This window comes from Atractosteus spatula, chromosome 6 (assembly GCF_055471065.1).
Source record: "Atractosteus spatula isolate fAtrSpa1 chromosome 6, fAtrSpa1.hap1, whole genome shotgun sequence".
NCBI classification, from domain to species: Eukaryota; Metazoa; Chordata; class Actinopteri; order Semionotiformes; family Lepisosteidae; genus Atractosteus; species Atractosteus spatula.
Genome location: NC_142711.1, coordinates 14,991,577 through 15,063,665, shown reverse-complemented (window position 1 = coordinate 15,063,665; position 72,089 = coordinate 14,991,577). Strand labels below are relative to the sequence as shown.

The 72,089-nt window shown below is 44.0% G+C and overlaps 2 protein-coding genes and 1 non-coding gene across 3 annotated transcripts; all 3 read left to right on the top strand.

Annotated features, from left to right (window-relative positions):
• The first annotated feature begins 30,115 nt into the window (after window positions 1–30,115).
• Window positions 30,116–35,034, top strand: LOC148832032 (macrophage-expressed gene 1 protein-like). Its single transcript, XM_088919112.1, has 2 exons — window positions 30,116–30,544; window positions 33,499–35,034. Exons 1-2 carry the CDS (start codon window positions 30,116–30,118, stop codon window positions 35,032–35,034), a joined length of 1,965 nt encoding a protein of 654 aa, XP_088775238.1.
• Window positions 35,035–45,532: 10,498 nt separating this feature from the next.
• On the top strand, window positions 45,533–45,604 carry trnaa-cgc (transfer RNA alanine (anticodon CGC)). The gene has a single exon. It is a non-coding gene; the product is annotated as a tRNA-Ala (tRNA).
• A 1,319-nt stretch (window positions 45,605–46,923) lies between these two features.
• Window positions 46,924–71,625, top strand: dtx4a (deltex 4, E3 ubiquitin ligase a). Its single transcript, XM_088919526.1, has 10 exons — window positions 46,924–46,974; window positions 47,368–47,871; window positions 53,596–54,553; window positions 62,917–62,978; window positions 63,391–63,552; window positions 65,376–65,437; window positions 65,838–65,993; window positions 66,285–66,446; window positions 67,206–67,295; window positions 68,243–71,625. Exons 2-10 carry the CDS (start codon window positions 47,664–47,666, stop codon window positions 68,468–68,470), a joined length of 2,088 nt encoding a protein of 695 aa, XP_088775652.1. The 5' UTR covers window positions 46,924–46,974; window positions 47,368–47,663; the 3' UTR covers window positions 68,471–71,625.
• Window positions 71,626–72,089: the final 464 nt, after the last annotated feature.

Sequence of the window (72,089 nt, the reverse complement as noted above, 5' to 3'; positions counted from 1 at the left end):
TTTTTTTCAGAAGGTTGATAATTAATTCCTGTATTTTTGTATAATTTACAGAAAAAGAAAATCGGGAAATGAAGATGCAGACATCAGGGAATTATCATAACAAAGTGCCTTGACCCAGAGACCCAAAATCTGGTTCGCTTCCTTGTTATTCCAAAGGACACCAAGGGCAACACTGGAAACTACGAGAACGTGGGTTTTCAGCACATCCTAATACTCTCTACAAGCGCATTTTCAAACTCTCGAAGTCTATTTATTTCCTCTGCTCTAAAATCCAGTACAAGGTCTTACATATTATTATACCATTAATAAAACAGTAAATATTTTATTGATTAACCTACAGCCTCCTGCAACGGTATAGACGCACTTCAACTACAAAAAAAAACAATATCTCGGGATTAATTGAAAAGTGAGGAACATCTCAAAAAGCTTTCAGAATGCAGTTTCTAATAATTTGTAAATAATCCAACTTTACCACACACATATATATAGTATATAGATATACCCTGTTAATCTAGGTATAGATTATGCATTTATTATATATCGTTCGAGGAAATGAATCGCGGAGATAATTAATAAACGTGTACAAACCCTTCTACTCCTTCGCTTTGAAAACTGAATTTTGTCGGCTCTCCTCTTCCGAAAGTCAGGTTGAAAACCGAGGCGGCGCGCACGCAGGTACAGTATATCCCGGTGGATAAAGTGAAGGCTCTCCCGTGAGGCGACAGGGAATAACGGACTGGGCAGTCCCGCACCCGCGCAGGAGGAACTTCGGCTCTGAGGGTGGAGCGGCTGTAGCGCTATAACAGCGTGTCAAGGCCACGAAGTTTGGCAGACCCGTGTCTGTGTGATCTCTATGATCGGCTAGCTTGCATGCGTTTTAATCCTAACCAGTCAATTTTTATTCTTTGTGAATTCCGCCTTTCTGCACAGTATTAGCAGTAATTACTCGAGTCCTTACATCAATATAGTCGTTAACATTAGTAACAGTAGTTGTTTTTGCAGTTCTTGTATTTGGAATGCAATTTCAAAGTTATGTACAAGAATGTGCTTAATTACAAATAATGCACATTCCTGTGCTAAATTCGTCGCACAATCGCATTGTTCGGTGTGTAATTTGAATAGCTGCAGAAATGAAAATACTTGTTCTAAAGAACATAGCTGTGACTTTTTGTATTATCCCCCCTACTATTGTTAATGGTGTCATATTTAGGTAGAACACCCTGTTTTTTTCTAATGCGCACAAGGTGATTATTCTTCACCTCGCCCAAACGTGCTTTCTTTACAGAGGTGCTGGGGCCAGAGGTTTTGTCAAACCAAGGAGTCGGTTTTCTGACTGATTTAAAGGGAAAATAACTGGGTAATCCGATTAAAAAAACATAGCTGAATACTAGCGAAGGACATTTCTCACATCAGAATGACAATACAGTGATTTATACAGGGTATTGAATTTGCCAGTTCGAGAACAGAGCCGGTGCTGTGATCGCTTCGATGTCTCCTCGGACCTTGGTGCCTCAGAGCAATTAGATAGATACTTTATTGATCCTGTGAGGGAAATTGCAGTGCAACAGCAGCTTAACACAGACAACCCAGCCACAGTGTAACGAATGATACAATAATAATAATACAATACATGCAATACAATCAATACAGTGAGGGTGGCACTATAAGCCTGTCGTAAAGGGGATGGGAGATGTTGTCCATGATGGCCTCTAGTTTGGACACCATTCTCCTCTCAGCCACTACCTCCAAGGGGTCCAGGTCAGACCCAATGACAGAGCTTGCTCTCCTGATGAGCTTGTTCAGCATGCAAAAGAAATCCATCCGGGTTCTGCAATTCTTCTGCCATTCAGTTTATTTACCAGTGAACGGTGTATTTTATTTTATGCTCATGACATGGAATGTTTCAAATCTCGGAATGTGACTGTGTTAAGTAATATACAGTAAGTAAACGACTTGCTCACTGCAAGGGCAGCGATTCTGACCCTTTTCCACGCAAGACTACACCGTGCGGCCAGTCTGTCCGTCGCAGGGCGACCCCAATTGACTGAACCAGGAGTATGAGAGGCGTCAGAACGAAACCCACTTGGACACAAGTGAAAAAAGCATGCAAACTCCTGGCCCGACCTCTACCTCTAACCTCTACCGCCGTGCCGAAGCCATGAATGATAGTAAATTATTGGTAGACAGCAGCATTAATATTTAATACAGAGAAAATCCGTACTCAAGCGCTATGAAATCGCTCTTTATCTTTTATGTTTTGATTAGTATATGCGCACTATAATTGGAGCTGTCCCTCTCCCTGTGGCGATTAACGCTAACTCAAACAGAAAGCGAGAGGATTAAGGCCCAAAGAAACCGTCGCGGAGGTCTGTAACTGGCCCTTCAGTGCATTCAGAAACAAATGGTGCTAACTCCGCTTTCTCCCGTTTCCTCCTCTCTCCTGCACTGTGCGCTAAGTATCTGCTGTGTCTCCTTTTTTTTAACAAGATACGGAAAACGTCTATTGTAACAAAAAGGCCTTGAAAGTGTTTTTGTAACCATACCGTATGTTGTATTTTAATTAGCATTACATGGAATGTACTCGGCAATGTATAACATATACAGACATATGTTTGATGTGGCATGTAGTAACGTCTTGTGACTAATATATACAGTAGTACGCAGATATTGCATGACACCGTGGCCAATCCTTTAGATCATGTTTCCCTTTGTATATATACAGTATTTGACAGAACTTTCTCGGACACCACGGAGAACACAAAAAGGAGTTAACTTAAGCAGCACCCACGAGGAGTCTAATGTTACAGAAAGACAACAATTCATGACCGCATTATTTTAAAGGGCGAAAAAACAAGCCACAATTTGGCATTAGTGTGCATCTCCAACAAGATAGAAATGTTCTATTTATAAACAAAAGCAGAATAAAATTAAACCTGTCATTCTGTAGTGTGTAGTTTTTCCTCTATGTAAAGAATTCTGAAATCATAAACTGGGCATAAAGAGAAAATGGCAGTAAATTAACAATATATTTAAAAATGACCTTTTTTTATTTGAAACAATTGTATTGACATTTTATTGAACACAGGGAAATTCATTAATGGACTTTATAATAGAAATTCGGGAGAAAGTTAGATACACATACATCATACACATTTATGCTTGCTTATGTACTGAGGGCTTATGTACTGTGCCCTCCATAAGAATGGGAAAAGTCCAAATTGCTATTTTTGCTGTTTACTCAAGCTGACAAGTAGTGTTGAGAATACAACAATCCTGGAACCAATCAGAGATAACATGTGAAGTAATGGGAATTTGATTTCTATTTTATGAGTTTTCACCTTCCAAACATTTTTGAGGTACAAATGTAGCTGTATACTGAAAGTTTGCTGTAATTTTTTAATAGAGCCCAGAGTTTGAGGTTACATCGCTTGGCTGAGAATCCTGTACACTGTCTAAAGATGAGGGTCTCCAAGGAAGGTGAATAAAAACACTTTGACATTTACACTTTTTAAACAGCTTACAAATTAGTGGCGTTTTAGTCTTTTTAACTGGAAAAGACTAAGCTGGCAGTTTCAGCTTCAGAGTTGTGTACTGAATTGTAATTAATGACTGACAGTCTTACTCATTGTACTCATAGTGCCATAGCAATTTGCCCTTAGGCCATTATTACCATATCTAAACACAATCAATATCCATCAAGATTAAAGTCCCCTGCAAAGTGTAACTTATTCAAGAGAATTTGGGTTTATTGTAATGTAGCTTGTTTCTCTTTAAAGGTCTCTAACCGTTGGGTTATTGCTCACAAGGTTAAACAGCTATTGTAGCCTAAATCAGCAGCACTTAAATAACTTACTGGCAGAATTGTGTTACTATCAGTACCCCCTATGACAAAGTATTTCGTACAAACTTTGTAAGCTCTTGGTAATTAACAAATCCAAACACTTTCTCTCCTTCACTTGCACAATGACAGCTCCTGTGTCACTCCCCTTGATGATGCAAAACTTGTGATTATCCCATTCAATACTTCCACTAATTAGCCAATTATCATGAGATTTAAAAAATCAATCAAACGGGCGTCAGTGGCCAATAAGACAAATTATGATGTGCATAAACTGAAATAGTGTAAGCAAAAACAAACTTGTTACAGTTCTGCATACGATCTGTTTGAGGACATGGTGATACCAATGGCGTGTATTAAAATACTTCAGTGTTCAGACTATAGGATCAATTGGGAAAAATCAGCCCTCCTCCCTTTCAACATTAATGCTGCAGGCATTGCATACTGTCATTAACGACGTTTCAATAATCATTCATTTTAAATATCTGGGCATCCATACTTATCATTTCTTAAAACAAAATAGAGTTCATTTTCATTCATTTTCACAGTTTAATGATTCCTTTACTCCCTCTTAAAGGCTACTGGGAAAAAAGAATGCATTAATTTCTAAATGTATCTGGAAGAGTAGGAGGCCTGGTATAAAGCTTTCTACGTGATGAAACCGAATGTCGGTCTGCAATGCACAGATAGCCCTGAACAGGAGACCAGCTGGAAAAGAAAGACATAGTCGTCACCATTGGGAATTGAACTGTCCTTTTTGCAGCTTCTTTCCAGAATGGAACACAGCACCACAGACTGCCCCCATTCAAACACCATGACTTGGCTCCAAAATCTGGACATCAATATACAATGTGCCACCACACCAATAAGGATAAAAAAAAAATATTTTACATGGAGAAACAAAATAAGTAGGTAAAGTGGACATCTTTGGTCTATGCAATAACACCGCCCTCTAGAAACCATGTAAAAAGCCAGATGTATTGTTTTATGGTATGAATCAGTAATGATTATCATGGAAACTAGAAAATCTGGAGGACCCTGCGTCTGAAGGTTTTCTGGGTATTTTCAAAACAGCAACACCTGCGAATTTAGACAAAGTCGATAAAGGTTGACAGAGGTCACAAAGAATGAAGCTGGAAAGAAAACCTGGAGATGCTCCAAGACTTGGATTGGACACCACTGACCTAAATGATTTTTAAAGAAAAAGAAAGTTTGAATTTTTGGGAAGGAAATTTATCATCCTCAGTTGACAAATTAACACAATGTTTCAAAATTTGGATTGTACCGCCAGGGGGATGTCATCTGGTCCATTGGGAGCTGAAATTATAGATCACTTTTAACCAAAGCAGTTTAAAATCTGTTAGAAGGTTCACAAAAGTCGTCTAACAAAAGGTCTGGACGATGTGAAACTCTAACCTAGGCCTCATCTACTTACTTATTTATAAATACCACACTGCTTAGTTGTTGAACCCAATACGTTTTGGAGACAACTAAATGTCTGGGATACATTTCAAACAATTTAATGCCACTATTTTGAAATCATCATTTATCACAGCAGCCTATGGCTCTTTATGGACTCTACGGTGAAGACGAGATGTTCCTGATCTGTTTCACCCCAAGAATGACATTCATGGGAACACCCCATGATGCTGCTCAACAAGACTGGGGCATCTCCTTGTGGAAAGAGCAGAGAAAACAGGCTTCTCTCCTTGGGCAGTTAAGGAGAATAGAGAAGAGGCATAGATCTTTTATATCCTATTAACTTTCAAAAGCAACACCATTGCTGTCCTAGAACAGCCAGGGTTGACAGTTTGACTGCCAGCATGAGGTCTGGAGGGAAAGAATTGCACTTGGACTGTTTGGGGATCTATTATGAATGAGCCTGCTCTTTTATACTTTATACTCCTGAAAGTATTGTGATACGGAACAGTATTTTAGAGAAGTCTGTGTATTAAAATGACAGCTGGTAAATGAAGTCTGACAACTCTTTGTTTCTCAGAGGATACTCTTTACATGACATGCTGTACAGTGAGAGGGAAGTCTCCTTGGCGATCATCTCCACTCTCAACTCTGCTGTTTCTAGTGGCTCTGTGTGGCATGGTATAGTCTCCTATGCCTTTAACACTCTTATCCATAAACAAACTAGTGGTATGTATCGATAATACCAATTGTCAAAAAATGATACAATTCTAAAGATAGTCAAGCCACTTCTATATTCAGCTGAAACACTGTTTAGTAATTATCTGACTAACCAATACAGAAGAAATATTTAATGGGTATTGCACATAGTAAGATTGCATTGGGCTAAATTTTCTCCTGCACGCAGTACAGCAGCCAAAGAGAAGACACTGATATACAGAGACAAGCACTGATCACTGACACAGCACACACTGAAATACAGAGACAAGCACAGCTCACTGACACAGCACACACTGTAATACAGAGAAAATATTGCTCACTGACACAACACACACTGTAATACAGAGACAAGCTGTGGTCACTGACACAGCAGACTTAGTAATACACAGCACACAGACTCAGTAAATACACCTGGCACAGCAATACAGTTTATCACATCCATGTGCAATGAAAGGGTTAAAAACAGGTTCCATCAAGACACTCACACACAGAATCTGTGTCTGTGTCTGAGGGTCGTCTGTCACGGACGTCGGAAGGGACAAACCGTGGAGATGCAAGAGAGTGGAAAAAGACCCATATGCGTAGCGGCGGAACGGGGGGTTAACCCAGGCTCAGCATTTCGGGAGTCGTATAGTAACCAATGCCCTCTGGCAACGGACATGGGGCGACCTGGTGCTAGGCGGGCCTCAGGACATCCGAACGTCAATGCTGAGCAAAGGTGAATGAGAGACCCGGAAATATATAGCCCCAGGACAACAAAGCGTGACAGTACCCCCCCTTCATGGGCAGCTCCTGACACCCATACAAATAAGTGAGCTGCACAGCACTGGGGGGAGGAAAAACCTAATTTAACTGAAAGGAAACCTCCGGGAGTCCACGGCTGAGAGCTGCCCTCTCCTCCTGGGTATAAACCTTTATTGGGTAGAGGAAGGGGGAGTCAGGTAGAGCTCTGGAGACTTAAAACAAAAAAAAGACAAGTACACAAGCACAAACAATGACAGAAATAAACCCGGGAGACCAGGGTAACAAACCACAATAAACAGATAGGACTCAAGAGCTTCACAACACAGGGGTCAGGGGGACCAGAGAGAAGGGGAAACCAGGAAGAGAAAAAATAAAAACACCAAGCAAAAAACAAAAATAAAAACACAAAAACCCAGGAAAAATACCACAGACTGAGCATTAGGCACGTTCACATTCTATTACTGATATCAGAGTGGACAACCCGAGGAAAGCCAGGCCGCAGCCCGCTCACAGGCACGGATGTCAGGAATGTGATATCCAGCAATTAGAATGGGAGAGGAAAAAAGGCTCACCATCCTATCGCTGATATCGGAGTGGACAACCCGAGGAAAGCCAGGCACACGACCCACCCACAGGCATGGATGACCGGAGTGATTTCCAGCGATGAGGATAGGAGGGCCAGCTCAACATTCAATCACGGATGCCGGAATGACAATCTGAGGAAAGCCAGGCCGCAGCCCGCGCACTGAGAGAAAAAAACAGTCCAGAGAAAAAAAAACTGCGGAAAAAACAAAAAGCGCCGCTTGCGGGGTAAGTAGGAGGCTCGGCATTCTGCCACGGATGTCGGAAGGGACGAACTGTGGAGAGGCAGGAGAGTCGAAAAAGACCCTTTGCATAGCAGCAGAACGGGGGATTAGTCCGGGCTCAGCAGTTCGGGAGTCGTATACTAACCAAGGCCCTCTGACAGCGGACGTGGGGCGACCTGGTGCTAGGAGGGTCTCAGGACATCCGAACGTCAATGCTGAGCGAAGGTGAATGAGAGACCCGGAAATATATAGCCCCAGTGAGAGAGACACCGGAAGGACAGCAAAGCACAGGAAACTAGGGACAGGACAGAATAGGAGTGCCCTCTGGCTGCAGAGGGCAGACACTGTCAGGAGCAGGAAAAGTCCACTGGGGATAATGACAGCCAGCACCCAGGCAGAGAAAGGCCTGCAGTAAATCCAGCTGCAGGAGCACCTGGCAGGATCTTATGACTGGGAAGTGTGGTGTTGGCTGTAGAGATCTGGGATGGCAGGAATGGAGCCTCAGTTACCACCTCTTGGATACCTGCATGTATGAACAAGGAATAGTAATGTGGGAAACACTTTATAATACAGACCTTACACTGGATCAATAGTGCAATGTAAACTCAGATTAATTTCTATTAATGAAGATTTAATTACAATACAATCAATTAGTATTCTCCCCTAATCACTCTAAGGCATTGTCAGCAGGGTGATGTCTGATTTGAACACAAGCTGCACTGTGCTGATTTGAACAAAAGCAAATGTAGAACAGTGACTAGACACTCCCACTACAGAAACACTTCAAAATGCAGGGGATTTGCCTCTAATGTAAGTGCATTACATATAATATGATTCTTAAAGAGGAACTGCACTGCTATTGTCATATTTCAGGTTAGAAAGAATCAGCATTGATTAGTGCATTTCAAACCACGATAAAAGTCAAATGTGCACCATAGCTTGGGAAACCTCCAATTTACATCACAAAATAGATGAAATTTCCAGGTATGTACAGCGCCATATTCTGCGATTCAGAACAAGACAAAAAAACTTCCGGTGAGAGATGTGGGCTGTATGATGTTGTAAACCTCTCTTTTAATCCAATAGAAATATTACTCTCGACCTCGAGACGGTTATGTCGACAAATACATCTTAATTGGGATCTCTGCATGCAGATCACTCTGTAACACTTCTGCAGTGAAATGTTGCTGCATAACCAGTTTTTATTTGCTCATACTTCACATTACATTACTTCAGTCATTACAGTGACTAGTGAACAGGAAGAGCCGCTTCACGTCACAATTTGTGAGAACTCGCTCTCGCCAGTGCCAAGATCCAGCAGACTGAGACAAAATGGTGACTACCCAGTACTTCCACAAGGTTCACGAATTTGTGCTTAATTCGGAATTTGTTAAATTTTCTGATAATTGATTCTGTTACCAAGATTTAATTTAATAAACAGTCTGAGAAATTGGGACTGCAGTTCAATCACTTCAAAAACATGGAAATTTTGTCTTTCATTCTGCAATGAATTTGCAATTTCGTTTTGGCATTTGTGTTTCGGCACAGCGAAATTAAAATATCAAGGATCTATTATTTACGGTGTGTTATAAGACCCTGAAATTAGCGCTGTGGCTGAGGCATGGGTAGAGTCTTTGGAAAAATGTACCTGTTCAGAACGAAAATTGAACAGGATACCAAACCAAACAAACCCATGACAAACCCATGATAATAAACACACAGTCTCTTGTCTCAAAGGATCAACACTCTCTTAATCTCAATAATCATTTTGCATCTAAAACCTTTGAGGGAAAAGATTAAGGGGCAAATATATTTGAAAATTGCTCACAAAGGAGGACATGTTGGGGGAAATAAATGAAGGTATGGTAACCCTAATTAAAATAAATGCTTGATTTTGATGAAAATGGTAAGAAAGGCATTTCTATATCAAGGGATGGTTTTATACTGTATTTATTTGTCTGCCAGTGGCTATGTTGCATTACAAAACATTTTTTACATAAGGGGATTAAAGGGGAATGTACAGTAGCTTTGATTTGGCCTCATGCAGATCATACCTCCTTGTAAATAATTGCTTTCGGCGTCTTAATTCACTAGATCACTTTGTGCACTAAGAATCAATAATGTATAATATTAAGCAAAATAACACCAATTTATTCCCCTACGTTACCTTACTATAATAATACAAGATAAACATTGTCATGCTCACTTTCACACACTTGCAGGAACTACAGCTTCAAATATAAATGTATTGATAATCGTATGCAATCTCACTCTCTCTTCTCCACTTTAGTTTTCAAACAGCACACACAGAAACAGAGCGATAAGTGTATATAGTTATAATAGTATGTGTTCCAATACCTGAAGAAGGCCTCACAGCCGAAACGTTGTCTCTTTTCTTTTCCTTTTAGCATGGAATAAACCTTTCCCTGTTCCTCCGAAGCTTACACATGCTGACATAGCCTCCTACTTGAACTTTTGTGAAAACAACTTACCTAAAAGCACTGTAGGAAAGTTTGATAGAGTGGCACCAATTTCCTGGGAAGGGATTTCATTATTCTGGGAACAAAGTGAGAATTAGAAGTGAAATATTATTTATGATAATGAAATCTTCAGCATTAAAATCATATCCAGTCCACACTTTAATTTAAAGCTTCACAAAATAGGTTATTTTAATATAAGTAGTTAATTTTAATTTAATAATGTAAAGCAATAAGTATTTAAATGAATTCATTAGGTTCAAATCCTTTATTTAATCAGGTACCTCATTTCCAACAATGAGATGGAGACCCATTTATACAGCAGATAAATTTCAGTCCCAGGCTGAATCTGAGTTCACAACTCAAAAACGTGAGTCCAGAGACCTGACTTCTGCTCCACACTGTTGGTGTGCTTGAGGGATAACAATTTGTTTCATCAACCTGCAGTCATTGTTTGTCATTGTTTTTGGTTCCCAGCATAGCTAACAAGAGGAAGTCTTTTAGCTCATCTCTCCTGTTTGGTAGTTAGTAGACAGTCATTCTGAATCTCATCCAGCCAGGAAGGCAGGGCTTCAGCCCTGGACTGTGAAGAAACTGCTCATGATCCATCATAATTAATGCACCACAATCCCATTGGCTGGAGGGAGAAAACCCCCAGAGGTTTCTTTTCTCTCAGTAGGGAGTTTTTCTTTCCTTGTACCTACTGTATGGCCACATGCTCAGCTGTTATTATATTGGTTTATTATATTTTGTACAGCTACAGAATCTGTAGATCTGTCTAGGACATGATTGTTTGATTGATTGTGTAACAAGCAGAAAGCAATGCCAAGATGAGCTGATCCAGAAAGTAGTAAATATATAATATATAGTACATTAATTCAATTTTCTCCCCAAATCACTGTTTGTGTGTCCTGCTTTTTTATTACTTCAAAAGCAGACAAGCTGTACAATCTGTCTTTGTTAATTTCTTTCAACTACTGTGAAAAACAGTAAAACAAACACTGCTGTTGGTAGGAGTAGGCCTTTGATGTGTCTTTATTTTGGAGAAAGTTGTGGTTTTAAATGCCAGATCAGACCTTCATTACCTGATAATGATGGATAGAATTCGTGTTTCATTTTGAATAACTTGCCTCGAATATAGTATAATTCGAAATCCTGTCCAGGGTTTATGTGAACAATATGCTAACCCTTGAGCTAGTTATTTCAAAACACCAGTGAAAAGGAAGAAAAATCAAGAATATACTTTCTTGGTCGTTCCTCTCTACAGAAGGAGTCACTGGTTAATGATGGGCAGTACTATTAACTCCTGGTCCAGGAGCCCAGCAGTCTTTATACAAAACTAATAGTCCTCTGTGTGTAAAGACTTATTCATATTCAAGGTTATAGTGTTAGTGTTTCAGTTTGTTGTGGAATATACAGAATTATTATGTTAATTTAGGATTGCACAGCTTGCTTCAGCTACCAAAAGCTCTGACTTAGTCAAAACTGCAGTATATGGTTTGCTCCTAACAAGGTTGTTAAGAGAAAAAATGATCAGCTTCAGAGAACAGGAGGATAGTTACCTGAGCCTGAAACAGCTACATCCACTCACCTTTCGTGTGGCTGTGTGCTGTGTGCTGTGTGTGGTTTGGTTTTAGTCCCCCTTACAGTAACTAACTGCACCACTTCAATACAGCATTGTCTGATCACTTACCCCACTCTCCCTTTACTCCAGGTCGCTGGTGTTGCTTTTCTCCCGTCTGAAACGTTGCTTGAACTTACTCTGTGCACAGGAGTGCACCAGGGTTTCTGTTCCAGAGATGATATGTTTAACAGACTCTTCTAAAATAATCTAAAAGATAATCCAAGATAATCAGGAGTAAAGGACTGAAGTACTCTGAGGCATTGAGTGGCTGCTGGCTGCAATGTGGTGGTAAGAAGAGGCATGTAAATGTAAGCCTTAGACATCAGTTGTAGATGTACAAAAGGTTTTAGGGTTCTGTATTAATTCAGACATCTGTTCAAATTACAAAAAACATTGTCCAAAAAGCTCTCAGGGTTCTGTATGAATTTCCTTTGCACTCCCTGCCTTATTGAATATGTGTTTGGTATATGGCATGAATGGCCTAAGAAGAATGTAAATACTTACTTTGAAAGGACGGTGTCATAATCTTTTCTTATGATGTTTATTTTTATTTCATTCCAGGAAAACGCCCATATCTTTCTTTATTTTATCTACAATAAAATTATATTCTCTGCATCAAGCCTACTGTTTCTGCTACTCTTTTTCCCTCTCTCTCCTCCCTGTATCCTTCTCTTTTCCGAGTGATATTTTCAATTAAAAAATGAATGACGTATATGCAATTTTTTTTAAAGAGAAAACTCTTATGAGGTGCACAAAGTCAAATGTGAGCAAAAAACGTGCCAAGAAAATCGACAACTGGCTGTGACAAAGTGAAATTAGTGGAAGTACAGAAACTAGCATTGTAAGGAGCAACGACATCCCAGAATTAGAGATGTTTGAGGATGTTTAATGAGTAGCTATGGTGAGATTTGTTTTGACCTGCAGGGCTGTAGGATGTGGAGACTGGGACCCACCAGCAGAGAGAGGAGTGACCAGAGGGCACAGGTGGAGATGGGGAGGAGAAGGAGTGTGTGAGACAAGTGAGAAAAGAGGTTTACTTGTGGTATGTATAGTGTTTAGGAACTGACATCAGGAATGCTTAGGTTTTAAAACAGCTGGAGTGGTTGTCATCATCCCTCCTAAACTTTGATTAACTCCATTTATTTCAATCATTCACTCAGTTGAGTGGCCTCTGTCTGTGTGAAGTTGTAGCTGTTCTCATAATTTCAGAATACACATATTTTCTCTGTAGGTTTCCTCAGTCTGGTAGTGAATCTCAAGCAAAGATACAGCTATAAGAACCTAGACCTTTCAAAACAACTCAGGGATAAAGCTGGAAGAAGGTACAGATCAGATTAAGGTTATAAACAATCCAAAACACTAAATATACCTGTCAACATAGCGCAGACATCCATTAAGAAGTGGAAGAATTATTTTACAGAAAGGCCAACAGTGATTTTGAAAGTGCTCATTAAACAAAGCTGGTCTGTATGGGAAAGAGGAAAACTGACATCAAATTTCATATGGGGCTTGCAATAAAGTATTTAAGTGATACTTAAATACTTGTGGCAAAGGTTTTGTGATCAGACGAATCAATACTGCAACCTGTTTTGTCTAAATGCAAATCATAAAACCAAATACAAACCCAATACTGCATATCACTCAGTCAATATCTTCCCTTCTGTCAGGAATGGTGGTGCAGCCTGATGTTATAGTTCTATTTTTCATCATTAGAGACTAGAAAGCTTACCAAGGCTGCCTTAAGTTAACGTTGACATGATTTACTATATTTACTATATAGTTCCTTGCTCTCTCATAATTCAAAACCAAGTGACTGTAGTTTAAGAAACTACATTAAGGGTATTTCTTGGGATCCGACAACTGTGATTTCTTTAACACCTTTGTTATTTCAGGCACTTCCAGTCAAATGTTCTTATTAATAAGTTGGTGCTGATAAAGCATTTCCTATGACACTTCTGAGTAGATCACCTCTATTAAATTTAAATTGTTTGATGTATGTTAAGTCTTCTCCTATTCTTTAGAATGTTTGGAAAACAAAATTCATGTGTTGTTTGGTCATGTACCTCTCCACATAAGAGGCCCCTTTTAGGATCGTGTTTTATTTGAATATTGAAAGAATTTGGACCAAAGATACAACAGATGAAAAACAGCAAAGTTCTTTGAAGCTTAGCATTCAAAGAAAGAATGTTCATTTGTTCTGTTTGGAATGATCAGAGTTTCACTTTCATTTCCCAGTAGTCTTGTTGTGAAGGAGGTAGATGAGAGTTCATGGCCTTTCCGACTGGCTGTGTCTGAACAGTCTACAGTTGGAGGTGCAAACAAATGTGCTGTGGAGAGTGAGAGAAATTTTACAGGGTGGATTATTCCTGTGAGTGATCAAACAAAACTAAAAATTGATGAAGAAGCCAGCTTTGCCATCTGCCTGTTTTTGTCTTTCTCAAGCCAGGGAATTAGCTTCAACAACATGAGTAACTGAGTAACCTGCCCCATCCACTTACAACCCTTCATGAAAATCAGATAATCATGTTTAAATGTATTTACTAAATCAATGACTGGGGAGATTAAGACAAGAGAGGGAATGGTTCATCTGAAGTGTACATAACAATGAGCTGGCAAAGCTACAGGTGTATAGCAGAAACGATTGTAGTAATGATAAGAGTTCAAAGCCGCATTGTGCAGTATTATGCTGCAGTTTTCCTTGTAGTATCATTGCTGCACCAGTTAAAATAACAACCAATGTTTTCTTTTAACATATTTGTGTCCGGAGTGTGACCTGACCTGTGTCATGCTGGGTTTTGTTTTCTGACTGAATCAAATGGCTCAATTCTGATCACTGGGGAAAAGAGAAAGAAAGTGAAGTTAGAGTGGTACTCCATGCTCACTAACGAAAACAGGTCATTTTGCCATTAATGGGACGACTGCATCTAAACAATAGGAAATAAAACAATGAATATTCACGCTTTATTGCATCGATTCATTTCCTGAATATAATCCCACAAAGGCATGACATTTAAGCATTGAAAGCCAATGAGGCATTATAGTCTATGAAAGGTTTGCAAGTTGTTGGTCTACTGGTATGAGCACTTAAAAAGTCCCAATCAAGTACAGAATTTCAGGTCCTTGGAGATTTTCTCAGAATCAGCAGTTGTATCAGTCAGGGGACAAAAATAGGAATGAAAGAGAAGCGCATTTCAAACAATCGATATTCAAACCCTGTACATTTAAAAAGGAGCAGCTCTTTAAAAGATTAGGGGACAGAACTGTTCCCTAGAAGAAATCAAGAAACAATACTGACATTAATACTCTCTAAAGCTTTACTGCTGAAGAATAGTAAATGATCTCCAATTTCTAAAATTGTATGACAATTATTTACATATACTCCCCGACAATGATTTCTGAAACTTGCGTGATAGATTTCAAGAGAATTAGGTAGTTTAAGATGTATGGTGTAATAACCTGAAAGTCCACTGGAATTTTCCAGAAAGTGAGTGCAATCTTGGTTTTTGAAGTTTCATTCTAAGAGCATAATGTTTGGACAGCTTTCTTTTTTTCTAACATTGCTTCCCTCTGCTGTCTTGATTGCCATGAATTTGCGCAATGCATTCCCGTGAGTTCACTTTATAATAATAATAATTATAATTGCTTACACTTATATAGCACTTTTCTGGACACTCCACTCAAAGAGCTTTACAGGTAATGGGGATCCCCTCCACCACCACCAATGTGCAGCCCCACCTGGATGATGCGACGGCAGCCATAGTGCGCCAGAACGCTCACCACACATCGGCTATTAGTGGGGAGGAGAGCAGAGTAAATGAAGCCAATTTATAGATTTAAAGACACTTTTATACAAAGAGAACTGCACTTGCATTTGATCAAGATGCAAAGTAAACAACTAACAGTAGCATGAACCAAAAAGAAACCCACGGAAAACAGTCAGCTCAGTGTTCATTAAGTGCTGGGAGGTTGCACAGTGCTTAGGAGCTTCAATTCTCCTTGACAGACAGGAAGTAGTAACATAAGAGCATATTCAGTAAGTGAGGGTCAGTGACAGGGCTGTGAAGTCAAGTATATCCTGAGGAGATCAGTAAGTGAGGGTCAGTCACAGGGCTGTGAGGTCAGGTATATCCTGAGGAGATCAGTAAGTGAGGGTCAGTGACAGGGCTGTGAGGTCAGGTATATCCTGAGGAGATCAGTAAGTGAGGGTCAGTCACAGGGCTGTGAGGTCAGGTATATCCTGAGGAGATCAGTAAGTGAGGGTCAGTGACAGGGCTGTGAGGTCAGGTATATCCTGAGACGAACAGTAAGTGAGGGTCAGTCACAGCGCTGTGAGGTCAGGTACATCCTGAGGAGATCAGTAAGTGAGGGTCAGTGACAGGGCTGTGAAGTCAAGTATATCCTGAGGAGATCAGTAAGTGAGGGTCAGTCACAGGGCTGTGAGGTCAGGTATATCCTGAGGAGATCAGTAAGTGAGAGTCAGTCACAGGGCTGTGAGGTCAGGTATATCCTGAGGAGATCAGTAAGTGAGGGTCAGTCACAGGGCTGTGAGGTCAGGTATATCCTGAGGAGATCAGTAAGTGAGGGTCAGTCACAGGGCTGTGATGTCAGGTATATCCTGAGGAGATCAGTAAGTGAGGGTCAGTCACAGAGCTGTGGGGTCAGGTATATCCTGAGACGAACAGTAAGTGAGGGTCAGTCACAGGGCTGTGAGGTCAGGTATATCCTGAGGAGATCAGTAAGTGAGGGTCAGTCACAGGGCTGTGGGGTCAGGTATATCCTGAGACGAACAGTAAGTGAGGGTCAGTCACAGGGCTGTGAGGTCAGTTATATCCTGAGACGAACAGTAAGTGTGGGTCATTCACAGGGCTGTGGGGTCAGGTATATCCTGAGACGAACAGTAAGTGAGGGTAAGTCACAGGGCTGTGGGGTCAGGTATTGTTATGGGCGAGTTGTTATGAACCCTGTGCGGGTCTCTAAGAGAGTCTGATGGCTTACGAGTCCGAGAAGGGTGAGGCAGCAGAGTGGTTAGTAGCTCCAGACTAGATTGAATCCGGGTTGAGAGATCAGTGAGGCAAATAATTCCAAAAAGAGGCAAGATGAAAGGGTAGTCGAAAGGTCCAAAGCTAGATGGGTCTTCGTGTTGGTGGTCAAAGGTTTGAGGACGATGCAAGTTCAGGAGGCGGATAGATTCCTAATACAGAGTCAGGACTAGGAGTGAATGGAGGGTTTAAATAGTGAAGGAAGAGGAGATTGAATAATGAGGATTAACTGATGGCGGCTGTGCTCGTAACAGTTATATCCTGAGAAGTTGACTCTTCAGATGACAAACTATCACGGATGTCGGAAGGGACAAACCGTGGAGAGGCAGGAGAGCGAAAAAGACCCTAAAAAAAAGGCGGAATGGGGAGTTAGCCCGGGCTCAGCAGTGCAAAGAGTTCTGGAGTGCCGTAAAGAAACCTGTGCCCTCTGGCCACGGACGGAGTGGCGACCTGGTGCTAGGCAGGTCTCAGGACATCCGAACGTCAATGCTGAGCGAAGCAGAATAAGTGACCCGGAAATATATAGCCCCAGAGAGAGAGAGACACCGGAAGGACAGCAAAGCACAGGAAACTAGGGACAGGACAGAGTAGGAGCGCCCTCTGGCTACAGAGGGCATGACACAAACAAATCCACAGTTCTCACTGTGGCAGTCGACTCATTCCACCACTGGGGAACAGCACAGAGAACAGCCGGGACTGGGATCTACGGTCTCCCAGCTTTAGCACTGCTAATCGGCCTGAGGAAGCAGCTTTCAGTGTCCTAGAATGAACGCAGGGCCTGACAGTAGTCTGAGGTAGGCCACTGGATGCCCTGTAGGCCAGTACCAAGTTTTTTAATCTGATGTGGGCAGGGACTGGAAGCCAATGTAGAGAGGTGGGGAGGGAACACTATCCGAGTGTTTGTGGAGGTTGAAGATTAGGCAGGATGTATGAGACTGAGCAGGTTGTCATGTCAGAAAGGTCCATCCATGAGACGACAAAAGAGCATGGAGACTACACAGGGCAGTAATTACAGAATAGAAACTACAGTTCGTACTAAGTTGCATGAAGATTGAAAACACTTAGACTTCTGTGGATTTTTGTGTTGAAACAGATATTATGGAATAACACTTACTGGAGCACTAGACTTCATTATATGTTCACTTACCCTGGAAACACGTGAACTACTGTAGGCGACTCTGCAACACAAAATATTTTCAATCAGTACATTCAAATGTGAATGTTTTTTGTCGAACTTTCTCATCTTCCCAGCCTTGCCAATCTGTTATTTAGTGCACTTATTTTTTACTTAATTACATATTAATTTCTACAATTCCATTCTACTAAGGTTTCAATGTAGTAATCCTGAAGTTCTGGTTTGCCATAATTTTAAAGTACCTCAGATCCTGTTTATTATTATTTATTGTTATTAGTATTCCTGTTTATAACTTTCAATGTTAAAATGTATTATTATGTAATAATGTATTACATGTATTATGTAAAATATGTTTTTGTTTGTGACATGTATTATGTTTTCTTCAAAGTTTCTAGTTACAGTATATAACTCATTTAATTGTTCTTAATAGTAATATAAGGTTGTGTAGGGAGCTGATTGTAGTGTCTGCGCAAACTGTGATCTGGAGGGGCCCCTTTCCAAGATCTTGCCTAGGGTCCCCAAAAGACTAGGCCCAGCCCTTGCAGAAGGTTTAACCATTTCAAGTGCCCTGCAGTCTTTGGCCCTTCAAAGACACAACAGTACTCTCTACAGGAGAGTCTTGAACCCACAACCTGCCACTCATGAGCCCAACACCTCACCCACAATGCAGTGCTGCTCCAACTAGACCAATGGAGTCTACTAAACACTCAAAGAAATTACTTTCCCTCTTAACGGACACTATTTGCAGTGTGCTAGAAATTGAGCCTCTGGAGACCCAAGAGAGGAGCCACACCTCCTTCAGCAATACGGCGGCCGCAGAATTACAGGATTACATACTTACACCACTGGAACCTGATTTTCACGTTTCGATTCGAGGGCAGGGCATGACTAAAGCTTACCTAACCATTCAGCGGGCGAGCCCAAATGAGCCCTGAGTCATCCTTCACACAATCACCGCCTTCAAGCACAGAGCAGAAACAACAGGCCTGCATTCAGCAAAGATTCATACTTCACTTAAGACTCATTAGAAAAAGGCTCACACAGGTAGAAGAAAAACTGATGTAGAATCAATGCCAGATATTTAAGAGAGAAGTACATCACCAGTTTCTCATGCCCATTTGCTTTTAAATTGAGAGAAACATAGAATGATTATATTCACAGAACTCTCTATGAAAGACATTTAGACTATTTGCGGGTTTTGTGAACGGTTATGAATTGGGGTTCCCCTGAGGCAGGGTTCCCCAGTCTAGGTCTTGGGAACCCCCACACCTGTTGTCTTTCATTACAACTAAGCTCTTTGGCTGCATGAATCTTTAATTGAACCAGAAAGTTGTTTCATGAGAACATTTGAAAGTTTGTTTTTCTAATCAAAGGATAGAGATTTTAAGTTACTTAGAAAACGCAGTCATTAAAAAGAGACAACATATATGTTAAGGAACTATAAACAATCAAAAGAGCTCAAATTAAAACTATTAGCCTATTACCCTCTTAGGATCTGTTAAGAATTAAATTATTTAAGTAAAAAAAGGAGCAGGGACATGGCTTCCCACTGCCCTATAGCAATGATATTCCTTCCTGATCCTGGAGGGGGCACTTTTAATTGGTCTTTATTAATTAATAATTAATAATTAATAAGGTCTTCTATAAGAACACAAGAAAGATTATAAACAAAAAGAGGCCATTCAGCTCATCTAGTAGTTAGTAGCAAGCCATCTCAAGAAAGAGGCCAGGGTACAGGCTTCAACAACATGGCTGGGTAACTTCCACTCCCACAACCCTTTGTGTCAAGAAGAAGTGCCTTCATCTTGATTGGAGGATCTCATCCGGTTGTTTCTTGAAAGGAAACCAGGGTATCAGCTTCAACAACATGGCTGGGTAACTCATTAATTACTCCCAAAATAGATTAAACAAACTGCACCTCCTGTACCAAACAGGAGCTTGGACATTGGAACCTCAGATAAGTCTGATGCTTGATCGAGCTAATCTGTTGGAGGAGATACTGCAGAAATGGGACCTCTTATGTCTCAATTGATGATTAAAAGCTCCCTATAAAATCTGGTGGACTACCTACAGGGCCAGGAGAGATTATCACAGCCATACAGAGTCCTATAGACCCTGGTGTGCCTCTGTGCCCTATTTGCCTGTGTAATGCAACTATGATGTTGAGGGCACAGGGGCTGTGGGTGCCCTGCAGCAGGGTGGGTGTGCAAAAGTCACATGACTCCTACAAGGAGGAGAGCCAAAGTAAGGATTTTGCAGGACCAGGGTTAGAGAGTCCTGAACTAACTGCCACTGGGCTCTCCAGGACCATGGCCAGAGACCCCTATATTAAATGGATTGGGATTCTCCAAGATCAGAATTGGAGACCCCTGTTGTAATGGGATTGGGGCTGTCTAGGACCAGGGCCAGAGACCTCTGTACTACCTGGATTAGTATTCTCTTGGATGAAGGTTAGAAACCTCTGTACTAACTGGAATGGAGGGTTGGAGAGCACATTTGTATCATTTTTAAAATGCAACATTGGCAGAAACTTCTGTAACCTTTAGCATCCTTTCAAGCACAAGAAGTGCTCATTTGTAAAATGATCTCACAGGACTGTTTACATGGTGAAACTTGTTTATACTAAATTCTGACACTTACATGATGACAAAGTTAGTGTTTTTGTTATTTTCGAAACAACAATATTTTATTCCTGAAAAACCTAAATGACTGTATTAAGCTTTTTTCTTTGCTTTGTACCAATCCTGTCATCACTAAAATATTCCTTTACATTTGTCAGTGCCATTAAGAATTATAAGAGGCATCTCAGCATAAAACAAATAACACGCCTCTGAAAAATAACATTTCTGCTGCAATAGTCACCTTCTGCATGACTTCAGAATATCAAGGAATGATGGTCTAAATCACTCTCAATGAATAATAAAATATTCTTTGTGTTAAAATAGGGACTACCATAGAACAGTCCTGTTACAAAAACAATAAGGGCTACAATCACAGTACAGTGGAACATTGCTGTTAAAACAGGGGCTACAGTCTAGGTACAGTAGAACATTCCTATCATGACAGGGGCTATAGTCCCAGTACAGTAGAACAGACTTGTTACAATACGGGCTACAGCCTTAGTACAGTAGAACAATCCTGTTACAACAGGGCCAAAAGTCACAGTACAGAAGAACAGTCCTGTTCAAATAAGAGCTACTGTCCCAGTAGCCCCTCATAGCATTGTCATATTTGACTAGGAACTGGGGGTTCTAAAATAACGCACAGAGCATGTGAAGTCTAGGAGTGCATTTCTGACACAGCAGCCCTCTTCTCCAGGCTGACCTGTTAAGGCAGTGTCTAGGTGAGCACTCTTCTCTGAGCAAGGAATCCAATGCCATTGTCTTTGCATGAAACAGAGCCAAGGACAACCCCAGCTTCCATTGACAGTGTTGTCAATATCACATGGGAACGCAGGCAAAAATAACCATGTGTTTCAAAGAAAAAAATAGTTGCTTCATTCCATTGGGGCTGTTTCATTCATTTCTTTTAAAGACACAATTTGATATTTTTCCTCAACAAACAATTTGGGACAAGTATTTGCGATGAAAAGAGAAGAGGAGTCACTTTGCAGTCATTGCACAATGAAAAGGCAGATTTGTTTTGTGTGATGATAAAATACTTTTTCCCCCATCTTAAGCTGCAGAGAGAAACAGTAAAGAAAAACTCAAGGAACAGTAAACACAGAGCCTCACCTTTGCCTCATTTAATTGACTTTGTTTTCATTGTTTGCGTCCTTTGGCCTGTGTCACTTAGACATCTTGGCACAGATATGTTCCGCATAAAAGTTGTGTTATTCCAGGTGGAATTTGTCCGCTATTTGTTGAAAAAAACACTGAAGCATAAAACCCAAAATATCCACCTATTAGTTCTAAACTCTACATACTCTGTCAATGCTTGTCCTGTACTTCACAGGCCCTGTGGTTAAGATCCTTTAAAACAGCTACAGAAGAATATCTGAAAAATTATTGGAAACATTTTAACATGAGAATATAAGAAACGTTACAAACTAGAAGAGGCCATTAAGCCCATCTAGCCTGTATGATATTAGTTAATTGATGCAAAGATTTCATCCTGCTGTGTCTTGAAAGAAACCAGGGTATGGGCTTACACAACTAAATTGTTCCTTACTCCCACAACCCTTTGGATAAAGACCTCATTTTATATAAAAACATCTATTCCTGTGTGTATTTTTCAAACTGAAAAATGCAGGTCTTCTAGCATGAGTTAAAGCTCTCCGGTGACTCAAACTGCCAGAACAGACTGGGCATTGGACTAGGGAGAGAGCTGAACATACTCTTGGCATCTGATCTGGGTGCTGGCACACACGCTGGCACAGTGTGTAATAATACCTCTCTGTCCTGGGAACTTCACTTTAACATTCCCTTATTCTGCTTCCCGAAAGACAAAAAAAAGGACCTGCAAGAAATCTGAAAACAATATCCTGCAGGACCTTGGAACCACAATTCCTACAAATACTCACAAAGAAATTTCCAAAACAACAGCAAACAGTGAACCTGGAACAGAGAAAACCATTCTTTTCAGTACACATTTAAGAAGGAGGCTTGCGTACTTTTGTGAAAAATTGCATCACTTTCTATAACCAGCTTCTATTCTCTGTCATAACCATGGACAGGGTAGTACACAGTCCTCTGAAATTGTAATAACTTTTAAAAAAGGATGATGAATCTGACAAAATGAAAACAGGACAACCTTTCCTATCTTAAGACAATTTGTTGAGAAAATACTGATAAGGCATTACCCATTTCATTAAATGATATTTGACTGTATCAAACTGTATCAGAAACACATTGGTGTTGATCTTTTGATCCTATCCTAAGTCTGTCAGTTACAAGTCTTGTGTAAAGCTTATTCCATTCTAAATATCCTAAAGTACGAATCCTTATTCATACTTTGTTTAATGAATTCCAACTACTGCAGGTAGTACAGATACAGATTTTCCCATTTAAAAAGAGGTTCAACTTGTTTTCAATGTTTTCCTATAGCTAAAACCTCAGCTGTTGATTCTCTGTCTCATGTTTATGTGTATTTTTCTGTGTTTTTCTTCATATTGTCTGCTACTGTGAAACAAATTGCCCACCTGGGGTAATAAAGACCCTCTCCCTCTATTAGTAATCACTCTGAGCCCAGGTCGGACTCAGAGTGAGGATATAACAGAGAATCTCTCATTGAGAAACACAAGCAGGACTGGAAAAACACAGTAAGAGAGCAGGATCTTTTGGTAATAAACACACACAACAGGACACACAGTGAGACAGTTAGGAGATAAAAGAGAGCCCCTCAGTAATAAACACACACAATAGGTCAGTAGGCAGGGTTAGAAAGAGGCGAGATAACAAAATCTCTGAAGAATACACACAAAAAGGAAACGAAACACAGAGAGAGAGGGGAGGTAATCTCTGTAATAAACACAATAGAATAGAAATCACAGAAGAGATAAAAGTGGCGACAGAATAAGTACACTAAAGACAGCCTGTGCTGCTACTCATGTACGTGACTCGTTCTAAGACCTGATAATCTTTTGTGTATGAATGCCAGTAACACATTGTGTGACACCAAACACCGCTACTGGCACACCTAAGGAGGCCCGACCTGCCTGGCGAGGTGTAAATTGAAAAATAAACCTGTCTTTGGTATTGCATAACACATTAGTGATGTCAAGCAGCACTACAGCTCTATGCTGGAGGAATATGTATTTACAATATGTGACACATTGCCCCCTGGTGATGTCTTTTGGAACTGCACCTTTTGATTAGTTGCACTAGTGTTTGGTCTAGAGTACCTGCAGATAAGCTTAGAATTCTTTATTGCCGCTGTAGTTACAAAGCCTGTTATTTAGCTTAGAATTAAGTGTTGTTTTCTTATAATCTTTGTGTGCCTGGACCAAACAGACTGTTACCTGTCACTGCAATGTAGCAAAGAGACCCCTCTCTGTGAAATCAGCCATAAGTTGACCTGGCGGTCTGTGCCTGTGAGCAAGTGAGGAAGATGAGCTTGTCTTCTGGATATGCATCTTTCCAGTGTCAATACTCTTTTGGATGATGGATGTCCACTGGTGGAGCCTGGATGTCTAGCACGCTGGCCACAGACATCTGAGCATAATCTCAAAAGTCACAGGCCATGGTAAATTATCCAGTAAGATGACCACCTGGCAAACCTCTTGACCAATCACCAGCCCTATTTTCCCCAGTTAAAATGTCACCTCTCACTGTGCTCCTTCTCTCTGCTGAACAAACTTGGCTGACTGACAACAGAGCCACGTACCTGCCACACTTGCTGTCTAAACTCTGGGACATATTTTTCCCCAGAGTTAGGCATTGAGCCCATATGTAAAAACAGAATTCTGCCCAAGGTCTAGCCTAAAGCAGGACCTTGAGACCAGTTACTGTAGCTACCATCTTGCGTTCACTAGATCACCAGACCAATATGGTTGGACTTTTTGCCGTCACGCCTGAACAGAGCATTATTCAGCAGTAGCCTCTACGCAGGGAGCAAAGCGACTTTCTCTCTTTTTCTGTGACTTGCCTCGACTGAGCAGGCACCGCCCTGTGCACACACTTTGTCCCAACTTTGGCAAATTGGAAAGAGGGAGATGTGCATGATCTGATGAACACAGGCAAGCGTGATAGATAACAGAAAAATAATTTAATTACTTGGTAAAAATACACCAAGCATCTCTGTGTGCTTCTCTCCCAGGCACGTGAAATAAAGACGGACTGACTGTCTTTAAAGGGGAAGTGGGAAACATTTCTCCAACACAATTATATTTGCCATTGTATTTCCAGTTCCAACAGATACAAATCTTAACACAAATCCACAACTTTTTAAAATAGAAACTATTAACCCTACAGTACTTCACACCTGCATGTCAAGATCACGGTATGCCCAGCGGATGTTTTGTTTGGATTACACTATGAATGAGTCTCTGATGCCTCCCATCTAAGGTTTCGAAAATTTAAAAAAAATCAAACATTTGTTTGGGTGAGAGAAACGGATATCTTTTGAGAAGTCGTGTACTGATTGTAAAGAATCTGATTTTGACAAATCTTAAAGAGCTAATTTTCCTTAAAGAATTTAAAATCTATCTGCCTGACTATGTTAAAGTTTTTTTCATTGAACTGTTCAGACACCTACAGAGATGCCCGATCTAAATTTAAGGTCTGCTTTTTTTAGGGTTTTGTTATGCGAAATGTTTTTGCACTTGTTACACTCCGAGATCCTGACTGACTTGACTTTATATTTGCCCCATTCAGCTGAAACAGAAAAAGTCTATAGTTAATCTTTGTGGTATTCAGTTTATTATATTATTTGTTTATTATCATTGTTGATAATTTGATTGATTGATTAATTGATTGATATAAATAAATTTTATAATAAAACCACTAACATCAACACAGGTGCTGCTGCTGTTCACAGCCTCTCATTAATTTAAAATGTGCTGAACTTTGAATTTTTAACACCTTTTTCACCAGAACAATGGGGTCCCCTGTACCCCACTATGAGAACATGAATGTGAAATGAACATTTAAATACTGGAACAAGGTAATAGATGTTGTTTATGTAAAAGTTGTGAAAATTTTCACAAAATGCGATCTTTAACACTGTGGTTTGAAGGCTCTGTGTCATTTGTTGGAAAAGCTATTGACATCTGAAGCATCCTGTCTCAAAAATAGGCAATTTGATAAGAAAGCAAAGGTTGTGACAAAGGACCCTGAACAAAATGCAGCTTAAAATTATTATTATTAAAATAATTTAATATTATTAATAGTGATCATATACATTATTATAGTTCGGTTTCAGTGGTGTTTATAATATTGCTTTGTTATTCTCGATTATAATTGTCCCATTGGGATGCAGTATTTTGAATTTTATTGAATTAAACCAGTTGAACTGTTTTTTACTCCCACTGTTGACAGTATTCACATTTGCTCATTCATATTTTACATTTATTTATTGAACACGTTGTGATATATGAACATAAAATGTAATTATAATATAGATAATATTTACTACTTTATTTTTTTTAAATGAGTCTCTATTTATTTAAAAAAACATGTACATTGAGAGGGAATCAAACACTGACCTCCAGGTTAATAGGCAAACACCAACCGTAGATCCATCTTGAGACATGAGGAGGCTAAAATTCCCTGGAAAGGGGAGAACACAAACAGACCCCGGGCTCAGAACACGGGAGGTGTCAGGGATGAGGCCTATGCCCTCAGGAGACAGGTATAGGGTATCCTGCTGCTAGGCGGGCCTCATGACTTCTGTACCCTAATGTTGAGCCCTGAGCCCTGGAGGAGCTAAGAATAAATAGGGGGAGACACAACAAGGCACACCTGGAACACATACAAACGATCACAGGGAACTACTGACAGGAGTAAAATGGAGCGCCCTCTAGGGGAGGGATGTCGACTATAACAGAAACATTTGGACATGTTCCTCTCTACGACATTGCTGTAGATACTGTTATAATAGACAATGGGACACGGATTCTGTGGGGAAACGGATTCCGATCTGGAAATCGACGGTTTTGGAGAACCTTTGCATCGGGATGCCGAAGGCACAAGGCTGAGGTGTTTGTTTGTAAATCAGTAAGAGAATGTGTTTGTGAGCCTGACATCGAACTTTTCTCAGTTTCATTACGGCCATTTTACCTTGCTCGAGAGTCTCCTCAAATTGTTGTAACTGTAGTCTATATGCATCGGAAAGCCAACGCAATCAGGGCAGCAGAGCGAATTGCACAGACTGTTCAACACTTTCAAAACAACTTCTCTGATGCTCCTAATTTCATCATGGGAGCTTTCAACCACTGCTCCCTGAAGAAATCACTTACCAATTTCCATCAATATGTTTCCTGCCCTACAAGACGTAATAGGACATTGGACCTGTGTTATGTTATGGTATTTTAAGGTCGATGATTCATTGTTGATTTTGGTCTACCGGTCCTTCCTTGGATCTGGTCTAACTTTCACCCTGATCTGCTGGTTTGGCAACCTGATCCTGAGACGCAAGAATAAACTGGGCAGCCTTGTGTGAAATATGTCAGAAGGTCATTGGTGCTCTGTCACGATCGTAACCCCTCCTCTTAAGGGCGCTCCAGGCCTTCCTCGTTTGTATCATTCCTGCCACCTGTTCCTTGTTTCTCCCCTGTTCAGTTTGCCTTTATAAGCCAGGCGCTCACCTTACTCGTGGCTCTGCATCTGATCCCGGCATTGTGCGAGCCCGGGACCTGGTGGCGCCTGGCTCCGTCATGTTTTTAACTTCCTGCTCCTGTCCTTGTTCCCCCCGCCGGTCCCGACCCGGCACCTGATTTTAATCTCCTGTTTGGATGGATTTCTCAGGCTTGGACCTTTTTCTTTCGTTTTTGGATTCCCCCTTTTGGATTTATTCTGGACTGTTTGCCTCGGCCACACCTTCCCGGATCACCAGCACCGTATGGACACGCCCCCCTGCTCATCCCTGTTCCTGCATGACTTTTCCCTAGTGCATTCCTTCCTCACTATTCTGGATTGTGTCGTCCGCATAGGGTCCGGATAGAACTGTTCGTTACATGCTGATCTTCCAACCCTCTCCTCCGTCTATCATACACTTGTTTTGCGTAAAGCAAAATCCATCTGCGATGATCCTTCACACCCCTTGTTTAATAACTTCAAGTTACTCCCATCAGAACGCAGGTACCAACTCTCCAACTCCAAAACCAACAGATTCAAGTCCTCATTCATACCTGTAGCCATATTGGTATTAACTCTTGACCTTGACTCCTGAAATATGAATGTATATTGTTGTTGCTGTTGGGTTTTTTTCCTTCTGTCCATCTGCACACCAGTACTGCTGCTGTAAAACAACTTGTCCCCACTCCCCCTTCACCGGGTTAATAAATACACTCTCCCTCAATTAAACACTCATAGTTTGTAATGTAGGGTGCTGTGGCAAAAGCACACTTTGATATAGTACAAATAAATGTATTTCCCACAACCTGTACTGTAAGTGCTTTAAAACTATACAGCATTGTGCTGTATGCATGTGGCACATCTGTCACGCCCTCTGCAGCCAGAGGGCGCTCCTTCTCTGTCCTGTCCCTAGTTTCCGGTCTGCTGTCCTTCCGGTCCCTCTCTTTCCCTTGGGCTATATATTTCCGGGTCTTGCACTCTGTCCTGGCTCAGCATTGACGTTCGGATGTCCTGAGACCCGCCTAGCACCAGGGCGCCCCACGTCCGCTCCCTCAGGGCATAGGTTTCTATACGGCATTCAGGAACTCGGGCCTTTTTCCCATCTTGCCGCTACGCATATGGGTCTTTTTCCGCTCTCCTGCTCCCCACGGTTAGTCCCTTTGGACGTCCGTGACAACATCTTTGTTCAAGTTTTAAAACTACAGTATGGAAAAAACGAGTGCTTAGAAAAAACAGGAAACAAACATTGACAAGAGAGGGAATGCTACTGAAAATTCCATCTCTATCCCCCAGGTAAAACTGTCTATTCTACATAACAAACACAGCAGGGTGTAACTCACCTAGCCTTGGTGACAAATAAAATGTTTGTTAAAGAAGGTCGGAGCTGCGTTAAGCAGAGTACACATACACTTTTTTTTACTGCGATAACGAGTGCAAGTATTCATAGAAAAGATTAAAATATTATAGCTTTTTATAAAGTATATAAGCTTAATATAGTCAGAACGAGCACGTCAAAACTTTTCCAAAATAACCACAGTACATGACCGAGTGAAAGACGTTGATACATAAAATGTTTACGAAGAAAGTGGAATACTGTTGTGTATTTTTTGTTTAAACTACCACTACAAGCCATATACAGTGTGTATAATTAAACATTATGTGTATAATGTTCCTAAATTAATATTGTTTTTGACGTTCTGAGAGGTCATGCTTCTGTTATTTTTATGCTCAACTACAAAATTTTCCCTTTAGTTGTAAAATTCCATATTAATATTCCATATTAAGCGGATTTTAACATGCAGAGTAGAGAGATTAAATGAAGCTAGCGTTTCACTAACAGCTAATGCACCACAAGTGCCACCTGTCGATCTCGATCATTTTGGCCAACGAATTACGTATTGTGGTAGCCTGTAGCTCAAATCCCGCGGTACGGGTTTTTCCCCTCCATTTTAAATGGCTACATCTGTACTATGCTGTGTTTGGGTTAGTTGTAACACTTTGTTTTTAAGCCAATTTTATCTTGCATAACCACAAAGCTTTCTGACACATGTTGATTGTATTACTTACTGTAGGTACTTTACTGCAAACTTCAAGAAGGAATTAAAGTTGGATTATACACCAGGATATTGTTGACTGTCCCATCTCAGCCCATGGACTCTGTAAGACTTTCATCATCCCTGTGGCATCTCTTTCTTGTTTCGTCCTTGACAAGCTGCTAAATTTAGAGGGAGGCCCTGGTCTTGACAGTGTCTGGGATGTACAATATCTCTTCCACTTCTTAATGATTGTCTTTACAGTGCTGAAAGGTATATTTGGTGTTTGAGTTTTTTATAACCTTCTCCTCATCTATGCCCTTCTCCATGCTCCTTGGTCTTCATGGTTGAATGCTTGACTGAAATTCACTATCTGAAGGAGAGTCCTCACAGATACAGTTGGATTTATTCTGAAATTAGGGTAAAAAACTATCAATGCACACATATAGGTAGTGTGTAATTAATGCCTGCAATTGTGTGCAATAAAACGAACACATTTGTGCACCAAATTAATTTAGGTTTCCCAAAACCAGGGGTTGTACTGATTTTACAATCCTGACTTTTGCATTTTCCATTCATGTTATTTACTTTGTTTTGTTTTGAATGTGTGGAGTAGGATTATATGATTTAGATCAGGTGTATAATAACTATATGAATTAATATATGGGAAATATCAGCTTCTATTTCAAAGTCTGCAAGTTTTACTTACTAAACCAAACTAACTAAACCAAAAGTGAAACCTAGGTTTCAGTACATTTCTTCTGCATTTCTTCTTACAGTTAAGACAGGACATCTAATACACCACATAGTCACACCCCAGGAAGTCCTGATGAATAAGAATGCTGAAATCACCTTCAGCATGACACTCATACACCAAGAGACAGCAAGTAACAAAACGACTGTCCCTTTCTGCAGAAAGTGCCGCCATTTTTGTCAACTACACTTATAATATTTTTAGAAGACTATTTTTCTTCATCGCTTCATTATAGCTAAAGACACTTTTCCTGCTTAGAGATTTTTTTTTACTTTCTGGAGACCACCTGTAGCATGGCTCTGAATGCAGCCGTGTTCCTCCTGCTGGCAGCCTGGATACGTCTGTCCCTGTGCTCAGGGATCCAGAAGTGTAGGGAAGTCGAGAAGGAGATCAAGGTCCTGGAGGCTCTTCCAGGTGGAGGATGGGACAACATTCGCAACCTGGACATGGGCCAGGTGATGGATCTCAGCTACTCCCTCTGCCAGACCACTGAGGACGGGTACCTGCTCCCAGACGAGGTCTTCATTATCCCCCAGAAGGAAAGCCGGGTGGAGCACAACTCGGAGATCATTGGGAACTGGCAGGACTACAGGAGCACGGAGGCAAGCTCCATCAATGCTGACGTGTCTTTCAAAAAGTTCCTCAACAGCAAGTTCTCCATCGAGAACAGGAGGGTGAAGACACATCAGGTGAAGGAGCAGTCAGTCACCAGCCGCCTGGAGGTAAAAGGATCCATCACTGAGAGACAGAGGCAGGGAGAGAGACAAGCACACAGAAAAGATAGAGACAGGGAGAGAGACAAGCACACAGAGAAAAGAAAGACAGGGAGAGAGACAAGCACAAAGGAGAAAAATATGGGAGAGAGACAAGCACACGGAGAAGAGAGAGACAGGGAGAGAAACAAGCACACAGGAGAGAAATATGGGAGAGAGACAAGCACACGGAGAAGAGAGAGAGAAACATAAAGACAAAAAATGTGAGAGTTGAGGACACAGTTAAGAGACAGAGAAACACAGATAGATTAAATAAGTGAGACATCCACAGAGTTAAAACACAAACATGTAATCAGTCAAAGAGTGAGACAGTCACAGTTAAGAGAGAGTAAAACATACAGAGACAGTTAATGTATATAGACAAGGTCATAAGTGACATAAGACAGGATAAGTGTCAGATAACAATACAGAGACAATGAGAGAGTCAAGGTCTCAGTAAAGACAAAGAAATAGAGAGAGACAATGAGTGAGGCAATAACACAGTGTAGGACACAGATTGAATATCAGCGACAAAAAGAGAAGAAGTAGACACTAAGGACTCTCATGTATACACGGATGTTTTTCATAGCAGTAATTAATACAATCTTTCCATCTCTTATATCAGGTCATGTTTTTTTAAAAAAACGTATTAATTCTAGACTCAGATGAAGCAAATTGGCTTTATTATTATGTCAACATTGCTACAATTTTATACAGATAAAATGTTTAAATTAAAAAAATTTAAAATGTTACTATACACGTTTTCATACAGCATAACAATAAATTACCTTTCAGCATACAATAAAGCTTCTTTCAGAATCTGGGGAAATGTGCAGTTGATTAATTGCTGCAATTGCAATTTATGTGTTTATTTGTTGCATAGTTTACATTCACTGCCACAAAGTGAGCAGACTCTTTATTGGAAACATTATGCAACAAAATGTTTTCTTATATATCTAAGACTATGTTTACAGTACTGAGAAAATAGGTTTGTCTGTATTATTGTGCATTTTAGACCTAAAATGAAATTAGATCTGCATGAATATCTTAATAAAGGATTAATATACTGTTACAAATTGGGGGTTACGAAACTGATGAAAATCAGGATTTGACCAAGCGGTTTAGTCAATCAGTGAAAGAATTATTCATAACCCCGGACTTGTAAGTGATTTCTAATCATATACCCGAGCAGCTGGTATAACTAGAGGCACGTGAATTCTTTATTATCTGGCACAGCTTTGTTCAAAGGAGTAATAATCCAGGCACACTTGGCTAAAACAAATATTTATTACAATAAACTACACTGTCACGAGAGCCGGGTCAGACTCCCGTGAAATGCATTGTTAAAGACACTATGCGTGACGGTATAATCTAGAAGTGTCTGGAGAATGACTTCTGGGAAGGCACAGCGAGGTAAGGTCGGGATGACAGACAGGGGACAGTGACTGAGGAGATCCTGTGTTTGGGGGGAGTGCAGGCAAACGAGTCAAAAGGAAGTCCAAAGGGGTAGTAAGGTGCACTCCAAAATCCAGATGCCGGGAGATCCATCCTAGACAATCAAAAACAGGAACAGGGAACTGGGACCAGGAACACGAAAGGTTAAAACAATGACGGGGCAAGGTGCTTCCAGCCCTGGACTCAGAGGTCAGGACGCCGTGATGAAGCCTATGCCCTCAGGCTTCTCCTGAGCCCAGTGATAGGTGGGCTTTTGGGCATCTGTCTTCCAAAGCTGAGCCCGGAACAACGGAGACACCGGGCTTAAATTAGGGAAAAGGGAATGAAACACAGATTAAACTAATTAAACTAAGAACAATACGGGAAGTAGGAGCTCTCACCTGGTGCTAGCTTCAAGTCCCAACTCCTCTGGACTCCTCTATCTTCTCTCTGCTCTCCTTGCTTCTTCTTCCTGCTTCTCCTCTCTCCCTCGTGCTCTAAAGGTGAACATATACTGTGTCTTTCTGCCCTGCTCCTTTGCAGTCATTAATCCACAACTTGCCTGGGTATACAAAGATAAACTTTACTATTGTTTCTTCTCAAGGGACCCCCAGACCTCAGCAGTCCTCTCTGCTTTGAAGTTAGAAGTTTTTACTCTTCCCAGTGTCACAAACTTTATCTTAAATCTTAAGAGACACTTCTCAAGTCACCCACAGCTGTAACAATACGATATCCTGATTAAACTATATAGCAGAATTACAAAAGATACATTGGTATTATTTAATTATCAAAATGATTCAACAGTAAATATCCTCATGTATACTAATCAGGTAAATGAAACCTAAGATTCTGTACCTGGTGGCACCTTGTTAAGCAGCAGTGACTTCAACTAAACATTTCCTGTAACTGCTTACTCTCTCACATTGGCTTTTAGGAATTTTGGCATTTTGTTCCTCACAGGATTGCTTCACGTTGGTGACAGTTGAAGATTTCCTTGCACAGCAGCTCAATGCCATAATAGTTCAATGGGGTTGAGGTCTGGATTTCGATTTTGACTTCTTGGAAATCTGCATGTATGTTTAGTCTGCACTTTCAGCTAAGCCTCAGCCAGTGTATGGATGACCTGACATTTTTCTCCCGAATTTGCTGATTTAATGCTGAACTCATGGTTCTGTCTGTCTACTGTAGGTCCTGAGGCAGTAAAGCAGACCCAATTCATGATACTTCCACTGTAATGCTTGATAGGCAGGCTGGGTTCTTCTGTTGGAAAGCATTGGGAAGTCATAGTTCTACAATTACAGACTGATGTATACATACACTTATTTCACATACATTCTGTGTTAGTAATGTTTTTCTTTCTGTAGATATTCATATTTGTTATTATAATGGCATTGCACAGTTACTGTAGGTCAGGGAGTAACTGATTTTTTGCTGCAGCAGAAATAAAAATATTCCGTTTCCACTATTTCTCTCTGTCTTTTCTTCTTCAGTTTCGTCACTTTCTGTACACCATCAAAGCTCATCCTAGGTTTGCCCTGGACCCACGGTTCAAGAGGCAGGTAATGGAAATCTCGGATGCCCTGGAGAACAATGAGACTAGGAATGCAGAATTCTTGTCCGAGATGCTGGTCCTGGAGTACGGAACGCATGTCGTGACCTCAGTGGACGTGGGGGCCAGCCTGGTCCATGAAGACTACCTCAAGAGCACCTTTGTCTCGGACACCAAGGTCTCTCAAAAGACTATCACCTTTTCCGCCCAGATCAGCTTCCTAAAGCTCTTCGATAATATCAGCCCGTCTTGGAAGAAGGTGGCTGAGACCACTGAATCCAAAATGTACGAGGGGAACATCACCTACTCTTTCACGGAGAGTCACGGCGGAGTGCCTTTCTACCCAGGCTTGTCTCTACAGCAGTGGGAGCAAAGTGTGGCCCAGAACCTGGTGGCCATCGACCGCTCTGGACTACCCCTGCCATTCCTCCTCAACAGCAACACCCTGCCTGACCTGTCTGTGGCCACCGTCCAACGTCTGACTCTGTCTGTGTTCAGTGCCATCGAGCGCTACTATACCATCAACACCCTCCCAGGATGCGTTGACCCCAACTCCCCAAACTTCAGTTTCCAGGCCAACTTAGACGACGGCTCCTGCAATGACACAGTGGCTATTCTCAGTTTCGGAGGAGTGTTCCAGCGCTGTACCGCCCTAACCCAGGATGGGGGCACCCTTTGCCCAGGCCTGGACCAGAAAAACCCCAAGACAGACTCCTTCTCCTGCCAGGCATTCTACAACACGACCCTCCTGCGCTCCGAGAACAAGGAACAAGGATACACTGTCTACGAGTGCCATCGGGAGTGCAAATCATGCTGGCTGGTCTTAACCTGCTGTAAAGACATCTGCAACAATGTCTACTACGTGCGGAGGGCAAACGTCGCCACATACTGGTGTTCTGCCAAAGGCAAGGTCCAAGAGTCCTCAGTCCTTTTTGGGGGTCTCTACAGTGATACCCTGAAGAATCCCATCACCAAATCGTTCGGCTGCCCCAGAGGCTTCCTCTCCTTCGCCCTGCTCTCTGATGGGCTGAAGATCTGTCTGAGCAGCGATTATCAAGTGGGTACCCACTACTCTACGCTCTTCGGCGGTTTTTTTAGCTGTGAGGCAGGGAATCCCCTGGCCAACGGCCAGCAGAAATGCCCCCCGGGGTTCGCCCAGCACTCCGTGTCGGTGAGCGACGGCTGCCAGGTGATGTACTGCGTCAGGGCGGGGGTCTTCAATGACGCGGAGCTCCCTCCCGCTCGCCTGCCCCCCTTCACCCGGCCCCCCCTCCTCGGCAACGATACAGTCCTCGAGGACAGGTCTGCAGGGCGACTGAGCTGGAGGATGGGAACCCGGGGGGATGTCCAGTGGGTGATGGAGGAGCCGCAGTCACCCCATGCCTCGGCTCAGAGGGTGGGGTTGGGCAGTGTGGGGAGGCTTGCCATCGCAGCGATGGTGTCCCTGTCCCTGTTCCTGACCCTGACCGCTGTGTAGCAGGACAGGGGTGGGAGGGCAGAGCAGACAGGGAGGAGAGAGGAGAATATTCCCCAGCCAAGTAACATCACATCCCTCACACACACAAGCACACACAATAGGACATGAATAGTACAGAATAAAGGTGGTGGTTATTCATCTGGGGTTTGTATTCCTGCATTCTAAATAAGTAAGAAAGCATTGCTTATTAAGAACTATGAATTACTAGCTTATATTAATTTTGGAGGAATATTCTTCTCTACTTATACTTTTGGTGACATGAAAATGTGCAACATTGAAGTGAGTTCCTATATGGGAATACCTCTCAATATTATAGTACTTATATTTTCCCTTTACATTAATTTAATTCTTTTTAACATTTTCACCAAATTTATTATTGGTTTCTATGAGACTTAAAGCACAAACTGTTAGACCTTTCTGTTTTAAAATCATTATTATGGTTTGGGAGAGTGTTTGGGTTGAAATTTCTCATTTCTGGCTTTTGTATGTATCACAGTGTTCTAATCGATTATGTAATGTCAGACTGCTCCACTTAATAAATGACAAAAAGAATAACTGTGGATGGCGATTGGCTCTTATTTGAAACAAAACAGTTGTGGTTCTGGAAATGTCAGTGTGTTTGGAGGCTATTCTTTTCAGATCAGTGGTAAACACTCCTTTCTCCTTTAGACAACCCTTGTTCTATCACTCTGCTATCTCCCATCAACCAATAAGAGGATTTAATAGCTTCTCCCCTTTGTCTTACTGTGATTTTGGCTGTGGGAGTTTTAATGTTCTTCTCCTGCTTCCGACATTCTGCTGGTTTTAGTTTTCATGTTTTATTTACCTGTATACTTCTATTTTCTTCTTTTTTGCCATTACTAAATCTCTGCATTCACCACTTACTGCAGTTGTATTATTGTTTTCTATTTTTCTTCAATACGTATGATGTCTCTGATTTCTTTTCTAGAATTGATTACTCCAACGCCCTACTAGCTGGAGTGTCTACTGTAAGTTAAAGAAACTACAGTAATCCGGGAAGTCGGAATCCTGATCAGGTCACATTCAAGTGATCCCTTATATACTTTCCTGGAGTCCTTGCACTTGCTTCCTATCAGGTTTCATTCAACTTTAAAATCTGCATGCTCACCTATAAGGCTCTGCATGACTTGGCAGCTCAGTACTTGTCTGAGTTACTATTGTCCTGCTCCCCAACTCGCAACATTTCTACATCTGACTCTGGTCTCCTATCTGTCCCCCAAGCCTGTCTACACTCTGGGTGACAGGGCCTTCTGCATTGTCCCAAAGCTCTGGAGTTCTCTCCCTAAGGATATCAGAGTGTCAAATACCTTGAACACTGTCAAATCCAGACTCAAAACCTGCTGCTTAAGAAAGGCTCTGATTTAACTAGTATTTCCCTCTGCCCCTTGCATCATCTACTGCATTCTGAACCCTCATTTGTAATTGTACTAATGTTATTAGCTCCCTTTCATGTTAATTTGTTTTGTCTTATTATTCTAAAGTGCTTTGAGAAGCTACTTTCAATGCTCCTTTTGCAATAAAAAATGTAAAACAAGGTTAATTATAATTTTGTATTCCTGAGTCTTGAGTATGCAGCCTCTTTGTCCTTCTACTTTATAAAGAAACCTACTGAATTGCCTGTTAAAGACCTTCCTTGATCCATTCATTTGGTAGAACTCTTGTCCTGTAGAAATACAATTATTAGTTGCATTAAATTCACCTAAAAGTTCATCAAACTGACATCAGAGCCATTTTTCCCCTAAGAAAATTTATCTACCAGTATGTTCTTGGACTTTGGGAGGAAACCAGACATCCCTGGTTTAGAATTGATCCCAGAGACAGCAATGATAACCACGGTGCCTCCAAGAATCAACTTACACATCAATTCACATACAACTGTGTCACAAAGGACTCCATTAAATGTGTCAATTACAGATGTAGCCATTCAAAATGCACGGTGAAACCTGTACTGCGGGATTTGAGTTTCAGGCTACCATAGTACGTGATTTGCTGGCCAAAATGATCAAGATCGACAGGTGGCACTTGTGGTGTATTAGTTGTTAGTGAAACGATTGCTTCATTTAATCTCTCTACTCTGCATGTTTAAATCCGCTTAATATGGAATATTAATATGATATTTTAAAACTAAAGGGAAAACATGGTAGCTGAGAATAAAAATAACGGGAACTTAATGTCTCTGAACATCATAAAAAATATTAATTTAGGAATATAAATATATTATACAAACTTTTTATGGCTGGTAGTGGTAATTTAAACAAAACATATACAACATTTTTCCAGTTTCTTCATAAATATTTTATACATCAAAGTCGTTCACTCAATCATGTACTGTGGTTATTTTGGAAAAGTTTTGTAGTGTTTGTTTTGACTATATTACGTTTCTATACTTCATAAAAAGCTATAATGTTTTAATCTTTTCTATGAAAACTTGCACTCGTTATCGCAGTAAAAAACGGTTTACTTTTTAGAATCCACTTAATAGGGAATATAATATGGAATTGCGTGTCTAAAGTTTGAGAAATTAAAGTTATTGAGAAATTGATAACAATATTAATTAAAGGATCTAAACATCAAATATTTATAGGAACAAGTAATAGGTTTAATCCATGCTATGCACACCTATGCATGACACAGCTACCCACCTGAACTAAAATATTCATATAGCTCTAAGTATTACCGTAGTTCACTTTCTTTGTAAACATCTGCATCAATTTGACTCATTCACTTGTGATTACTTTGAAAACATTTTGCTTGTCCTTTTCAGTTATAGTTTAAGCTTCCAAGTGGCGTTTTGGTACAATGGCTTTGGTGCTTGCCTTGCATTCTGGAAGCCCATGTTTGATTCCCTTCTTTGTTATCTCTAAATATCACAACGTGTTCAAAGCTATATTAATTATATTAACAACATGAATGGGCAAACGTGGATACTGTCAACAGTTCAACTGTTTAGTTTAGTTTAGTTTAGTTCAAGTCAATTCAACATACTCTATTCATTCAAGCGGGGCAATTACAGGTAGGTCTTTACAACAGGCTTTAAAATAAAAATGTATATAATTATAATGAAAATCAAGAACAACAAAATGGTATTAAAAAGATTGCTGAAACTGAACTATAATAACATATCTGATCATTTCAAACAATATGAATTTATTAAGAACGGCTAAAAATTTCAAACTGATTGTATTTTGTTCAGGGATGATACAATGATATGAATGATATATATATTATGAATGATATTAATTTAAGTAAATATAATATATGTCTATTTCTCAAAGTTTCACTTTCTTTGTAAACATCTGCATCAATTTGACTCATTCACTCATGATTACTTTGGAAACATATTGCTTGTCCTTTTCGGTTATAGCCTACGCTTCCAAGTGGCGCGTCGGTACAATGGCTTCAGTGCTTGCTTCGCATTCTGGAAGCCTGTGTTTGATTCTTGCTCAGGGCACAAGCTCTCCTTTAACCAATAAACATTCCTTCTTTTCAAAGTTAAATTATATTAACAACACGAATGGGCAAACATGAACACTGTCAACAGTGGGAGTAAAAACCAGTTCAACTGCTTTAATGCAAGTCAATTCAACATAACTTATTCCATCAAGTGCGGCAATTAAAGACACGCCTTTACAACAAGCCTTAAAACTAAATTATATATATTATAATTATAATTCGTAAATAACAAAACAGTATTACAAAGACTACTGAAACTGAGCTATAATAATGTATCTGATAATAATTAACAATATGAATTTATTAAGAACAATTAATAATTTCAAACTGCTTGTATTTTGAAATTGTATTTTATTGGGGTAATTTTCTTTTTTCACAACCTTCTCTTTCTTGTTAAAATGCCTGTTTGTGAGACAGAGTGTTCCAGACCTCTCGTTAATTTGTGAAACTCCTTCTGTATTTCCTGTTTTCACACAGATGAGAATAAACTACATATGTAAATCTTTTCTCAGGCGGAAAGATGTCTTGTGCTCAATAGCTCTTTCACCACAGTACTCATTATGTTACATTTGTAAGCATCAGTTGAAACATTCTGAAGTCTGTCAAAATTGTAAAAAATGTAACCAAATAGTGTAGGTGAAACTGCTACATGTCCTGGATAAAGTGGTTAGAAAATTGATAGACTGGTGGATTTACACTTGTAAAAATGTTCCAAGTTTAATGTGATACAGAAGATATTAAGAATATTAATAATGAATGACCTTAGATGATCTGTAAGCTGAAGAGTTATAGAGGCGACACATTGAGTCTTTTTTTCACCTTTGAATTACCTTTTACGTATTCCATTGCAGCCACTTTATGTAACACAGCTCCATCCTTCTTTAACAAACATTTTATTTGTCACCAAGGCTAGGACTGTTACACCCCGCTGTGTTTGTTATGTAGAATGCTGACGCAGCTACCTACCTACCTGACGTAGCTTTGGATCACTTTACAACCATTTTTATTTTCTTTGTGATGCAACTTTGAAGTGCAATGGCAAATTTAACCAATTGTGAATAAAACAATGTTGTCAATTGTAATTATTATGATGTTTACATTAACATTTTTATTAATTTGATATATTGCAGTATATTTATTTGACAGTCACGATCGCTTAAGCATACTGGGGAGTATCAGATGTCAAGGAGACAGCCCACCACCACCCTGGACAGACTGACTGTGTTACGGGTAATTGTGGTGTCCATCGTGGCTTTCAGTTTAGAGCATTTTACTCTGCGCCCGACTTTGGAGCAGTTTGCGAAATGTCGCAAGACAGATGTTTTATTTATAGTGGGTTTTAGTCTCTCGGCTTACTGGGGACATATCAGATGTTAAACTGAGAAAGGGAGACACCCCCATGCCCCAGACAGAAAAAGGTGATAAAAATCCATTCAAGAGGGTGCAGTGTGTTAACACAAACTCTACCAGAGCTTCTTGTGAGAGCAAGATGACTTTCTGCTCAAATTACGTGAGAGCTACAGTACAGTCAGATAGATTTTAAATACTTTAAACAACACTAGCTGTTTGTCAAATTCACCTACTTTGCACAGTACACAACTTCTAAAAAGGTACCTTCTTCTCTCATGCAAACTCTTCAAAGGTTAAACTAATTACAAAGTAGGTATATTTTATAAAAGCAAGATTGCGCTGTTGAAAATATAAAAAAGTTTATTACTATACTGTAGCTTGTGAACATGACGTGCCTCTTTTAGGTTTGCACCCACATACAAAAAACCTAAAGGTAAGTTCTGTTAGCTGAAAATAAAAACTGTGGTATGACATAATACATACCTAATGTACACACAGTAGATGTTAGTGATAGCTAAATATAAAAAAGTACACAACAGTATTCCACCTTCTTCATAAATATTTTATGCATCAAAGTCTTTAACTTGGTGACTTGCAGTGGGTTAAGATTTTAATGTGCTTGTTCTAACATTATAAGGTTTATATACTGTACTTCATAAAAAGTTAGAACATTTTATCCCTTTCTAAGAATATGTAGTAAGAACACCACTTGCTGTAATTATAAAAAAAAGTTGTACTGATTTAATACCACTTGATAGTAATATTAATATAGAATTGTGTAACTAAGCAGGTAAAATATCACAAGTGGATGTCGTACACCCCTCAAGTACACGCTGGATACACGCACAGTGCTCAATCCACCTACCTACACCCTTGCACGTTCACAAGCTACAGTATAATAATAAATTCTTCTTTTATATATCCAACTGAGCAATCTTGCTTTTATAAAATATACCTACTTTTTTAGTTTCATGTTTAATGTGCTGTAATACAAAGTTTGAAATTAATAAAAGTCTAAACAGTATACAATTTAAATTCTGTAATTGGAATAAGATTGTCCCTCAGCATTGACCAGGATTCAAAACCAGGCATTTTCTGGCAACAGCCCAAATGCTCCACATGCCACATTAAGCTTTCACTGCTCCACCTGGCGGTTTTACAAAGAACTGTAGTCCTATCTTTAAAAAAACTGCGGTATAATGCATCCCCTGTGCAGGATGAATGGCTGGATCTGTACATCATTCAATCAACACCATTCCTACTGTCAAGCATGCAGACTGAGCCCAACGATAATATGCTTCTCATCAACAGGGAGTGGAAAGTCAAAACTGAAATAAACATAGACGGAGCCTAATACTGCAGAGTCTTAGTGGCCTAAGAGTAAGGAAATGAGTCCTTGAGTGGTCCAGTAAATGAGTCCTTGAGTGGTCCAGTCAAAGTACTGACCTGAAATCTGTTGAGAATCTTTTTTAAAGAGTTGAATACCGCTGTCCATAGGTGATCCACAGGCAGCTTGAGTGAGCCTGAGCCAATCTTTTAGGAACAATGGGAAGAAATTGCACCACATTGGCATGAAAAAGTTGGTAGAGACTCAAAAGTAATTGCTCTAATTGCTGCCACTAAATATTCACGGGCAGGTCTGAATACTTATGCAATCAACATATTTCAGTATTTCAGTTTTTTAACTTTAGTTTTTTCCTATTTACAGAAACTTATGTTAGCAGTCTTCTGTTTGAATATGCAGGTTTTGAATAAACCTTTAAAACCTTTTGATCTTTAAAAACGTATCTGCGTCATTTTGTAATTTCACAAAATCGGATGCCATTTAAAACCTTTGTGAGGGACCATTTATTTTATTTTTGCATGATGCTGAAGTTTCATAGTTCTCTTAAAGGGTTTTTGGTAGTTAACCTGTTCTTTTTCTTTACAGGTTATAAATTGTCTGTCCCCTTAACCATTGCTATTTGCAATGAATTCTCATTTGTCTTAGTATCAAGTAACAGGTAGTATATTTTAATAACATTTTCTACTAAATTATCCATGGCAAGAATTATAACACTCTCTAGTTGCTCAGATGTACTATATAAATAATAAAGACCCTGGTGTCACATCATTTCCATCTTCTAGACAATCTGGGGAAGCTATTAAAAAAAGCTAAATTTTATGTGGGTAAAAACACTAGTAAGGTCTTATTTAGAATATTGTGTAAAATTTTGTTTAAAACATTATAGAAAAGACTCTGGTACTCTGGAATGACTCCAGAGAACAGAAACCAGATGCATTCTTGATCTTAAGGGACTAAGTATCCTTCACTTACAGGTTAAATTAACTACACATTATCTTGAACAGAGAAGAGCATGAGAAGACCTGATCCAAATTCTCAAAACCTGCAAGGGTATTGAGAAAGTCAACCCAGAGGATTGCTTCAGAATCAGCAGAGAACCAAGAACCAGAGGACATGCATGGAAACTATGTAGAAGTGAATGTAATTGTGACACTGGAGGCGTTTCTTTACACAAAGGGTTGTGGATGTATGGAACAAGCTGCCCAGTCATGGTATTGAAGACAATGCCCTGGATCCTTTCAAGAAACAGCAGAATGAGAGGCTTTCATCAATGAACTACTAATGACCAAGGCTCTATAACGTGTACAACGTGTACACCTAATAGAGAGAAGTGAACTCCTCTTCATTCAAAACCATCTGCACCAGAACTAAAAGATACCGTATGAGCATCCTTCAGCGCACTCCACAATCACATCAAAACTCCACAGTGCTGCCTGAGCATCATGCTGCTGTCACCTCCCTGTGGTCCCTATCAGAACTTCATGGACTGAATGGCCTCTCATTTATATTTGCTCTTATCTTCTAAAGGATGCTTCATATTGTCCTATGTGGTATGTTATTATTTGTAACCGAGATTACACTTTGTATAATCAATGATTACACTTTGCGTTTTGCATTTCTGTCCTTTCAGTTTTCCATTATGATACTTTGAGTAATTCTAGCAGAAAGATACACAACACCATTCAGTGCATCAGTCTACAATGAACAGCACACTTTCACTCCCACAGATTTCAAGCTTATTTGTTCACAGAAGCTGTGACTAAATCGCAAAGAGAGAAAGGACAATTAATTGATTTCAGATTAACACCTGGACATAAGTGAACTGATCAGAACTGTAAAGCTCTCACTTATGGCTTCACAAAGGGTAACGTATGGCCAGGACAGGCAAGTCAAAAACAGATACTGTATTATAATGCCAAGAACATTGTCAAGGTCTTGATTAAATACCAAAGAGAGTATTGCAGAATAGAAGTGAGGACAACGTCAAACTTTCAGTGACATATGTCAACTATCTGGGCTACAGCAGAGCACGTCGCAAGTTCTCTCCTCGCTGCCCCGCTGGGAACACTGTGACAAGCTGCCTGTCTTCCTGTCTGCCTCACGCCTGGATCTAAAGATAAAGAGGAGATGGCATGACCAGTCCCATCGTGCCCCAGAACTGGACAAGTCTCATCACCCTGCTATAAAATGTCAAGGAGGGGATGGATGTGAAGGTCGTGCAAGCAGCATGTGGCCAAAATATAGAACAATTTCCTAATGCAGCCACTCAGATTGCTCAGAAAAACTGGTTACCACCTCAAGGGGACTTCAGTGCGCGACGGTACACTGGCCAAAGAAGATCGATATGTGGCACTGGTGGTGCGTTAGATGTGAGTGAAAACTTAAGCTTCATTTCATCTGTCCTCCTACTTCTGGGAGTATTTTGGAATAAACCTACACATGCTGACCCAATATGCAATATTAATATGAAATAATGGAACTAAAGGGAAATTTTGGTAGATGAAAATAAAAAAGAAGTTTCTGAACATCATTAACATTATCCATTCATGAATATAATGGTATGTATTTAAGTGGTCCAGGTAGGGTATTACACTTTCTTCCCGAACTTCTGCATTGACTTCTTTAACGGTCATTTATGGTTATTTGGAAACGTTTTGAGGTGCTCATTTTGACTACATTTTGTTGTCGGGATTGTTGCAATGGAAAATCATCTAAACTCTTGCATCCCACCTTAAGCATTCTGAGTGACTACATCTGTACAGCCTGTGCATTCTAATCCATTCACCTGCCTTCTTTGTCATTGAATTGCATTTCCTATGTCCAATTTTGGATACAACAAGAGTCTTTGCATATCGATATTGTTTCAGCTGCATCCCTCACTTACCACAGAGGCCCAAGCTGATCTGTCAAGGCATCAAAAAGTTAATTAGAATTTTTAACAACACTTTACACTTATAATATGCCTTGCTGCTACAGTCAGATGTAGACCAAACTTTCATGATACACCATCTCCCTCACAACTGAAGAAGGCTCCACAGCCAAAATGTTGTTTCATTTCTTTTCCTTTCAGTGTGGAATAATCCTACACATGCTGACGCAGCTACCTACTTGAACTTCTTCAACTCATACAATGTGTTTTAATGACGCACATAAGCATTTGTGAGTTCAAAGGGTTTCAGGTTTATATATGAGGTTTATATTATTTCTCTGCTACTGTATGTATTTTCACACCAGCAGAGGGGTATTTCATGTTTAAACACATTAGTGCAATTGTGTAAGTTTACGTCGTTTGTTTTTTCATTGTAAAATTGAGTGCTAAATTGATATTCTTTCGAAACTACACCCTTGGTTTTTAGTGGTGTGTGCTCCAGACCAAAAAGAAAAAGAAATAGACTCAAGATAGTATATCACTGTCTCTGACCCTGTAAATAAAGTTCTCTCTGTGTTTCCAGTTACATCTGTAAACGTGTGTTACTGTCGTTCTTTAACAGGAAGTACGGGGTTACAGAGCCACCGGCTACCACTGCATTATAAAACTACAGTTTACCGGCTTGATAAAAGCCGACCGCTTTTTAAATTTTGTTTTCATTTAGAAAAAAAAAAACATATATAAGAAAAAAACTCTTCATGCTTTTGGTATTATGGCAGTAGTCAGCGTCTTTGTTGATATCAAGGATTCATGCAGCTCGCTGTTTCTTTCAAGAAACGTCTGGGTGAGGTCCCTTAGATCAGAATAATAAAACAAAGAATGGCCTCCCCTCTCTTGTGCTGACTTGGGTTCTCATTTTCTTAACCAGCGGCCCCTGATCAGTTCCCACGTGTGTCTGTACAACACTTACTGATAAACTATAAGAGCTCTTTAGACAGATTCTTGGGAGCAATGATTTTAATTTAAGTTTCACCTGAATCCTGCTCACATTGTTTCCTGAAAATGGAAAGAAGGCGCGTGAGGTCCTGTCCTTAATTATGAACTCCGTCGGACGGAAGGGGGTTGGAATAGTGGTTTAGTTTGCGAATTTGCGACTTCATCGAGTAGCATCCCCACTCCCAGTGTACAGTCACGAAGAAATATCTAATAGTTTAATTTATGACACGTATATAACAGCACGAACGGGACGTTTTAGATACCATTTATTTTCGGTTTCAAAATGTTGGATATAGATTAGTGGATTCTCGTTTGTCCAGTATAGCTTTCACCTCGTAGTCTCTGAATTGGAATTCTTCAACCTGCCACATGGGGGAAGCACCACATAAATAATGAAAATCTGCTGAACCGCTTCGGCGGCGGGAATTGTTGTAAAGACTTCTGCGTTATCCGCGTACCGTATAGGGGATGTAGCTCAGTGGTAGAGCGCATGCTTCGCATGTATGAGGCCCCGGGTTCAATCCCCGGCATCTCCATTAGCTTTTTTTTTTTTTCATTCAAATGCAATTATGACACAATTAGCCATGATTTTTAAATTAATTCTCAAGAACTGTGTTCATCTTTATCATTCTCTTAGTCAAATAAAAATGACAGCACAAAATTTACTCTTTATTAAAACCACACAACTTAAACTGAATCGACAGCTGACACAAATAAGATCCAAGACTATAAATATAGACTATATATATTTTATATAGAATGAGTACGAGATCATGGGTTGTGGCCAGAAGGAATATAACATCTAATTTTAAATATATGTATAGACTTGGGAAGAGCCAACCGGAATATTGTCATCTCCAGCTTTCACGTCACGTCCGACAGTCCAAACCCAAAAGTCTAGTAGTCTTGTTTGGAGCCTTTCTGATCTTGGGTCATTGTGATTCCCCCCAATGTATTACCTGCTATAGAGCTAAAATGTAACTGCGCTGCACAGTAATACAGTACCTTCGTGTAGCCTCGGCAGGGCGAGATGGGCGGGGCGTTACGAGCCTGCGGGAAGGGGGAGGGCAGACGGGCGTGGCGTCTCCGAGACGCGATTGGCTGCCCTTGGGAACTACGTGGGGGCGTGGCGAGTACCCGGACGCAGAGCCGCTCGGTCTTACACAAACACTGAAGCGCTCAGCAATGGGCACCGAGATTTGGAGCAAATAGCGCAGAAACGTGGAAGAAATGGCCTGCCCGCATTCGTGATGGTTGAATCATGATCACGGGGCTTTGCTTTGCTCTGCTCCCGTCTCCTTGCCCTCGGACGGTTTGTGAAGCCACGCGTGGAAATTCTGCACTGAAAAGCCCACACCAGTAAGTTCCTATCGGACACTGCTAGCTCGTGATTCCGGACTCGACAGTCGCCCTTGCTGTGGGACGCACTGGCTGCTCTCCGGGTGCGCGGAAACCCGGGCTCTTCGGCTCCAGCTGCTACCAAAAAAAAAAAGGGAGCGTGTTTTTTTTTTCTCCGGGGCGGATTGTACACTGAACCCCCTGATGCACGGACCGTCGCCCTGGGACTCGGAGCTACAAACTGTTGCATGTTTAGCGGAAGGAAAACCGAAATAGTGGAGAAATTCTCTCACGGTTGACGCACGGAGCGTGTGAGGAAGAATACCCGGTATTGCGGTGGGGGTAGGCTCGCACATGTCCCTAGCCGAGCCCGGCCTCCCCGAGTTTGTGTCTCTCGTCTCCAGTAAATCGTAGCAGCGGGCGCCCCGTCACGTGACAGGCGCACCACCGCGAGCCCGTCTCGTGCGCGACTCCGTGTCCCCGAAAGAGGGGGTCTAAGGAGTGCGCCTGCCGGAGGAGGAGTACCCCAGCCCGGGGCAGAAGCGTGAGGGCTCGGTCGCCGCTGGACGTGAGTGAGCTGCTTTCGCAAACCGGAACCGAGCCGCGGAGCGCCGGGTCGGAGCTGGGAACCCACCCCCCAGGCGCCGCGCTGCTAGCCGAACCGGTTCCCCGGTGAGTCAGGCAGGAGCGTGGATGTGTCACCGCGTCTCTCCTTCGTGCACCGCGAACCCCGCCTGAAATGGACACCGTGCTTGCAGCGGGGCCCAGGTCTCCCCAATAACCGAGCCTCGAGCCGATGGACCCCAGTAGCCCTGCTTACTGCCACCAAGAACGGTACTGGTGGGCCCGGTCATAACAACAGCGGGGACCAATGAAACAGAGCCTTAACGCGTCCGGACACACACGGACACCTGTTTTTATTACAGGCTTGCTGTTTTATTCTCGGCGTCTTCTCCTGCAGGATCTTTAAAGTGGGCAGCCTCTCCACTGCCCTCCTTGCGTGTAGAGGCGCAGCCGCGTCGCTCTGCGGACTTGAGCGGCGACGATGATTTACTGAAACATCTGGGGGTTTTCTGGGATCGGATCGGGCTCCGGGGGCTGTATATTCAGACGCAGACTCGGGCCAGAACCAAACGGCAGCTCCCCCCCCCCACCTCCTCCTCCTCCTCCTCATCTTCCTCCGCGGTGTCTGGCGCTGCCCCCCTCCTGTCCGAGCCAGCCCGTCAGGCTACAGAGACGCCTCTCCCGGCCGGAGCGATGCTGCTCGCCTCGGCGGTGGTGGTCTGGGAATGGCTGAACGAGCACGGGCGATGGCGGCCTTACAGCCCGGCCGTGTCGCACCACATCGAGGCGGTGATCCGCGCCAACCCCCGGGGCGGCAGCGTGGTGCTGGGCCAGGTGGACACCAAGCTCTCCCCGTACATCATCGACCTGCACTCCATGCACCAGTTCCGCCAGGACACGGGTAAGGACATGTTTTCCAGAGAGAGAGGGTTTTATTAAAACACAAAACCCGTACCGGGTCGCATCGTTCTGTCGCGTGTGTCTGGGCACCTGTCTGGATATCAGACCGCTGTTCTCTCGTTCGGCACGAATATCTGAGTCAATACCCTGTTTACGAAACTCCATGTCGGTATCCGAGTCCATTTCTGCCTTTTGTGTCTGATGAGCGCCCTGTACGCTCCATTCGCGTCTCTGCGATTGCAAATCTGTGCAAACACATATTGTACGTGTTGACGTCTGACTGATATTGTCCCTCTGTCCGTATACCAGGTTCCATTAATCTCCCTGTAGTGCGGTCTGGGTAGGTCCTGTCTGTCCCTTGACGTGTCGTGCGCCTGTCGGACTGTCCTTTTCGACATCTGGATAACTAATTGGGGAGCTAGAGACGAGCCAGACGCGGAAGCGATCGTCTTGCGCGATGGGTTTGCCAGACCTCCGTGCTCTCAATGAGTTTTCCCAAAACTGACCGACGTGACCCCCATGCACGTGAAATTGTAATATTCCCCTAATCTGCGCTTGCAAGCACGCGCTTGTCTTTATTATGTTGGGGTGACCAGCGCAAGTGGTGCCTCGGGGCCCAGGCGTCCACGCTGCGAGGTGGACTGAAGGCACTTGATTTGCCCCTGGACGTGCCCCGGGGCTGTTGCCAAGCAACGCTGTCTATTGTCAGGGGTTCAGAGCCTCTGTGCGTAAGGTTAAGTGGAATCTCTTATTCATACACATTGGGATCCATAGATTACAAACATTCAGTCAATTAAAAAAAAAATGGGTCAAATGATCTCCTCTTGTTTGAAATCTTGCTGGGGCTTTTAGGTTCTCATGGCTCTGCTTGAGTTCCGACATCTGGTCTGGGCTTTTGGGCAGGGCCTGCCACTGGTAACTCCTGGATTGGTTTCAAGTGCTTTGGGACTGAGGTCACAGTTCGGCAGAGCACTGCTGCACTATAAAATGTTATTGGGAACTGTACTGAAGTAGTTAAACTGAGACCTTTTCCCTAGAGAACCTGAGCTGCTGCTGATGGAATGTCACTTTGACCTAGTCTTTTCTCCAGTGTTGAGGTTGTGATGGTGTCATCCTGAAGTTTTGGGGGCAGGGAGACCCGAGTGTGCCTATAAAGATGTTGGTGCTTTTGGAGTTAAGAGCTGGTATTTCAAGACAGCTGTTGCTTAGATCTGGATAATGGAGACATTCCTTTCCTGTTACTGTAGAGTCCTGTTGGCAGCTGTAGTTTGTCACTAGCATCATTACAAAAGCAGAGAGAATGATTTGGAACAAAAACGGATAAAAGAAGGGTACAATTTTAGTTTTCTGTAGGCCCACATTCCAATGTAAAGAATTATTTTAAATGTCTTAATATAATATAATCTTCTCATTATCGAATATAACCTGATATTCACCTCCACTTATCACAAAATAGTTGAGTAATTAAAGAGAACTCAAGAGATTACAAGAGAGGAGACCTACCTAGTCCTTTTGGAAGTTAGTAGTTACTTGATCAGAGATTTCTTCCAGCTGTTTATTGAGGGTATCAAAAACGTGGCTGGGTAGCTTGTTCCACACTCCCACCACCCTTTGTGTAAAAAAGTGGCTCCTGTCCAAATCGTAGTTTGGACAGAACATGCTGTCCAAGAGGAACTATTGAAAGAAGCTAGGTTATTGGCTTGTTCCACAACTTTTGTGCAAGTAAGATTTTAAATGCAGTCAATAACCCAAAGTTTCCAGAGGACATGGGTCAAAACCCACTTGGAAGTACAGTTAAAAACTAAGAACAGGAGGCACCTTCGTACACAGAGTTCTGGACGTCTGGCACAAGCTGCCCAGTCACTGTTGACGCCTTTTCTAAACAGATTCAATAGGTTACCTACTTCAATGCCTTGAAGGCTTTGGCAGCATTATGATTCTGGTTTACAGGAAATGAGCATGACTGTGTGTCCCAACCCTGTTACTTGGAATTGAAGCTGAAAGGGAGAACTATTCGGATAACAAACCAGGACCAAAGCAGACATCAGCTGTGTTTGCTCATTGCAGATGCAATTTCACAGTCCCATGACATCTCTGAAGAATTCCCCCAGAAGGCACTGCACTCAAGAGGAGAACAAAGGTTCTTTAAGAAAAACACCCGCTAACTTATTAGGTGCAATAAATACTTCTTAAGCTGCCCTGCTTTCCCAGTGCTTCAAGGTTTCTTCATCTGGACTAAGTGGCACACTGGTGTTCCAAGATAATGTGAGGAAGAGGAGGGAACGGCAGAGGGAGAAGGGTTAGGCTGCTTGGAGATCTATTGTGAGGCGTGCTGAGCAGATGTTGAGGTCTCCATTGTCCGTGCCGGGTTCTCACGGCTCCTGTTATTAATGCGCTGCTGGCTGCTAACGGGGGTGGACAGGGGAGAGGCAGAGCAGCCTTGACCGGCATTAAGATGTCAGGCCTGTGCCGTTGTCCGCGAGCCGCGGTGTCCCAGCTGCCTCTGCGACGTCAGCCACATTCCCAGACTCGCAGGTGACCCGGCAGCCCGGGGTCGGGGGGAGACTCGGGGGGGGGGGGGGCAGGCTTGGAGGGCCCTTTGTCTGCAGACTGAGCCTTCCCAGAGTTCCTCAGCCCGGACCCTCGTGCTAGGGCCGGCATGCTGGGACCACAGTGTAAAGGGCTGATTGGGGCTTTTACCTTGCTTGGCCCAGGCCCACAGGAGACTTATTCCAACTGGGGGCTGTCCCGATCTCTTTCAGGACGCCAGACCAGTCTTCTACTAACAGCGAAGCAGGGTGGGTTGCGTTCATGACCGATTTTATGTTCAGGAATGTTCGTTTCTCTCCGTTCACTCTCGGACGCCCCAACATCTCTGTCCGTCCCTTTGCACGGGGAAGGGGGAGAATGGAGATGTTTGGAAGAAGAAAAGGTCACGACCCAACTCGGGACGCCCCCTCCCCCTTTGTTCGTCTCTATCCCCAACTTCCACCCCTCTCTCTGTCCTGGAACACCACTTGCTGCGCTAGTATGTGGGTCGCGTGCACCCCTCTTCTTCTTTCTCTCTGACCTTATTCATCGCTCTCCTGACTGAAAGGCTGTTGCTCTCTCTCTCTCTCTCCTTCTCCTTTCTTCGGCGTATTTTCCCAGGCTGCTGGGGGGGCCCTGGGGGCTGCGGAGTGAACAATCACAGCCTGAGAGAGGAGAGGGAATGGGGGAGGGAGAGAGGACAGAGGGGCTGGGAAGGGGTGCTATGTGACCCCTGATTTAGATGAGTCTCCACAGTCCAGGAGATGTTTTCTTCATTGTCTTCCCTTTACAGATCTACTGTATTACCCCCTCTCTCTCAGTGCAGTGTTAATGTACTGGAGTGTCCAGTCAGTATGTCTGTACTGTATTAACCCCTCTCTCTCAGTGCAGTGTTAATGTACTGGAGTGTCCAGTCAGTGTGTCTGTACTGTATTAACCCCTCTCTCTCAGTGCAGTGTTAATGTACTGGAGTGTCCAGTCAGTGTGTCTGTACTGTATTAACCCCTCTCTCTCAGTGCAGTGTTAATGTACTGGAGTGTCCAGTCAGTGTGTCTGTACTGTATTAACCCCTCTCTCTCAGTGCAGTGTTAATGTACTGGAGTGTCCAGTCAGTGTGTCTGTACTGTATTAACTCTTCTCTCTCTCAGTGCAGTGTCTGTATTAATTCAGGTTCAAATTCAAGAGCTTTATTGGCAGACCAAATAAATGACTGTTTTGCCAAAGATGATGCAATTAATACAACATTTACCGTCATTTACAGTACAAACATCATTGGGCATGTACATACATCACATAAAACCTTGAGACAGGCTTATTCTCTGTACCTCAGGCTGTGATAACAGATATTGGACTGCAGCTCGATTGAGTTTCTTCCCCCAGTAGGACTGCAAGATTATCTGATTCTGGCAGGTGTGGGAATACTGGGATTAGATGTTATTTTAGGGAAGAATGTTCGTTTAATCCCAAACTATTTCTTTCTGCTGCTTTGTAAGTGCATCTCTGTCTCTGCTTCTCCCGGCTGGCAGTAGGAGCACAGGCTGTGGTCACTGAGGCTGTACCTCATCATGATGTGTTTCTTCTTGCTGTCTCTTACCCTGGTCAAATACCCAGCTACTGTTTGTCTTTCTAGGGTCCTGTAGCTTTCCAGCTTGTGTATGTGTCAAGTAGTCTTGTTTGGCTTGTGGCATGGTCTGGTTGACTTTGATTCGTCCTGTTTTTATTTTGCTGTGCTGAGGGTTGGATAGTGTGTAGTGTGCTGAAGGGGATCTTCTCTGGACTCAACAGGGCCTTGTGGTGGTAGCAGTTCAGGTGATTTATTTTTTATGTTTACAGTTTTTCTGTCTATTGATTAGCAGTGAATATTGGCCTAATTCAGCCCTTCAGGCTTTATTAGGTCATCTCTCAGTCTCATTGCAGTGAACTGTAGTCTCCATTCAGTGTCTGTACTGACAAAGAGCCTTTATTATTCTCAAGAGGTAAACAATAGGCATGTACACACACAAATCAATCATTTGTTAAGCAACGTTATGTCCCCAGGTACAAATGAGAACTTAAACCTATTTGTTTTGAAATTGGGAAATCTGTATTTGCGTTCTGAGGGGAGTAATTGGACTTCATTAATCAAAGGTTGTGAAGAGTCCTCTAGAATGAATTGTACTTTACGCAGAGCTTGTAACTGATAGATGTGAGATGGTGCTGATCTTTCGGCCCTAATGACTTTCTTACATAGCGTGACTTTACTCTCCTGTTGCACTTATTCCTCAGAATCAGATTCCCCAATCAGCAAATCAGGCTAAAAGTTAGAACAGATTCAGTAATATATTGACAAAATGTGATCAACAATGAAACTGAAAAATTAAATTAAATAAACAGTCGCCCTTTAAAACAAAAAATAAAATCAATTTTAAAATCAATCTATTTTTAAAATAAAATCAATATTTGCCTCAAAAGTTAACTTGCAGTCCCATATCTGCAATCCCCAAATACTTAATTTATCTACTATCACAACTGACTCACGCCTGATGCTGGTTTGAATTGGGGTCTGAGTTTGGTTTCTGAAATCAATTATCTTGTCTCTGGTTTTAGAGGCATTCAGTTTCTAATAGTTTTATTCACAAGTAACAAATTCATCTACGAATGTATTAACACTCTCTCTTTTAGACGTAGTGTTAATCCACTGCTTGTATTAATCTTTCTCTCTCTTTAGTGCAGTGTTAATGTACTGGAGTGTCCAGTCAGTGTGTCTGGACTGTATTAACCCCTCTCTCTGAGTGCAGTGTTAATGTACTGGAGTGTCCAGTCAGTGTGTCTGTACTGTATTAACCCCTCTCTCTCAGTGCAGTGTTAATGTACTGGAGTGTCCAGTCAGTGTGTCTGGACTGTATTAACCCCTCTCTCTGAGTGCAGTGTTAATGTACTGGAGTGTCCAGTCAGTGTGTCTGTACTGTATTAACCCCTCTCTCTGAGTGCAGTGTTAATGTACTGGAGTGTCCAGTCAGTGTGTCTGGACTGTATTAACCCCTCTCTCTCAGTGCAGTGTTGATGTACTGGAGTGTCCAGTCAGTGTGTCTGTACTGTATTAACCCCTCTCTCTCAGTGCAGTGTTGATGTACTGGAGTGTCCAGTCAGTGTATCTGTACTGTATTAACCCCTCTCTCTCTCTAAAATTCCTAATTACTGTGCCTCTCTCTGTCAGGTACTCTCCGTCCAGTGCGCCGCAGTTTCTACGAGCCCTCTTCTGCTCCAGGTCATGGGTGGGTGTGGGAGTGGGAGAACGATGCAGGCTCCTGGACTCCCTACGACATGGAAGTGGGCATCGCCATCCAGGCCGCGCGGGACCGCCAGCAGCCGTGGCTGGACTTGTCTTCCCTGGGCTTCTGCTACCTGATCGACTTTCAGAGCATGACCCAGATCAACCGGCAGACCCAGCGCCGGCGGCGGATCCAGCGCCGATCAGATCTCGCGTACCCCTTGGTCTCGGGGCCGCTCCCCAAGACTGCGGCCTGGGGCGTGGCGCAGGCTGGGGGGGGTGGAGGCAGTGCTGGGGGGCTCGGGGGTGTGAGCAGTGGTGGCGGGGGTGGTAGTATTGCTGGCGCTAGTGCCTTTTCCACTGGCACTCTTGCCTCCGCCTTGGCCCCTGTGCCCCAGGCCTGTGGGTGTCAGCAGTGCATGCTTGTGCTGAGTGTTAAGGCCAATGCTTTGGCTCACACGCTGGGCGCACAGGTGCGCAAGCCTCCCCAAAACAAGCCCCCCAGCCCCAAGTCGGGGAATTACGCTCTCAGTGCCAACACGCTCCCCCATTCCTTCTCCCGTTCATCCAGCTCTGTCAATCCCACCGCTGCCACCAACGTCCTCAACATCTCTGCCTCTGCCACCCTCCCGTCTCGGGCTGGTCTCCCTCCGCCTCCCCCTCTGCCCCCTCCCCCTCCCCCTCCCCTGTCTGCTTCCTCTACCCACCCTCCTGCCGCTGCTGCTTCCTCCTCTTCCTCCTCGCCCCTGCTCCCCCTCCCTCCGCCCCCCCCAGCGCCGCCGCCACCGCCCCCTGCCTCAGCGTGCGCAGCCCCTCTGCCGCCCCGCTCCAGCCTGGCGGGACTGAGCCGCCCAGCCCTGCAGCGCATCGCCATGGCGCAGTCTCGAGCCCTCATCGCCTCGGGGTGAGTCTGATGAAACTGTTACCTGTGGTTTTAATTCCGTGCAGTAATTACGGTGCTGTGTGCTGCAGAATTGTGGAGAATTGTCAAACTAGGACTGCAGAACAGCTGCCACACCTTGCTTATTAATTAGCACTCTTAAGATGAAACTGAAAAGGTCACCTGGTAAAAGGTCATTTGTTCCATTTCTTCCAGTAACCTGATCTAATGAAGAACACGAGACAGTTTATAAATGAGAATAGAGTGGTTTGCCATCTGGTGTATTGAAACACACACTAAAGCCCTAGCAGGATTTGAACCTGCAGCCCCTGGTTTCTAAGGCCACTGCTCTTACACCTATGGAACCTCTTCCATACATGCTATAATCAGTGTAGAAATTGATTGCATAAGTTGAACATAACATGAAAGAAAACCATGCTTAATCCCCGCAGTTGTTTAACTGTGGAGGCAAGTTACGAGGAAGTGATGATTTCATTCAGCATATTTCCCATGTTGTTCCTTTGGGTAACGTTCAAATCCTAACCTGGAATGAGGAGAGCAGCTCTGGGTGTGTGTGGCAGAAGGGGGCTCTCCTCGCGGGGACGGGGGCGCGCGCTCTCGACTGGACCAGGCTCTCCTCGCGGGGACGGGGGCGCGCGCTCTCGACTGGACCGGGCTCTCCGCGCGGGGATGGGGGCGTGCGCTCTCGACTGGACCGGGCTCTCCGCGCGGGGACGGGGGCGCGCGCTCTCGACTGGACCGGGCTCTCCGCGCGGGGATGGGGGCGTGCGCTCTCGACTGGACCGGGCTCTCCGCGCGGGGATGGGGGCGTGCGCTCTCGACTGGACCGGGCTCTCCGCGCGGGGACGGGGGCGCGCGCTCTCGACTGGACCGGGCTCTCCGCGTGGGGACGGGGGCGTGCGCACACGATCTCGAATGGACTGGGCTCTCCGCGCGGGGACGGGGCGTGCGCTCTCGACTGGACCAGGCTCTCCTCGCGGGGACGGGGGCGCGCGCACACGATCTCGACTGGACGGGGCGCTCCGCGCGGGGACGGGGGCGCGCGCACACGATCTCGACTGGACGGGGTGCTCCGCGCGGGGACGGGGGCGCACGCACAGGATCTCGACTGGGCGGGGCGCTCCGCGCGGGGACGGGGGCGCGCGCACAGGATCTCGACTGGACGGGGTGCTCCGCGCGGGGACGGGGGCGCGCGCACAGGATCTCGACTGGGCGGGGCGCTCCGCGCGGGGACGGGGGCGCGCGCGCGCACAGGATCTCGACTGGGCGGGGACGGGGGCGCGCGCACACGATCTCGACTGGGCGGGGCGCTCCGCGCGGGGACGGGGGCGCGCGCACACGATCTCGACTGGGCGGGGACGGGGGCGCGCGCACACGATCTCGACTGGGCGGGGCGCTCCGCGCGGGGACGGGGGCGCGCGCGCGCGCGCGCACAGGATCTCGACTGGGCGGGGACGGGGGCGCGCGCACACGATCTCGACTGGGCGGGGGTGCTCTAGCCAGAAAAGTTTTCCAACTGTTTCTTTAGAAAATAGAACAGGATAGGCCAGAACTCTGAGAAGTTTTCCTTGACTTGAGAATGGCTGAAACAAAAATACTGCATATGTAGACTGTGTGTGACCTTGTCCCTTCCTCTGTCTCTGTGTCCATCTGTGTGATAGTGAGGTCACCTTCCATGTCTGTCTGTCTCTGTCCCTTCATCCATTTGTCTGCCTCTATGTGCGACTTTATGCATCTCTCTCCCTTCCTTTGTCCATCTGTCCCTCTGTGTGTGAGTCTGTGTCTCCATATCCGCCTGTGTGACTGTGTGAGGTCACCATCCACGTTTAAGCATAATAAACAAATCGCTGAGGGATTAATGGGTCTGGGCCCCTTTAGAAATAAAGCTCATAAATCACAGGCCACAGAGACACAGATGAAAAGCTCCTTGGCTGTGACTGAGATGCGTACAGGGACCCAACTCCTGTTTGGCTGTGTGATGCGTGCTCTTGTCCAAAAAAAGAGCAGTTTTCACAGTACCTCAGAACCAAAACAGCCCAGGCCTGTTTTGACAGAGTGATGGGGGGGGGGGGTTAGTCGGGGTCAGCAGTTTCTGCGTGTGCTCCTGCCCACCCTCCCCCCAGTCACTCCCTCAGCCTTAGCATGTCTCTCACACCCAGTTCCCAGCCTTCAAGACTGAGGCCTTCTGTGAGTTATTGTGCAGGCCTCGTTTCCTTGGCAACCTTTAGAGTACGGGTGGGGGGGGGGGGGGCTCACAGCTGCAGAGAGGGTAGGGGGAGCAGGAGAGGCCAGGCCTATCGTCCCGGCAACAGGGCCTAGTCTGCATTTGCAACACAATGAAGCCTTTAGCAAGACAAAGACACTGGGACCAAAGGAGGCACAATAATAATTCGAGAGGGGGCCCCATGTGTGTCGGCATTCGTGATGGAACGGCCTACTCTTTGCAGATCCAAGCCAGCCAGCCAGACGTGCACGAAGAAAGGAAGAAAATTTTCACAGGCACCTGGTGACAAAAGAGAAGGGCTCAGACAAATATTGACAGAGCCACACAGACCGATGAGCTGCTGAGAGAGAGAGAGAGCACGCTGTGCGTTCACGCACGCCTTCAGGATTAGCTGTATGGAAAGAAAGCAAAAGACAGCGGCAATCACGCAGACGTACAGAAAATTCATCTGAAAAGAAAGACGGAGAAACGTACGTGATAAGAACATAGAGAGAGTAGGCAACTCAGCCCATCTGGCCTGTTCGGCTAATTAATCAGGATCTCGTCCAGTCGATTTAATAAATTAGGCTATCGACTTCCACAACATGGCGGAGCAGCTTGTTCCACACTCCAGCTACCCTCTGTGTAAATAAGTGTCTACTGTTCTCCGTTTCAAGTACGCTTCTCTATCCACGCATGTGCAATATCCTGAATGCCCTCTGCCTGTGATGTGTAATGGTAGTGGTCCCTTCTATCCAAACTGTTTTGGAAAAGGAAACGTCACCGTGTGAATTTAATAGTTGCCGGCCGAGATGAGATTGTGTACTTTCAAAGGTCACTGTCTTGTGTGCAGTGGAGAAGTGGACGAAGGTACAGTTCAGTCGCGAACAGGAGGAGAGAGATTTAGACCCAGTCTAAATGTGTCTGGAGCCCGAGCTGAATTTGGCCCTGGGTTCAATTCCAGACCTGGGATGCTATCTGCGTGGAGTTTGTATGTTCTCCCTTTGCTCACCTAGGTTCCTACAGGTGCTCTGGTTTCCTCGCACAGCCCAAAAGCATATTGGTAGCTTAATTGGTTTCTGGGAAAAATGTGTCTGTGAGCCCTGAGGTGAACTGGTGTCCGATCCAGGGTGTATCCTGCCTTGCGCCCAGTGCTTCCTGGGATAGACTCTGGCCCACCCTGACCCTGAGTTGGATTAGTGGTTTTTAAAGGCGATGGTGATATTTTGTTCCGTTTTAATAATGAGCATCGGTTTACTGCACTAATGGTGTGTGATTTGTAAAACTCCAGTTGTGCCCCAAAATGAAAACTGTCGCTGTTTCCTGTCAGAGTGCTGTTGCCATTCAGAGAAATTGTGCCCCCGCTGGCTTTGACAGAGTTACTAAAACAAGAAGCGATGAATATATTAAAAGTCAGATTGAACAGTAAGAGATCGTATATGAGTTACAGAGAAAAGGCACAACTGAACAGCCGTGATAGGATTGGGTGATGGTTTCCAAGTCTAATTTCCCATACGTTGTGATTAGTTCCAGGTTCCGGAAAGGTTGTGCTTGCGTGAGTGTGTTGGAAGGCAGCGGACATAGATAGGACTGCCTCTGCCATGCCCAGAACCTCCCACTAGAGGGCACTGTAACCCACTTCTGGCTGGGCTTTGCCAGCGTTCATCAGTGGAGTCTCGTGAGGGTGCTTAAAAAAAAAAAAGACATTCTGGAAGAACATAAAAGCTTTCTGAGATTTCAATTTTGCTAATGTCGTGCCTCGTTAAGTGCGATTCCAGAGCAAAGAAGTTGGCTGGAATGATTGCGGATCACCCTTCTTACCCAGGTTACCACCTGTTTTATATCCTTCCCTCAGGAAAACGCTACTGGTTTTTTAAAACCAGAACCACCCAGTATTTGAAAGCTTCTTTCCTAGGGCTGTCTTTTTGCTTAACCTGAATTCCTAGTTCAGTGAGCACTCTCTTAGTAATGTCTGTTGTCTTGTTTGTGTGTAGCTTGTGCAGCACCAGCTACACCAAAATAAGTTCTTTGACCACAAAATGTACTTGGCAAGTAAGATAAGATCCCTTTATTGGCCATATACAAATTCTTGTATTAGTAATGTGTCTTTTCACAGACCCCAGCTTGCTCTCCATGAGACACACAGACAGGGAGAGAAGCTTGGGGTCAGAGCGCAGGGTCAGCCATTTATACGGCGCCCCTGGAGCAGCTGGGGTGAAGGGCCTTGCTCAGGGGCCCAACGGAGTAGGATTCCTCTGCCAGCCACGGGATGCGAACTGGCAACCTTCCAGCCACAGGCGCAGATCCTGAGCCACAGAGGCACCACAAAAGTTGATTCTGATTTAGGCAATGCTTGATTTAGAATGGCTCTTAAGATATTTTGTTTTTGCATCCCTGTGTTTGTGAGCAGATGTTTTTGCATGTCCTACTCTTTGCAAACCAGACTTTCCCATTGTTTGATTTCCATCCTTCTATAGATCTGTTACTTGCAGCTGCCTTGACATAGTAAGACTAGAGAACCCGCCATGAAGAACACAAGATGGGTCACAATTCAGAGAAGGCCATGTAGTTCGTTTGGTAGCTAACTGATCCCAGCATCTCATCCAGCTGTTTCTTGAAAAAATCCAGGGTATTAGTTCCAACATCTCTAGGTAGCTTGTTCCACTCTCCTGCCACCCTTTGTGTAAAGAAATATCTCCCATTTGCAGTTTAAAATGACTTCCATATAGGTCCCTCTTGTGCCCTGTTTTTTTTATTTCACAGTTTAAATTATAATAAGACCTGTGGATTGACTTTGTCGATAATTTTAAAGATTTTGAAAACTTGTATCAGGTCTCTTCCTCCTCTATGCTGTTCAAGACAGAAGGGACTCGGTTCCTTCAGCCTGTCAGTGCAGTTCATTCCCTTCAGTGCCTGAATGTATCTGATTGCTTTTCTCTGGACTCTGGAGGAAAAAGACTGGTTAACTGTTTCCGGGAACACCTCAGAGCAGGGTAATCAAAGATTTATCCAAGAATATAATTTACTTTTTAAACATCCAGAAAACATGTTTAACACAAATTTAGGTATATTTTATCTTTTAAATCTAAATTCTTGAAAATACATGTCATTTTTCTACATGATGCAGTGCATTACCTCTTGAACGCAGTTTTGTAAGAGTTTTTTGAAAAGTGTTACCGTACACGTTTGAAAGGTGTTACCTGTAACAGTAATGGATTCATTTTTGATGTAACCCCTTACAGCTGTAACTGTAACATTACTTTAGAAAAGCAGATGTGGTAAGTGTGCAGCTGTCTTATGGTGTTGAGTTTCTATCACCCACAGTGTCTCTATACTGGATACTGCGAACATGCAAGAGTGTACTGCACACATTTGAGAAAAGTTTTCCAGTTTGCTTCCTGGGACATTCAGAGCTGAGAACGCCCATTGGTTCTGCCCAGTGAAGGCTCCCGGAATGGCGGGGGGGCAGCCTGTTGATTTCTCCCATGCGTTCCTGTCCTAATCCGATCTGAGGATCGGCCGGAGTCTTGCTCATCCGTTCACGTGGAAACTCGAGGTTCCAGAGGCGTCGGCTGGAGGGATTAGGCTCTCTTTCCGCCTGCCATATGTCCGAGCAGCCTGCTCATTAGTCTGTCTTAGCTACAGTCTGACGTCAAGGGTCACGATCTCTTTCTGAGTGCACGTGTGCTGTACCTTGGTCTCTCTTAGCGTTTGGGCTTCTTCTCTCTCCCTACGCCCCCCCCCCCCCCCCCTCTCTCTCTCTCTCTCTCTCTCTCTCTCTCGGGGTCCTGCCCCGAGCACAGTGTGTCAGTAGCACAGATGGACAGTGTGTTAAACCTAGATTAGCATGGATCACCCTGACTAAACTCTCACAACCTGCCTCTCTGCATTGCTGCTCACCGTGGGCGGATCTGGGAAATACACAGGCAGCGCCCACCGTTCTGCACTGTTGACTAGCAGGTGGGACTGGCTGACTAGATGAAGTCAGAGCACAGAACAGGTCACAGAAAGAGGGAGGCCGTTTGATCCATCCGGCTCATTAAGATCCCAGGATCTCTTCCAGACAGTTCTTAAAAGAAACCGGACTATCTGCTTCACCACCATGGCTGAGCAGCTTGTTCCACTCTCCTACTCCCCTTAAAGTAAAGTGTCATATGTTCTGGGTTTTAAATTCCCTTCCACATGGTTCCTCCTTGTGCCCTCTTGTGTTTCACTCTTGATTCTGAAGAAGTCGGATGGGTTGGTGTTGTTAATGAAGATTTTGAGCACTTGTATCAGGTGTTGTAACTTGTAGTCTTCATCAGTCCTTGTAGGCAGTCAATATTTTGCCTTATTCCATTCATTTCTATGTTTTATCAAAATCCAGAACGGGGGGAGAATAGGATAACCAAAATGCATGCGGAAGCTTTAGGAAGTTGGTGTAGGTAACTTTGACATGGAAGGCAGAGTCAGGGATCACTGTCAGTGACAGTATTTTACTCCATCATGCTGTTCTGTCCAGCAGCTTGAGGTTCAGTGCCTCACAGCTCTAGGGTCCTGGGTTTGATTCTGCTCAGTCTGTGTGTGATCTGTTGATTATTTTCCACATACAGTGTGTCCAGAGAGCACATAAGGGGGTGTGTGTGTGTGTGTGTCTGTCTGTCTGTCTGCGGGGTGTGAGTCTCTACAGGGTGTGTAAGGAGTGTGTGTGTGTGCCTGCAGGGTGTGTTGAGGGGTGTGAGTCTAATAGCGTGTGTAAGGAGTGTGTGTGTGTGTCTGCAGGGTGTATTGAGGGGTGTGAGTCTAACAGGGTGTGTAAGAAGTTTGTGTGTGTGTCTGCAGGGTGTGTTGAAGGGTGTGAGTCTAACAGGGTGTGTAAGAAGTTTGTGTGTGTGTGTGCAGGGTGTATCGAGGGGTGTGAGTCTAACAGGGTGTGTAAGGAGTTTGTGTGTGTGTCTGCAGGGTGTGTTGAAGGGTGTGAGTCTAACAGGGTGTGTAAGAAGTTTGTGTGTGTGTCTGCAAGGTGTATTGAGGGGTGTGAGTCTAACAGTGTGTAAGGAGTTTGTGTGTGTGTGTCTGTAGGGTGTGTTGAAGGATGTGAGCCTAACAGGGTGTGTAAGGAGTGTGTGGACCCTGTGAGTGTCCACAGGGCACGTGAGAAGTGTGTGTGTGTGTGTGTGAACAGTGACGCAGAGATAATCGCTCAGGTGCTACAGTGTTGTCTGTGTGAGGTCACTGAGCAGATGGACTCTCACAGATTAGCTCTATAAGAGTCCAGAGCTGTATATGAAGGAGACTGAACTGAGGCAAATTCTCAGATTCTATAGCTATATTCCATGAGAAAAATGGACTAACAGACCTTTACAAGAATTGCGCCCACAGCAACTACAGCTTCCGACTTGCTTAGCTCCTTGATTACCTTGTCTACTGTTTGGGAAGTTTTGGAAGGATGACTATACTGAAAGCCTTTCGGTGAGTTTTGATCTGGTGAAAGAAGAGAAGATTGGTTTGGGTTGAATGTAGACTGTCGCCTGTGTGAAGTCTCTGGTCTGTATCACTCATCTGTGTCAGGTAAAGGAAGAAGATGAACTCTGTATCCGGGCAGTGCCAGTGTTGTTAGGAGAGTGTTTTTCCTGATTTGGTGTTACAGAAGTGATTCTAAAGTGCCATTAATTGTCTGAGTACTCCCTCCTATCTCATCTTTAGTTAAGAACCCCTCTCATGTGAATTAAATCATGTCTGAGTTTAATGATGGTTGCTACAGGAGAATGTATTTGTATCTACAGTGTTGGAAAAACCTAATTTTATAAAATAATCTGTTACAGTTACAAGTTACTGATGTAAAGGGTTACTTTTTTACTTTTATAACACAGTTCAGTTCAATTACATGTGACTGGTATAAGTGAATACGAGGTTAAATAAACACGTTAGGCAAGATTGCATGTAAGAGGATATGTATTATTTTACGTCGTCATCTTCCACAGTTGTCTATATAGTGTATGAGAGGTACTCTTTACAAGAGAAAGTACACCAATGAGGAAATTCTACAAGTGTTATGCACATTTGTGAATGCTTTTAACACCTTGCCACTAATCTAACAGGTTTTCTTTTCAGCCTCTTAACTCTTGAAAATCGTCAGTCCCTGGAATTAGGAAGTGCTAAAACCTACGTTTTTCTGTTCCAGGGTTCCCACTGTTCCAGTGAAGAATCTCAATGGCTCCAGTCCAGTTCACCCAGCACTGGCAGGTAAGAGAGGGATTAATACACTCCAGTACATTAACACTGCACTGAGAGAGAGGGGTTAATACAGTACAGACACACTGACTGGACACTCCAGTACATTAACACTGCACTGAGAGAGAGGGGTTAATACAGTCCAGACACACTGACTGGACACTCCAGTACATTAACACTGCACTGAGAGAGGGGGGTTAATACAGTCCAGACACACTGACTGGACACTCCGGTACATTAACACTGCACTGAGAGAGAGGGGGGAGGTGATAAATATGGTAGTGTGTGAGTATATGAAGGTGTCAGCAGTACACCTCATCCTTCCAGCCTTTGTCTGCATCTCTGTCACTTCTTACCTAAGCCTTTCCCAGATTATGAGCGTGAGCGTTTTTCAGTATCTCACTTGGCGCTCTGTGGCCCCCAGGTATCACCGGTATCCTGATGAGTGCGGCGGGACTCCCCGTGTGTCTGACGCGCCCGCCAAAACTGGTGCTGCACCCTCCCCCTGTCAGCAAGAGTGACATCAAACCTATCCCGGGGCTGGGCCACTGCTGCCGCAAGACCACCAAGAAACAGGCGCGCAAAGGTGACACACGCCGCTCAATACCGAATTGTCCACACTCCCAGAATCCTCTGTGCGCGCAAAGGTGACACGCCGCTCAGTACAGAATTGTCCGCACTCCCGCAATCCTCTGTGCGCTAAGGTGACACACGCCGCTCAATACAGAATTGTCCGCACTCCCGCAATCCTCTGTGCGCGCAAAGGTGACACGCCGCTCAGTACAGACTTGTCCACACTCCCACAAACCTCTGTGCTCGCAAAGGTGACACGCCGCTCAGTACAGAATCGTCCGCATTCCCGCAATCCTCTGTGCGCTAAGGTGACACACGCCACTCAGTTCAGACTTGTCCACACTCCCAGAATCCTCTGTGCACGCAAACGTGACACGCCACTCAGTACCAAATTGTCCGCACTCCCACAATCCTCTGTGCGCGCAAAGGTGACACGCCTCTTAGTACAGACTTGTCCACACTCCCAGAATCCTCTGTGCGCGCAAACGTGACACGCCGCTCAGTACAGACTTGTCCACACTCCCACAAACCTCTGTGCTCGCTAAGGTGACACGCCGCTCAGTACAGAATCGTCCGCATTCCCGCAATCCTCTGTGCGCTAAGGTGACACGCCACTCAGTACAGACTTGTCCACACTCCCAGAATCCTCTGTGCACGCAAACGTGACACGCCACTCAGTACCAAATTGTCCGCACTCCCACAATCCTCTGTGCGCGCAAAGGTGACACGCCTCTCAGTACAAACTTGTCCACACTCCCAGAATCCTCTGTGCGCGCAAACGTGACACGCCGCTCAGTACAGACTTGTCCACACTCCCACAAACCTCTGTGCTCGCTAAGGTGACACGCCGCTCAGTACAGAATCGTCCGCATTCCCGCAATCCTCTGTGCGCTAAGGTGACACGCCACTCAGTACAGACTTGTCCACACTCCCAGAATCCTCTGTGCACGCAAACGTGACACGCCACTCAGTACCAAATTGTCCGCACTCCCACAATCCTCTGTGCGCGCAAAGGTGACACGCCTCTCAGTACAAACTTGTCCACACTCCCAGAATCCTCTGTGCGCGCAAACGTGACACGCCACTCAGTACAGAATCGTCCGCACTCCCACAGTTCTTCTCTGTTTAAGGAATTGCCTGCTATTTTCAGTTTGAGTGGCCCTGAGTGTAACTCCCACTGCCGTCCCTGGGCCTTGCTGGTCATGAGGAAATCCCCCGGATTTGACTTGGGTGGTTTAGTTCCTCACTTTTTAAATATTGCTCCCCTAGACATTGCGCTCCCCCACTTTTTGGGGTCGCTTTGTGACCCAGCAGTAGTTTCCTTTCAGGTCTAATATTTCTCCTGATGCGCTTGGCCTTTCAAATCAGGCGAGTTCCTACTAGTTGACTGATTCCCTAACGAGCCGGATGGGTCAAATGGCCCCCTCTCTTTTGCCACCTCCTTGCGCCACAGGGCAGGCTTGGTCACACACAGCCAACGGGATAGAGGAACTGAATCTCTTCGGTCTCCAGCTGAGCGAACTATGCAAAGATTGCCTTTATGTTTTCAATCACATCAGAGATTTTGATAAAGTCTGCCAAAAGACTGAAGAAAGGGAGGCATTTAGATACAGAGAGTAGAAGACTTCCTCTGGATGCTTATCCAGCCATGTTGATGAACTGCCTGGGAGGTTTCAAGACTGAATATTCAGTGTCTGGATAACTGCACAGCAGGAAGTGGTCTCTACCCTTCCTCTGCAGTGCAGTCCAACACAGTTCAGTAGTCCAGTTCAGTGGTATATAGGAGGAAACTGCTGGGTATTGAGAGTTCAAAGCTCTTGGGTTTCTTTCTTTTAGGTAAAACCCCAGAGGAAGTGGTGAAGAAATACCTGCAGAAAGTGCGCAACCCTCCTGAGGAGGTGAGAATATGTCGTCCGTGTCCTTCCCTCTCTGCTCATTGTGTCTGTATCTGCCTCACTGTCTCCCTCTTTCTGGTCAGTATCTCTTTATCCCCCTTGCCATCTTTCCCCCTCTCTGTGCACAATGTGTGTGTCCACCTTACTATCTCTCTCTGGTCAGCGTGTCAGTGGTGACCTCCCTCCCTGTCTGTCTGTCTCTTTTTGGTCAGCGAGTCAGTGGTGACTGGTCAGCGTGTCAGGGGTGACCTCCCTGTCTGTCTGTCTGTCTGTCTGTCTGTCTGTCTGTCTGTCTGTCTGTCTGTCTGTCTGTCTGTCTGTCTGTCTGTCTGTCTCTGGTCAGCGAGGCAGTGGTGACTGGTCAGCGTGTCAGGGGTGACCTCCCTGTCTGTCTCTCCCTCAGGACTGCACGATTTGTATGGAGCCCCTCGGAGGCCCCTCTGGCTATAAGGGGGCACCAGCAGGGGTGTCCAGGAACGAACCCGTTGGCAGACTGGCCAAGTGTGGGCATCTCTACCACCTGCAGTGTCTAGTAGCCATGTACAACAACGGCAACAAAGTGAGTACAACCCAGTGCAGTCCACCGCCCAACAGCTCGTCTGGGATGTGGCCGTTATGCACTGCAGCCATGCAAACGCACACAGGACTGGGGCAGGTGGGCCGTGGGACCTGGAAATGTGTCAGTTAAAGACAGGACCTGGCTAGTTCCGCCTCTGTTTGCTCTCACTCTGCGATGGAGGCCCTGCGCGGGCACTTCATGTTCTCTCAGAGCCCCGTGTCGGACAGTGGTGCTGGCCTGGGGCGGGGTGACTCCATCTTTCATGGTGCCAACCGCACATCTCCTTCGCAGGACGGCAGTCTGCAGTGCCCCACCTGTAAGACGATTTACGGGGTGAAGACGGGCACACAGCCCCCAGGCAAGATGGAATACCATGTCATTCCCCACTCCCTGCCCGGGCATCCCGACTGCCGCACGATCCGCATCATCTACAACATTCCACCAGGAATACAGGTGTGTACGCTCTGTGTTCACCACATGGACCTGTACTGCATGTCAGACACAGCAGATACACTGTCCTTTAGATACACCGTGAACACCCACACTCTGTATGGGCTGCACTCCCAGCTGATGGTACTACTACTGCGAATAATAATTCTTACACTTACATAGCGCTTTTCTGGACACTCCACTGAAAAAACTTTGCAGGTATTGGGGACTCTCCTCCACCACCAGTGTGTAGCTCTTACCTGGCTGATGCGCCACTCTGCTCACCACACACCAGCTATCAGTAGGGAGGAGAACAGAGCAATGAAGCCAGTTCAGAGATGGCCAGGACACCAGGGTAACACCCCTACTCTTTTTGAGAAATGCCCTGGGATTTTTAATGACCACAGAGAGTCAGGTCCTCAATTTTATGTCTCATCCAAAGGACAGCTCCTTTTTATACAGTATAGTGTCCTTTTCAGCATACTGTGGCATTAGGTCCCACACAGACCACAGGGAGAGCAACTCCTGCTGGCCCTACTATCACCTCTTCCAGCAGCAACCTTAGTTTTTCCCAGGAGGTCTCCCATCCAGGTACTGGCCAGGCTCACACCTGCTGAGCTTCAGTGGGCTGCCAGTTGTGAGTTGCAGGGTGATATGCCTGCTTGATAACAGTTCTTTTTAGTGAAATATGAGAATAAGACTATCGGACTTTTCACCCGTCACTTCTTCCAGTGTGTTCAGGCAGGGAATTGACCTCCTTTTTAAATCCCTTCTGACTGATAGGGTCCGGAGCACCCCAACCCTGGGAAACCCTTCACAGCGCGAGGATTCCCCCGACACTGCTACCTCCCTGACAGTGAGAAGGGGCGCAAGGTAACTGTACTGTATTAACCCCTCTCTCTGAGTGCAGTGTTAAGGTACTGGAGTGTCCAGTCAGTGTGTCTGGACTGTATTAACCCCTCTCTCTCAGCGCAGTGTTAATGTACTGGAGTGTCCAGTCAGTGTGTCTGTACTGTATTAACCCCTCTCTCTCAGCGCAGTGTTAATGTACTGGAGTGTCCAGTCAGTGTGTCTGGACTGTATTAACCCCTCTCTCTCAGTGCAGTGTTAATGTACTGGAGTGTCCAGTCAGTGTGTCTGTACTGTATTAACCCCTCTCTCTCAGCGCAGTGTTAATGTACTGGAGTGTCCAGTCAGTGTGTCTGTACTGTATTAACTCCTCTCTCTCAGTGCAGTGTTAATGTACTGGAGTGTCCAGTCAGTGTGTCTGTACTGTATTAACCCCTCTCTCTGAGTGCAGTGTTAATGTACTGGAGTGTCCAGTCAGCGTGTCTGTACTGTATTAACCCCTCTCTCTCAGTGCAGTGTTAATGTACTGGAGTGTCCAGTCAGTGTGTCTGTACTGTATTAACCCCTCTCTCTCAGCGCAATGTTAATGTACTGGAGTGTCCAGTCAGTGTGTCTGTACTGTATTAACTCCTCTCTCTCAGTGCAGTGTTAATGTACTGGAGTGTCCAGTCAGTGTGTCTGTACTGTATTAACCCCTCTCTCTGAGTGCAGTGTTAATGTACTGGAGTGTCCAGTCAGCGTGTCTGTACTGTATTAACCCCTCTCTCTCAGTGCAGTGTTAATGTACTGGAGTGTCCAGTCAGCGTGTCTGGACTGTATTAACCCCTCTCTCTCAGCGCAGTGTTAATGTACTGGAGTGTCCAGTCAGTGTGTCTGTACTGTATTAACCCCTCTCTCTCAGTGCAGTGTTAATGTACTGGAGTGTCCAGTCAGTGTGTCTGTATTGATCCTCTTCTTTCTCTCTTCCTCAGGTGTTGCGGCTCTTGCTGGTGGCCTGGGACCGGCGGCTGGTGTTCTCAGTGGGCACCTCCAGCACCACAGGTGAGAGCGACACGGTGGTGTGGAACGAGGTCCACCACAAGACGGAGTTCGGCTCGAACCTAACTGGCCACGGCTTCCCCGACCCAGGGCACCTGGACAACGTGCTGGAGGAGCTCAGGGTGCAGGGCATCACTGAAGAGGACTGTCTGAGAGACTGAGGGCCAGAGGGCGGGAGTGCGCACAGACTGCCCACACTGACCACTAGGGGGCAGTCAATGCACTAGCTCTGAATCACCTAACAGGATCCGATGTTAACTAGCACTTACAGAGAAACTAGAAGAGAGTTCCTGAGTGACTCTGCTGGAAATTGTAGTACATTGATACTGACTTAACTGGACACTCCAGTACATTAACACTGCACTGAGAGAGAGGGGTTAATACAGTACAGACACACTGACTGCACACTCCAGTACATTAACACTGCACTGAGAGAGAGGGGTTAATACAGTACAGACACACTGACTGGACACTCCAGTACATTAACACTGCACTGAGAGAGAGGGGTTAATACAGTACAGACACACTGACTGAACACTACAGTACATTAACACTGCACTGAGAGAGAGGGGTTAATATAGTACAGACACACTGACTGGACACTCCAGTACATGAACACTGCACTGAGAGAGAGGGGTTAATACAGGACAGACACACTGGACCCTATGGTACTTAATCATTGCACTGAGAGACTGTGAGAGAGAGCACAGGGTATGTAGTTTAGCGGTAGGAGCTGTTCACCAGGGTGGTGCTGAAACATGTGAGAATGAATCCAGTACTAACTGACTACTTGGAAAGGAATGTGGTAGAGTGAGGTGGAGAAAGGAAGAGAGAGACATATGGATGAACTGGGAAAGGCTGGGAAGAGACAGTGAGTGGTGTGAAGAGAGGTGTGTAGAGAGCTTTAACACTTTGGTACATTAACACTGCACTGAGCACGAGAGAGCAGACGAGATTAATACTGAGTAGATTTTATGATTGTATTAACACTATGCTGAGAGACGCAAAGGAAAGACGGTACATAGGGATTTTCTGTGGTACATAGGGATTTTTCTCCCGAAGTTTATTCCCATCTGCATGTGTATCAATGTCCAGTCCAAACTGAGAATGAGCTATATTTGGCATGCATTATTTTGCATATTGTAAGTATATGTACAGAGTAGAGAGTTTTACGGTACAATAATGTTTCAGTTGTGCAATACTGCCCCCTAATGTGAGCACGTGTAGATTGCATTCCCTCGGTCATTGCCCTTTTGACAACGTGAATCACTACGCAGAGTTCGTTCCTGCTTTTGTATCCTGAGAAGAAGGCTGTCGGGTTGTAAAAATGTTGTGACAATAAGGAAACATTTTTCTCAGAACACGTTGGCAAAGTGCATGAATGCGCCTCCCTCCCTCACTCTCTCAAAGTGAAGCTGTGACTGGTATTGCCTCCTCTGGTGGCGATTTGAAGTACTGCGCCTCCGGCTACGAGAACATTCCTTTCTTTTCTTTTTTTAAATCCTTTGTCTTTGGTGATTGCTATTCTTTCTCTGCATCCGATTTTCCGGATCGCTCGTTTGTTTGCCCGTTTGTCAGGATGAACTGAGGTGAAAGAACATGTTTCCATAAGTGTGTCAGTCCATCACCGGTCAGTCTTGTATTTTCTACTGTACAAAGTTGCGGTAAAGGCAACAGTGACTTGCTGTTTCAAAAGTACTAATATGAAAGGATACAGTTTCCATATCGCATAATACTGCTGACTTAAGGCTGGTGTAACAGTACACCACAGAGCTATACTTTTCACTAGTGTAGTACTACTGTGGTATGTACTGGTCTGATATAATAGTATGTGGTTTAATAGAATATCAGAGTGCTATTCTGTACTTTTCAGCCCTTACCTGCATACTGATACAGTGATGCAATATTGCATCGCCATACTGTACACTAGTACCACACTACAGCACTGACCTGCGTTCTGATGTAGTGGTGCAATATTGCAGTGCAACACCACAGCACTCAAATGGATGTGGTATAGTATTGCACTACAGTACTGTACACTACTTCAGCTACTTTATGTGCTTGTTACAGCTGATCATTTAAGTGGACTGTTTAGCAAATTGCAGACTTATTGAAGATTGTGAATCCTTTAGGGGAGAATGCTTCAGTTTCCTTCCTGCCTTCTGGAAGAAGGTGTGTATGAGAGAGAGAGAGAGAGTCTGGTGATGTGTTGTGTGTTTAAGGTACTTCAGTCTGTACTGGTACGTGAAGCGGATTTTCTCCAGGCACAAAGGAGATGTAGCCGCTGTTGTGAGTGTGCATGTCGGCATGCAGATTAACAGACATTGTAGGTCATGCAGGCCTGGAGACGAAGAAACGCTCCTGATTTTTATAAAAGATTGGATTTCTGCTGCTGTTTCTTGCCAAAACTGTATAGGGTGGGTACGCAGAGCCAGAGCCAGATCCCGAGCCAGTGACCTGCTCTACCAGGGACACCCCCAGCTCTCACTGGCGGATTCCAAGACCGATCCGAATTCCGGTCAAGCAGTGAACACCTTGTCAGTGGCCAGTGTGAATCTGGCCTGGACGCAGGTGTTGTGGGAAGAGCAAGTCACAGGTCACATGTGGGGCAGCCAGTGTCTGAGCCAAGTTCATCGTCTACGTCTGTCCTCCGTGTTTGCATCAGCGCTGGTGCTGCAGTCAGCCCTGCAGAAGGACAGTGGAGCTGGATACTTTGTTCCAGACTCCCACCACCCTGCCTGTTAATCTCGCGTATCTCACCGGTCTTTATTTCCCGTGGCTGGTCAGGAAATAGAAATCCGGTGGATTTGGGGTGAAAGTTAGCACTGTCCTGTAATCTGCTTTGATTTAGGCCGGATCACTACGTTGGAAGATGCTGAAATGCAGTTTCAGAACTGCATGTTCACACCCTGTGTCTGAAATTTTTTTTTCAGAAATGTATTCTTGCAACCAGGTTGTCCATAGCGTAGCGGAAATAAACATGGCTGTGCTTCACGTGAATCGATTCCATTTTGCCGGAATGTCTTAGCTAGAACCTGCTGAGAATGAAGGCACTCCCAATGGAGGCTGAACAGACGTGTCAGACAGCCCACAGGCACGTCCTGCAAAGTGACCTGGAAAGAGCTGCGTCTCTGTCACACACGCGGGTTGCGATCTGGCTCTGAAACAGCTCTGCGCCCTTCGCGAAACCTTCCCGGGTAACTCCATAGTACATCCCCACACCTGCCCTGGACCCTCATAATGCCCTTGTCTGCCAGTCTCTTGCAGCACAATGAAGTGAAAGGCTGGGGGAGACCTTTCGAGGCGTGTCCTGTTGTAGGATAAGGTCCTCTGAAGCAGAAGGACGTGCTGAAGGGGCAGAGGAAACGAAGCAGTTACTGTAAAGGTTAACTGCGGCGGACGCGCAAGAGGTTGTATGCACACATGCGGGTGTAGCTGCATGCGTGTGCTGGCAGCACTTGAAGGTGGTTGGGAATGTCGTGCTATTTAAGTCAGAGCTGCACTGGGCGGGCGGATGGCTGTCTGGGTTGGGCCGTGTATGTTGATGGCGCATCGGGGTTAAGAAGGCCAGTGGATTGCCAATAATGCGGTATGTACAAGGAATGGAGTTACCCCTCCAGCCATCACCCCTTCCCCCCCTGCTGGCATGTCACCCCTCCTCCCCCAGAGAGAGCCAAAAGGTCTCTGCATCTCCTCTTCCTAAATGGTACGTGCTGGTGGCCATGTCCATAATGGTACCGGGTCCCCAGCTGCCACTCCCTTAGCATGCCACCTCCAACA

Coding starts and splice junctions, on each gene's coding strand:
- LOC148832032 (XM_088919112.1), top strand. CDS start 30,116: ATGGCTCTGAATGCAGCCGTGTTCCTCCTGCTGGCAGCCTGGATACGT. Junction 30,545..33,498: donor CAGTCACCAGCCGCCTGGAG/GTAAAAGGATCC, acceptor TTTCTTCTTCAG/TTTCGTCACTTTCTGTACAC.
- dtx4a (XM_088919526.1), top strand. CDS start 47,664: ATGCTGCTCGCCTCGGCGGTGGTGGTCTGGGAATGGCTGAACGAGCAC. Junction 47,872..53,595: donor CCAGTTCCGCCAGGACACGG/GTAAGGACATGT, acceptor TCTCTCTGTCAG/GTACTCTCCGTCCAGTGCGC. Junction 62,979..63,390: donor AGTTCACCCAGCACTGGCAG/GTAAGAGAGGGA, acceptor TGTGGCCCCCAG/GTATCACCGGTATCCTGATG.